Raw genomic sequence first — 65,937 nt, forward strand, 5'->3', positions numbered from 1 at the left:
CCAAGTCACGTGCCTCAAGTTCCTCATCTGTAAAGTGCGGGGCCCTCTGTTACAACTGTTCCAGGGCTGAGGAGCCCCACTGATGTGCCAACCCTGACCTGGGCACTTTCCCTTTGTCATTGCTAATCCTCACAACATAGGGTATTACGGTGCCCGTTTCCCCGGTGAGGAATCTGAGACTCGAGTCGAGACTCTTACAAGAAGGTTCAGCCTAGAAGTGGCAGAGCTGGCCTGGAACCCCAGAGCTCCAGAGCACACCCCTTTTCCTCTGCCTTAGGCTGACTAGGTGGTTCATGGGGGCCTCTCCAGCACTGGGTAGTTCTAGGTTCTGGTGAGGGGCTGACAGAGGAGGAGAAACCAGGGTTTCCGGTGGTGTGTGTGTGGACCAGTGAAACACAGGGAGCTACCCGGCAGCTGGGGCCGCTCCCTCGGCCCAGAGCCGCTCTGGGGAGCAGGGCCCTATGTGGCTGGTGTGGAGAGCCACTTCCCACGGACAGATACTGCTGGGGCTGAAGTGGGGCATGGAGGAGTGTCTGGGCCCCATAACTTCCCCTCAGACACTTCCTGCCCTGCAACCACTGGTTCCTGTTTGAGGGCAAAGAGGGGGGTTGCCGACTTCATGCTGCCAGAGCCAGCTGCACTGACCAGGGTCTGGAAACTGGGACCCTCCTGGGCTCAAGAGGAATGCTGGGGTGTGTGGGGGGGTGGGTTGGGGAGCAGAAACAGGTGGAGAGGAGGACCTGTGATCGCCATGAGGGGAAGTGGAGGCAGAAGTGGATTGTATTTAATTCTTTGGGAGCAGAGACAGAGGCTGGACAGCAGATGCCTCCAGGGCTCAGGGAACCCCAAAGCCATACTCTCTTCCGTCATCTTAGCTTCACTTCACTGCAGGGCGTGACTGCCTCTCCCTGCCCCGTTTTTCCCCACCAGGGCTCCTGCTCTCTCCCAGCTTATCCAGAGCCTGTGGCCTGTGGGTAGACAGACTCTAGACTGGCCGGAGCTGCCTGGGTGGAGAGGTGTTGCCACTTCAAACATTCTAGCCCCTCCTCTGGCTTTAACGTCTCCCCTAGTCTGGATGCCTCCCTAGCTTCATCAGGAGAGGAAGTTAGGCTTTGAAGGTTAGGGTTACAACATCTTTTCTTTCAGACTCCTGGGACTGTAACTAAGCCTATAATCCCCCACAGCTCCCGCCATCCTATTGATTCTGCAAATAGTCAGTGAGTGTATACCTCCTCTAGGTACCTTCCCTGATTAATTTTTCCCCAATTACCCCTCACACTGCATCCGCTGAGAGCTCATGATCCCAATGTGTACGTGTAGACACACACCCAGGCTCCCACATCAGAGTAGGAGCTCTGGTAGATTTGGGGAAACTTGCCTGGCGTTCTGGGGCTGTATCTAGCAGGGCACTTGAGTGATTAACGGAAAGAATCAGAGGCAGCTAGGCTAGATAGATGTACAGGAGTATATGAGTACTGTTGATAGTCTAGGACAGAAAGCTGGTGACAAGTTGGTGTTGGGAAAGAATGGGGGCAATCTCGGTGGACTGCCTGTAGGAGGCAGCATTCTGATGTTGGGCACACAAATAAGGGCAGTGATCCGAGACCTTCTGGACAGAGACCTGGATGAAGGCCTCTTAGTGGCACTGAGATAGAGAGGGAGATGGGTGCTGGAAGATTGCACACCCAGTCCTTACGGAGAGTGAAGACTGAGGAGCTCATGTGGGGGCAGGAGGTAAGGAGGGTATCTGTGCCTGGGTCCATATGCATTTGCATTTCCTTCTTCAAATTCAGAAACTTTCTGGCATTTCTTCTCTCTCCCCCCAGCTACAATGTTCCCCATGTTGGACAGCAGGTTACGGTTTTGTTTTTTTTCACACATTTTATTATTAAAATGTTCAAACAGAACAAAATTGCAATAATTTTACAGTGAATATATCCCTACCACCTACATTCTAAAATGGACAGTTTTCTGTATTTGCTTTATCACATACCTATCAATCTATCTCATTTTTTGGATACCTTTCAAAGTTGCAAACATCAGTACACATTTTACCCCTAAACCTCTTACCATGCTTATCGGTGACTCGAGTCCAGCTTTTGTTTCCCCATTTCTTTTTTGAGGAAGGCAAGATTTACATACATTAAAATGCACAAATCTGAAGTCAGTACTCAGGGTTTTTTTGTTTTTTAAACTGTCTTGTGGTCAAGGCTCTGGAGCCAGACCGCCTGGGTTCAAATCCTGACTCTGCCACTCCTGTGTGGCCTTCTATAAGTTCCTTAACCTCTCTGTGCCTCAGTTTCTTCTTAGGGTTTTTGTCAGGATTAAAAGAATTATTATATATAAAGTGTGTAGATCAGTGGCAAGCACTTGCTAAGTGCTATTTGTATAATAGCTATATTATTATTATTAATACCTAATCACAGAGATGTCATCAAGAAGGGGACATGATCTGAGACCACCTCCAACTTCCGTGGACCTGGTCTTTCCTCCCACTGCACTGTCTACCATACCATTTGTTGCTGCTCTGTTTTGCTTCCTCATTCATTCATTTGTCCTTCCTTCATTTATTCCTAAACATGTAGTCAGCACCTGCTAAATGGATGGAGCTCACTCTAGACAGCAAGCTCTTTGAGGGTGGGGCAGTGCCCTATTGCTCTCCCATCTACCCTCTGTGGAGCAAGGGAGGTAATGCTCATTTCCATCCCTCCTCAGTGAGTCAATAGTCAGTGGGGAGGCTGAGGCCCCTTTCAGCTGCTATTTCTGTGGACTGGCTTAACTCTGCTTCTCACCAAGCTCTGGGGGTTAGGGGTGAATGAGGGAATGGAAGGAGGAGATTTGGTCTAGTGCTGGCTTAAGTTCTTCTCAAGGACCTGGATATCCATCTCTCAAGACCTCAGTTCTTGTCCTATTCCAGCCCTTGACCTCAGGGACGTGGACACAGCCCTCCTTCCCAGCACCCACCACTGGGGTGTAGAAGAATGCAGACTGCTCTGGAAATCTGGTGTGCGGTGTTCTCCTCGCGCCGTTCTGCTGCCTGACTCTCTGTAAGCTACCTTCCCTCCCTGGGCCTCAGTTTCCCTCCCTGCTGAACCAGATCTCTAAGGCTCCCTCCAGCTCTACCCTACAAGCCTGTCACTTCACCCCAACTTCTTCCCCAGTTCAGAGAACCCGGGCATCCAGCTGCCCCACCCCAGCTCTGGGTAAACAGGAAGCTGGGTGAGGGGAGCAGGGGTGTGCGGAAAGTCCCAGCCAGGTGTGTGGGTCTATGGGGAGGGGGTGGCCCCACCCCTGAGGTATGAAAGCCCCCCTGCCCTGGTCCTGGCTCAGTCTCAATGGGGGCACTGGGGCTAGAGGGCCGGGGTAGGAGGCCCCAGGGGAAGGGCTGCCTCCTGCTGGCTGTGGCGGGAGCCACTTCCCTGGTGACCCTGCTGCTGGCTGTGCCTATCACTGTCCTGGCTGTGCTGGCCTTGGTGCCCCAGGAGCAGGGACGAGGACTGGTGAGTAGCTGCAACCAGCCCTGCAGGGGTTGCGTGCTGCTGATGCTCACTTACCTCTAGCTACGCCTGGGGCTCTCTTGTCTCATCCTGCTCAGTTGGCTTGGCTGTCCCTGGTGAGGATGCCTTGTCTGCCTCTTTGCTGGTCCTCTTTCCACTGTTCCCGCGATGCTGTTGTGTCCTGAAAGCTCCAAGCTCCTTCCTGGTTGTCTGGCCGTCTCTTCGCCTCTTCCCAAGACATACTCAGGCCTCTGTCTCTGAGTACATGTGCCTCGCTTGCTCTCCCTCCCAGGGAGATGTGTGTTGGGGGTGGGACTGGTAGGAAAGACCCCAGGCCTGGAGCTTGGGTCTGCATTGGGAGGGGTGGGGTGGGCATCAGCCAACACTGAACTCTGGGCACTGTGACCCCACCCACCCAGGTAACAGGGACGACTGACCCGGGGGCACAGGCCCAGGCCCAGCAACGACTGGGTAAGAGCAGACCATCTCCCCCCTCCCCTGCTCCAGCCCTTCAGGAATGCCCAGCTCCCATCCATCTGCATCCCCGGGAATCCCGCCCTGGCGCCCTGTCCTCTCAGGGGGACCATGCATGGAAGGCCGCCCTGGCCCCCAATAGTGGACTCTTCCTTCCCCCCTTCCAGGGTCACAGGAGCTGCCAGAGGAGGAGGCAGAAACAGATTTCAGCTCCAGGCTCCCAGCCGCCCACCTCATAGGTAAGGATCTCATAGGTAGTCCAAGGGACCGGCGCTGCAGCCCACAGTTAGAGTCCCTTTGCTCTGTCATTGCAGGGCTCGGTTTCCGACCTGCTTCACCACCTCTGGTCCCTAAAGTGCCCACCTTCCGCTCCTCCCGCAATCCATCTTCTTGCTTCCCTCCTGGAGCTGTCAAAACCCCGCCTGGATCTCCCCACCGCCCCACCACCGCGCTCCGCACCCCACACTCGGGTGCCCTTGGTCCCCTCCCCCAAAACACTGCAGAGGGGGCGCCGCGCGCCCTCGCCCCGCCCCCGGCTCGGCTCCTGCAGGGGGTTAAGAGCCCCCACTCTCCCTCCTACTCACCCTCTCGGAAGTCCCGGGCCTGGATCCTTCCTCCAGGATCGGCTTCCCGAGCGCCGACGGGCCCCCGTTTCTCCGCAGGCGCTTGGACGAAGGGGCAGGGGCTAGGCTGGGAGGCGAAGAAAGAAGAGGCGTTTCTGAGGAGCGGGACGCAGTTCTCGGGCGCCGAGGGTCTGGCGCTCCCGCAGGACGGCCTCTACTACCTCTACTGTCACGTCGGCTACCGGGGCCGGGCGCCCCCTGCCGGCGGGGGCCTGCCGGACCGCTCGGTCACGCTGCGCAGCCGGCTGTACCGGGCGGGGGGCGCCTATGGGCCGGGGACGCCCGAGCTGCTGCTCGAGGGCGCAGAGACCGTCACCCCGGTCTTGGACCCGGCCCGGACGCGCGAGTACGGGCCCCTCTGGTACACGAGTGTGGGCTTCGGCGGCCTGGTGCAGCTCCGGAGGGGCGAGAGGGTGTACGTCAACATCAGTCACCCCGATATGGTGGACTACAGGAGAGGGAAGACCTTCTTCGGGGCGGTGATGGTGGGGTGAGGGCGGGGATCAACGACTGCCTGGTAGGGACGTGTGACTCAGCCGAGATATTGGGGACCCAGACTCCAGGAACCCCGTGGCAGTGGGGAAAATGCAGGAGACCGCAAACTGATTGCGAGCCTGAAGAAAATAAAGAATGTAAAGCAGCTTTAGTGCTGCCGAACACGGGCGTCCAGGTGCTCACATGTCTTGATTCAGGGTGGGTACGCAAGGGGCCGTTACATAGTCTCTAATTCTGGTTGCTCGAAACAATTCACACCACTTCCTATGGCCTCTGCCCTCTGAGAAGGAGATCTGCTGGTTTCCCACCCACCTCCTAGCTCTGAATGAACTTGCCCCGGCATCAGTCCAGTGGGAAGGTGGAAGAAGGGGATCCCCCTCAAACCCCAAAGCATCTCCAAGCCTCCTTCTTCGCAGATCCTCCGAGTCATCCTCCGAGTCCTCACCAGACTCTACCTGCATTCTTTTCTCTTGGGTCCCTCCCATCAGTGACAGGAATCCTGACGGGGAAGGCCAGCCCTGTTCTGAGGAACCAGGCTGGGGAGAAGGAATAAAGCCCTGAGGGCCTAGCACTTCTTCCCTGCTGCCTGCCTGGCTGCCTGAAAGCCCCTTTAGCCACTATCCCACAATCCACTGTCCTCCAAGGAAGAACACACAGCTCATTGGGTGTGAGGGAGGAGGCCAAAAGATAGGGCCTGGGACACCATGACGAAGCTGGGGAGGAGAGGGAGAAAGTCTGGGGCCCTTGGCCTTATGCAGGGTGAGATGGAAAGTCTTCACCCCTTGTTCACCCCTCGGGTCCGCTTTCCGCACGTTGCCAAGTGTGGGGGCCCAAGGGTGAGTAACAGCAGCCCCTCACCCCAAGCACCCCATGACCGACTTTCAGCTCCAGACTGAGGGAGGCAGAGAGGGACCCAAGGCCCTATCTAGGTCACCCCAGTGGGTCATCCCACCCCTGCGGCATACCACACAATTTTCCCCCGCCCAGCAGCCTGGCAGGAAGGAAAGTCCAACTTCTGAACCCGGTGGGGACTCCCACTCCCTGGGTCTTCATTTCTTTTCTTTTTTTATTTTCTTTTATTATTTATTTTATTATTTTTTTATTTTTTAAAGATTTTATTTATTTGCGAGAGAGAGAATGACAGAGAGCACGAGAGGGAGGAGGGTCAGAGGGAGAAGCAGACTCCCTGCTGAGCAGGGAGCCTGATGTGGGACTCGATCCCAGGACTCCAGGATCATGACCTGAGCCGAAGGCAGTTGCTTAACCAACTGAGCCACCCAGGAGCCCTTTTTTTTTTTTTTAAGATTTTATTTATTTATTTGACAGAGAGAGACAGTGAGAGAGGGAACACAAGCAGGGGGAGCGGGAGAGGGAGAAGCAGGCTTCCCGCTGAGCAGAGAGCCTGTTGCGGGGCTCGATCCCAGGACCCTGGGATCATGACCTGAGCCAAAGGCAGACCTTAACCAACTGAGCCACTCAGGCGTCCCTGGGTCTTCATTTCTGACTCCATATTTGTGTGTGACTCTGTGTCCAGAAGAACTTTCCTGAGGAGAGAGGGTGCTTTTCTCTTTCCAGCCCATCTAGCTCATGACCCTCCCCTCATCATTCACCAAGAACATATGTGAGAGTTGGCTTGTGAGTCCTTCACTCGCATCCTATTCCTGTTTTTAAATTTTCTTTCGTCTCTTCAGTTCCACTCACTGAGAGACGGAAGCAGATAGAACGGCTGGTGGCTGGACAAAGGAAGAAAGTCAGAGTTCACTGAGTGCTTACTCTGCCAAGTGCTATGCTGGGTGCTCTGATTTAGCTTAGGCCTTCTATTCTCTTGTGGCCCCATATGCGGGGGGTGGGCCTGCCTTCATGGGGAGATGAGGCTCAGTAACTGATTCAGGTTGTACAGTTAGGGCTGCTGGGGGAGCCTGGGATCCGGCGATTTGGAGCCCTGATGCCTGAAGGTCTGGAAGTCCTTTGGCTGTGATTCAGGTGCCTGAGAATGTGGCCCTTCCCACTCTCTCTTGCAGGCTGCAACAGCAGGAACAGCAGGAAATCTCACCTGAGCACTTGAGGTGCAGGACTTCCCCATTGGAATTCCCAGAGTCGGAAATTCCCACGCCCTGAGGGAGAGGTATTAGGTTCAGGCTCCAGTTTCCTGGGGGAAGGGCCTATTTGCCCGGGCTTTGTTATATGCAGGGTCTCCTGAGCCCCAGCAGTCCCCCGAGTGGGAACTGTGTTCAGGGATCTTTTTTTTTTTTTTTTTAACTTTTATTTGTATTTATTTTATGGGTTCAGGGATTTTTTTATTTTTAAGATATATTCATCTATTTGAGAGAGAGAGCGTGCATGTGCGAGTGAGCCGAGGGAGGGGCAGAGAGAGAGGGAGAGAAGCAGACTCCCAGCTGAGACTCAGGGGCTCCATCCCACCAGCCTGAGATCATGACCTGAGCCCAAATCAAGAGTCAGACGCCCAACCCACTGAGCCACCCAGGTGCCCTAGGTTCAGGCTTGTAGAGAGAGGACTTTAGGGAGTGGCCTCCCACCCCCAAGGAGAGGAAGATGCAGAATTAACTCCAAGAAAGAGACCGTGTTTCTTTTTTAAGCACGTTTTATTTCTCGCCACTGACCAGTAGGGCGGTTACAGACATAACTCCCCTGGGGAGCAGAGGTTCAGCGATGTAGTGACAGTCAGTCACCAAATCAGCATTATTTAGATAACTGGATCAGATAAATATTTTTGAAAAACGTAAGCAAAAGGAGGCACAGAGGCCAGGAGGCCAGGTGGGAACAGCCTTAGAGTTCAGCTCCGTTTTCACAGAAAACATGTCTGAGCCAAGGCAGCCCCTACATTTGGTCTCCAGGACACCCCAACCTCCCAAATAAATACACATTCATCAGTAAATAAATAAATAATAAATAAATAATAAATAATCACAAGTGCAAACATAAATAGAGAGAGCTGGCCCCATGTGGGAGGGGCTGGGCTTTCCTTCTCAGGAAGAGTCTGGAAACATTTAAAGAAAGGGAAGCCTGAGGTCCACTCACGTCAGGTTCTAGGTGAGATCTTCTCAAGGGACGTTCTGAAGTGTTCTAGCCAGAACTAAAGGTTCCCTGACTCCCACATTCCAAGTGTTCCAGGTTGCGTTCAGGGATCCAAACCTGAGGTCTCCAGTGAGCGCTGGAAGCCCCAGTTTGCATTCTTGGTAGGGGCCAATGCTCCAGTGTCCGGGTCACACATCCCTGGATCTTAGGTTTCTAAGTGTTGTTGTTTAAAGTTCTAAGCTTGGGGCCCAGCCCTGAGCCCCTAATTCTTTTTCTAAGCCAGAAGGGGATGAGGGGGGTCAGAGGGAGTAGATAATAAAGGGGTTGAGGTGGGCAAGGATGGATGTCCCGCCCCCTCACAGGGCAATGATTCCAAAGTAGACCTGCCCAGACTCGGCAAAGTCGAGATAGTCAGGCAGGTTGATCTCAGCGCTGAGTCGATCATCCTTCTCCAGTTGGAAGACCCCTCCCAGGTAGATGGGCTCGTACCAGGGCTTGGCCTCAGTCCCCTCTGGGGTCTCCCTTTGGCAAGGGCTCTTGATGGCAGAGAGGAGGTTGACCTTGGTCTGGTAGGAGACGGCGAAGCGGCTGATGGTGTGGGTGAGGAGCACATGGGTGGAAGGGCATCCTTGGCCCTTGAAGAGGACCTGGGAGTAGATGAGGTACAGCCCGTCTGATGGCACTATTAGCTGGTTATCTGTCAGCTCCACACCATTGGCCAGGAGGGCATTGGCACGCCGGCTCAGCCACTGGAGTTGCCCCTCAGCTTCGGGGTTTGCTGGAGGGAAGGACAGAAGGAGGGAGGGGTGAGTCAGTGTGACCCTGTCAGTTCCACTCTCCACATCCTGGCCCTCAAGTTCTGCCCACCCCCCCACATCCGGTTCCTGTCCCCTCTGTCGGTCTTCCCACATCCCATCTGGCCACGAGGTTCTGAGGATCCCCCTCAAGGCCAGTGAGTCCTTCTCATACCATCTCCAAGGTCTGTTTACCCTCAGCCTGAGTTCAGCCCCCAAATCCTATCCCTCCACATCCTATCTGCTTCACTGCCCCCCAGCTGAATCCTCAGAGCTCTTACCTACAACATGAGCTACAGGCTTGTCACTTGGAGTTCGAGAAGATGATTCTGAGGAGGAAAGAAGAAAGAAAAAGGTGAGACCCTTAAGCTTCCTGGGAAAGATCCTGCTACTTTGACCTCCATGCCTTCTCCCCTCAAACCAAAACCCTGAATTTGCCCCACTGCTGCTATCCTAGGACCACCCCCCGCCCCCTCCCCCCAAGCCCAGAATCAGGAGAAAGGCTTTGGAGACACTTACTGACTGTCTGGGCCAGAGGGTTGATTAGTTGGAGGCCATCTGGGAGCTGTTGGAGAGAAGGAGGTTTAGCATCAGAGCAAGTCACCCCTGAACGAGAAACAGCCAGGCTGCTTCTGTAGCTCGTACTCTAGTTTTCTCTCACCATTCAGTCATTCCACAACACTCTCACTGAGTGTTCTCCACGAGCCGGACACCCTATCTTCATCTTTCCTTATCTCTTTCCTCACATCTCTCCTTATCTCTCTCTCATATTGTCCACATCTTTCTGTCTCACCATCTTTATTCGTATCACTTGTTCTGTTCCCATCTCTCTCCCCACATCTCTCCACACATCTCTCTTTCCATATGTCTGCGGGCTCATTCGTTCATTCAAGAAGCATTCAGTGAGCACCTTCTGTGGGCTCCCTCCCTCTCTCTCTTCCCCCATCTCTCTCCATGTCTCTTTCTGCCTCCCCATCTTTCTCCACGTTTTCTCTCTCACCGGTCCCCATCAGCACACCTCTTTCCCCGAACCCCCGAGAACGGAGCCGAGTCTGGTGGGGCACTCACCTCTTCCCTCTGGGGGCCGATCACTCCGAAGTGCAACAGGCAGAAGAGCGTGGTGGCTCCTGCAACGAGGAGGAAGGAGAAGAGGCTGAGGCACAAGAACCTTCTGGAGCCCTGGGGGCCCCCTGCCTTCTTAGGGAGTGCCTCCTCGGCCAGCTCCACGTCCCGGATCATGCTTTCAGTGCTCATGGCGTTCTTCCCAGAGGGGCTCGGGTCCAGCTGGGAGATGGTAGAGCCCTGGGGCAGTGTGTATTAGAGGGAGAGAATCGCCTGGCTGCTTGTCTGGGGGTGTGTCGTCTGAGAGGTTATTTCCAGGGGGTCTGCAGTTGCTTCTCTCTCTCCTGGCTGGTGCCCTGGTGTCCTCGCTGAGGGAGCGTCTGCTGGCTGGGTGTGCAAACAGCTGCATTTATATACCCATGGGGTGAGAAGAGGGCGGGGAAAGGCTCTCATTCAACCAGCGGAAAACTTCCTTGGTGGAGAAACCCATGAGCTCATCTGGAGGAAGCGGTAGTGGGCCCTACACCTTCTGTCTCGGTTTCTTCTCCATCGCGGGGGCGGGGGTTTGGAAAGTTGGGGACACCCAGGCATCAAGGATACTTCCTACCCTCCCCACTCGGATTCTGAGGGAAGCTTGCTGGGCCAGTCACTGCGATGTATGTAGGACCCTGGAGGCTGGACCCCAGTTTCCCTCTGCCCCCAATTCCCATTCCCTCCTTTTTTTTTTTTTTTTTTTTGAGGCTCAGGTCTGTGGCCTGTTTTCCTCCGATTTCCAGACTGGACTTAGGTAGGTGTAGAGCTAGACGCGGGAGGGGCTTCAGAAAACCGTCGCCTTGATGGGGAGAAAAGGTGGGGGGAAAGCTATGCTGGGTCCTGAGACATGTGTTTGGGTCCCTGGGGGAAAAAGGAGCTCGAGAGAAGGGAGCTTGAGGCGGGGGATGTGGATGGGGTCTCTGAAAGGGCTGGGGAGGGGGCGGTAAATGGCAGGGACACGCTTGGGACAGCCCCAGTGGGAGCGAAAGCAACCTTGGGAATTCACGAACCCCATGAGGGCAGGCCTTCTCCTTTCATTCTGACCAGGGACTCAGCAGTGTTGGTTTCAGTCTTGGCTTCCAAGGGAATCTGAGGCCCTGAGTTTTGCATGAAGGCCCCATCTGTCAGAGCCCCCGTGTGTAGCCATGTATCCCAAAGAACTCTAGTGCCCTCCAGATTTCTGGAGATAGCCCTAGCCCTCAGAGCCCCTCTGTGTGACCGTGTCTCCTGAAACGTCTCCTGTATTCCCCAGCCCCCCAGCCTTGGGGGTCTCCCACTCCATTCTTCCAGAGGGTCCCCATGTCCACCCCCATAGTCCCGAACACCCTTTGGTGTGGTCACTTCTGCCCAGAGGACTCCTGTAACCCCCATTCCTCAGAGCCTCTCTACACGTGGCCATATTTGCCAGTGGTCCCCTGACTTCCACTCCTCCAGACCTTGGACCCCCATTTTTCCCTTTTTCTTCCCAGCTTATCCTTTGGTTTCCCTGCCGTGGTCTGGCTGCCTCACCTCTGTGATTCCGCCACGTCTCCCCGGAGCTCCTAAGGCCCCTTCATCTCCTTGTGGTCCACAGTTCCTGTCTCTTCTGAGGCCCCTGTCCTCCCTCCATTTTTTAGAGACCTGGGAAATTCTCCCCTCCCAGACAGACAGACAGACAGAGACAGTATTTCAGAGAAAAGAGGTTTATTGGGCTTCATCGAAGGTGCAGATGTCTCCTCATGGGGTGTTTAGTCAAGCAGTGGCTGGATCTGAAGAGTCTTTTGCTTCCTTCTAGGGCTCCCCGGTGTCTCAGCCCCACTTGTCTTCTCTTTCACTGTGTTATCCTTATGCCGATGTTCTCTTGCTCTTCATCTCTTGCGCATATTTCTCTCTCTTCTGGTGGCCCTCTGTTATTCCCTTCTCTCCATCCTCCATAAATAAATAATTTAAGTTTTTCCCTGCATAAATAATTCCCCCTCCCCTGCCTCTCTGTCATCCTCCCAAGCTCCTCCTGGTGTCTGACCACTCCATGTCCAGGGCTAGGTCCTCCTTTGACGGCAGGACAGATGAAGAGCTCTGGGCAGGAATTTCTAGGCAGACTTGAAATCCTCAGCCTAGCATTGGGGTTTGCTGAAAGGAGGTATGGTCCCCTGGGGTGCCTAGAATTCCTTCTTTGGAAGCGCCAGGTAACACGAGCAGGGGAGACTTGAGGCTATTGGAAGGATCAAAAGAGAGGTGCGGTGACCCTTGAAGTGGTCAGAATGGAGGCAAAATGGGGAGAAGGTCTTGAAACCAATTATTTTTCTTTTTGGATTTTTCTACAGAGCAAAGGCTCCAAAGAAGACGCTACTGGGGCTGAGGAGTAGGTGGGAGACGCCATCTGTGTGAGTGGAGAGCTGATCTCCCTGGGTGAGCAGGAACACAGCTCCCTGGTACACGGAGCGCACCCAAGGTCCCTGTGGCCCTGGGCACACGGACTTCTGAGCGCTGAGGAGAGGCACGTGGAAGGGGTACTGGGAGGAGAAGAGCTGGACCTCATGGGCCAGGTAGAGAGGGGTGGGGGTGGCCTTGGGGAAGCAGCCTTCCCCAGAGAAGACCACCTGGGAGTAGACAAAGTAGAGGCCACTGGTGGGGACCAGGAGGGAATTGTTGCTCAAAGAGAAGCCATGGCGGAGGAAGGCACGATCTGTGTTTGCTCTCCAGCGAAGTGACTTCTGGGTGCTGGGGTCTCCTAGGAAGAGCCGGAAGGGATGGGAGAGGCTGAGAACCTGGGGGTCAGCACTCTTAATCCCTGAGGATGTGGGTGCCGGGCCGAGTTCCTGGGGGATGGCTGGGAGGACAGATGGGAGTGGGATACCTCTGTTCCGGGGGGGGGAGCTGGGGGAGGGGTGCGATAGATGCTTGGTCCCTTGAAGGGGGTGTAGGAGGAGAGCTGGGGGCGGCATGTCCGGGCAGTCAGGTGAGGTTTACCAATAAGATGAGCCGCAGGTTTGAGGGTGCCTGGTGCCAAGTGCTTCTGAGGGTGCTGGTAGGCAGTCCGGGCAGCTGAGGGTGAGCTGCCCACACCAGGAAGCCCCTAGGGGACAAGAGGGTGGAGCATGGATCTAGGGCCCAGAGTTTGGCGGGGCCACCCCTGCAGCCCCCATTCTCCCGCTGCCTCACCTGGGCCTCAGGCGGCAAGGCCAGCAGCAGCCCCAGAAGGAGGAGGAGGGGGGCGCTGCACACCCTCAGGAGGTAGAGCCGTCCAGGTGGTGTCATGGGGAGAACCTGCGGGGAGAGAGACAGTGAGCGGGGCGGGGCCGGAGCGGTGACGGGCCTCCTGCCCGCGGAGACAGCCACGGGAGAGCCAGGGCCACAGAGGAGAGAAGGGGACAAGGTGCAGGCCGGAAAACCCCCCAATGTGAGCAGGGGGGCACAGAAAGAGAAACAGACACGAGAAGGGAACAGAGAGGGATCGTGGCAGAAACAGAGAACGTGTGACAGAGACAGAGAGAACAAAGACTGGCTGATGAAGACTCCGAGAGAGGGGAACAAACCGCTCGGAACCCACCGAGGCCCGGGCCCAGGCAGGCGGCACGGGAGGGGCCGCGGCGCGGGCGGAGGGGCGGAGTGCCCAGGGGAGTCCAGCGCCGGGCAGCCCGAGGAGGAGACTGGCCGGGAGAGTCTCACCTGCTGTGCGGGGCCCCTGGGCCTGGACGCCTGGGTCCCTTTATAGAGGAAGCGGCGGTGGCAGCGTGGCGGCGTGGCAGGCGGCGGGCGGGTTCTAGGCCCCGGGCTGGGCCCCGGGGAAGCCCCCAGGGCTGAGAAGATGCTGCCGTTTCAGTCGAAGGCAGGAAAGGCTGAGGCCCAGGAGTGAACCACAGGCTGGGGGCTCAGACGACTGAGTTCTGGGAAAGGGAGCGGGGTCAGGGGAACCGTGGGCTGGGAGGGCCAGGGAGCAGGGTCAGGCTTAGGAGTTCCAGAGAAGGGACAGTCAATTCGGGGAGGAGGGGGTGGGGGAGCAGCTGGGGCGTGGGCTGGAGGCCCGGTTCCCTGAAGAGTGATTATATATAACACCTCTGCACCCTTGGTTGATTACAGGCTACTCTCTGTGCCCATTTCCTCCTCTTCTACCCCCATCCTTGTCCCAAATGGTTCAAGTCACCCTCGTCCCAGTATGTGTACTTTCCTGGTCGTCTGGCAGGTTTTCTATCAAGAAGTTGCATTATATACACCTTTGCCCTGGACATTCTGGTTTATGCTTGTTGTCCTGGTGAAAATGTTCATGGATCTCCCTTTTGTTATCACAAGTGTCCTGGATGGGAAGATAAATGTCATGGTTCCCCTACTGAGAGATGTTGCCATGCACTTAAGTATGCTGAGGTCTCATCTCACTCCTGAAGGATGTCCTCAGGTGGCCTCCACAGATCAGATTATTTTTTTAAAGATTTTGTTTATTTATTTGTTAATTTGGGGGGGAGGGGCAGGAGAGGGAGAATTCCAAGCAGACTCCCCCCTGAGCAGGGAGCCCGATGTGGGACTCGATCCCAGGACCCCGGGATCATGACCTGAGCCGAAGGCAGACGCTTAACTGACTGAGCCACCAAGGTGCCCCAGGTCAGATTTATATAACCTCAAACAAACACACACTCTGGGATCGAGGAATGTAGCAATTTCCAAAGCTCTCTACAGGGAAGGCTTTGGAATTTCACACAGGAGGAGCTTGAGGGTGGTGAGCTAGGGTAGGGTGGGGACAAGCAAAGGACTTATCTGGAAGCTGTGATTGCAGAGCCAGAATACTGTTTAAGATTTCCCCCTTTTAACTTAGGTACGGTAAGGCGCACATCTCTTAAGTTTACAGCCTGGTGAGCTTTTCCATCTGTTTATAGCCATGTAGCCACCACTCAGTTCAACATATTTTCAGGTCCCCAGAGGGTTCTCTCATGCCCCTCTCCCAGTTGATACCCTCCAAAGATAACCAACCACTTTCTGACCTCTATCACCATAGATTAGTTTTTCCTGCTTTTGAATGTCATATAAATGATGTCACACAGAATGTACTGTTTGGATTTGGCTTCTTTCACTCGACATGATCTTTCTGAGATTCATCCATGTGGTTGCATTTATCAGTATTTTTTTTTTATCATGATGGAAGTTTATTGTGTGAATATACTCTCTTATTTACCCATTTTTCTGTTGATAGACGTTTGGTTTGTTTCTAGTTTTTGGCTACTATGAAAGATGTTGATATGAACATTCTTAAAAATGAGCCAGTTTTTTTTTTTTTTAAGATTTTATTTATTTATTTGACAGAGAGAGACACAGCGAGAGAGGGAACACAAGCAGGGGGAGTGGGAGAGGGAGAAGCAGGCTCCCCGCGGAGCAGGGAGCCTGATGTGGGACTCGATCCCAGGACCCTGGGATCATGACCTGAGCCGAAGGCAGTCGCTTAACCGACTGAGCCACCCAGGCGCCCTGAGCCAGTTTTTACTTAATTTGTAAGTTAAAAAAAAAGGTTTCTAAAGATGATTTTATCCATGTTTCAGAAGATTGAGAAAATTGGCCATCTCAAATCTCATGATTATTTTTATTGATGTCGGTATGCTTTCATTTTGAGGGTTTTGAAAGGCTAAAGCCCTTCCCTCCCCCCCGCCCCCCCACCACCGTGGCATTGGGCATATGGCTGTTCTCTGGAAAAGCGTTTCTGAGTGGTCTTGGGGTCCTGTGGCACATAAGTAACATTCAGGGTGTGTATGAGCCATTTCTCCTGCTTTCCTCCCCTTTCTTGAGGCCCTTTGCCTTTCATGACTTCCTAGGCCGATAAGACTATTGTTTCTTTTCATTCTCCTTCCACCTCTTTAGCTTTCTCTCTATTTCAGAAACGTTTATTGAGGACCTTGTATAAGGTATTGAGGATACAGATGTGAATGACGGTTCCCATGCCCTCTGGGAACTCAAAACCAGCGTGGAAGACAGGAAAGTTAGCAGATAATTAGAATAAAGTGTGACGGTGGCCTTAAGGCAGTCCATAGAAAAGTCATTGAACTTAGCCTGGGAGAGGGGTGTCAGGCATTAAGTGTTGAGAGAGAGCCTGAGCAGGGCGGGACGGCAAGGGAGAGAGTCTTAAACAAGCTCCATGCCCAGGGCAGAGCCCTATGTGGGGCTTGACCTCAGGACCCTGAAATCATGACCAGAACCAAAATAGATAGTCAGGTGCTTAACTGACTGAGCCACCCAGGCAGTCCTTCACTAGCACTTTAGAATCACTTGGCCATGTGTGGGGCACCTGGGTGGCTCAGTCAGTTAAGCGTCTGCTTTGGCTCAGGTCATGATCCCAGGGTCCTGGGATCGAGACCCACATTGGGCTCCCTGCTCCACGGGAAGCCTGCTTCTCCCTCCCCCCCCCCCCTTGTGTTCCCTCTCTCTCTGAGTCTCTCTGTGTCAAATAAATAAATAAAATATAAAAAAAAAAAAGACAACCTTGAAAAACTTGGATTTGGGTAAACTCAATGGTCTCATTCTTGGGGCTTTCTCCTAGGTCGCCACACTTGGCAGGAGAGTCATGTCACTAGAAGAGGCCTTCTGCTCCTCCTGGCCATCTAACCTGAGAGAGCCCTCAGTATTTCTCAATCTTTCTTTCTTGATTCCCTGTTATAGTCCTGCAGGGGATGTTCTAAATCTCTGTGCCTCTTACACCTCTTTACTCTCAGTTGGTGAAGCTGTCCTGTATTTCATTGAGCTTAAGGCCATCCGAGCTGATCTCTTCACTTCCTTCTTTTTCCTTCACTTTATTTACAGTTTGGGTACAAATAGAAGGAGCAGAGATGAGGCTTGGGAGTTAAGCTGAGGATGCATTCTGAAGGATTTGTTTATTTTTTAAAGATTTTTATTTATTTATTTGACAGAGAGAGAGAGAGCACAAGCAGGGGGAGCGGCAGGCAGAGGGAGAGGGAGAAGCAGGCTCTCCACTGAGCAGGGAGCCCGATGTGGGGCTCAATCCCAGGACCCCGGGATCATGACCTGAGCGCCCCCATTCTGAAGGGTTTAAAACCAAGAAAAGAAGTTTGGATTTCATTCTAATTATGATGGGGAGTCACCAAAATTTTTAAGCGAGAGAGGGACTCATGCAGATTGGTACATCAGAAAAATGAGTCTGGAAGCTGCATGAAGAATGGTTTGGGGTATGGGAGTGAGGGGCTGGAGGGAAAAGCAGAAGGTGGAGACCAGTTAGGAAAGTTGTGCAATAACCAGCAAGGAGATGACAAGAGCTTACATTTACATTGAGGCAGCAGCAGGAGGATGGAAAGGACGAGAGTTTCTAGGCAAAATCTACAGGGGTGGGGCTGAGCAGATGTGATGGAGGAAGAGTAGCCACCGATGCCTCCTTTAAATATCTTGGTCTAGTGGCGCCTGGGTGGCTCAGTCAGTTAAGCATCCAACTCTTTCGGCTCAGGTCATGATCTCAGGGTTATGATATTGAGCCCCAAGCCCCATGTTGGGCTCTACGCTCAGTGGGGATTCTGCTTGAGATTCTCTCTCTCCTTCTCTCTCTGTCCCTCTCACAAGCTCTTGCATGTGCTCTCTAATAAATGAATAAATCTTTCTTTGATTTCATTTTATTTATTTGAGAGAGAGAGAGATCATGAGCAGGGGAGGGGTAGAGGGAGAAGCAGACTCCCCGCCAAGCAGGGAGCCTGATGCAGGGCTTGATCCCAGGACCCTGGGATCATGACCTGAGCAGAAGGCAATTACTTAACTGACTGAGCCACCCAGGTGCCCCTAAATAAATATATCTTTAAAAAAATATCTTGGTCTATAGCTTGGCTTCTTCTTATTCTTTTAACCTATGGTCTCTTATGTCACTATTGGTTTCCCTCTTGGGCCCTGCTCCTTTTCTTTTCTCTGTGTCTCTCTTTCTCTGGGGTTCCTTTTCCTTCCTGTTGTCTCTTTCTGCCTCTCTAATGGTAGGAGCTGATGGACTAAGCGACCTCAGTTATATTAAAATATAAAACAGTGTTGCAATTAACGATGAGAAACCAAGAAAGGGAGAAACTTAGGTCAGAGGAAGACAGGGCATTGAGGAACAAAAAGGGGAAGGTGAGAAAGAGTGACAGGGAGACATGAGAGAAAGAGAGGAAGGAAGGGCAAGAACTGGGCTGAGGCTCAGTGTCACAGGCGTTTGTGATGTGCTGAAGGACGCTCCTTGAGATGGGCCAATCTTGGTTTCAATCTCAGTTTCGGAGGTTGTGTGAAATTCAGTTTCTTTCTTGGAGAGGCCAGCAGTTGGTTTGGGGCTTTCCCTGGGTGGGAGGGGTGATGACTAGAGTCTTGAGCCCCAAACTCAGGGAAATACAGTCTCTACAGTGGGCTCTGTGGAGAAACTAGTGAAATTTCTGAGGCCTCTAAATGAGAATGAAATGACATTAGCTTCAAACTTGAACTTAGCCTCAGAACCTATATTGGGATTAATACTAACTTTGAACCTAACTCAAATTTAACCTCAACCCAAATCGTAACTCAAACTACCCAACCCTAACCTCAAATCTAAACACATTCCAATAAATAAACCTGAAAATAAACTTATCCTCTAAACTAAACCAATCTTGTTTCCTACAGCTAATTTTGAAATCAACTCATCCCCACCCCCGACTCTATAGTTAAACCTGACTCTAAAGGTAAATCCAATCTAAGCCACAAATCTAAAGATGAGCTTTCTCCTGTTTTATCCCATTATTCATCCATGTCTTCGTTTAAGGTGTTTTTTTTTTTTGCCCCCATTTAAGTTTTTATTGAGTGCCTACTATGTGCTGGGCACTGTTCTAGGCAATAGGGATATAGAGGCAAACAAATCAGACATCCTCGTAAGGCAAGGCAGAAAGGAAATACACAGAAGTCAGTAAGTAGTGCTAGGAGGAAACAATACAGGGCACGTGAGGAGTGGCAGAGAACTACCTTAGACACAGTGGTCAGGAAGTCCTCTCTAAGTGGCATTTAAGCTGAGACCCAAATGACAAGTAAGAGTGACCAGGTGAAGGTGTAGGGGAGAAGCATTCCAGGCAAAAGGAACAGCTACTGCAAAGGCTGGAAGGTAGAAATGAGCTGGGGGTGTTGAGGAACAGAAAAGAAGCTGGCGCGGCTGGAACAGAGAGAGCAGGAGCGGGTGGGGGATGAGGTCAGAGAGAGGAGGCAGGAGCCAGATCACGCAGGACCGTTCAAGGAGAAAGAAAGCATCTGGCTTTTATTCAACCATGGGGAAGACTTTGGAGGGTGTCAGTGTGTGTTTGTGTGTGTGTGTGTGTGTGTGTGTGTGTGTGAGTGTATAAGGAGGGAAGGGGGGGAGGAGGAGGACAGAGAGGAGTGAGGCAGAGGTGATTGGATTTATGTTTTTATTTTTATTATTTTTTTAAGATTTTATTTATTTATTTGACAGAGAGAGAGAGAGCACAAGTAGAAGAGCGGCAGGCAGAGGAAGAGGGAGAAGCAGGCTCCTCGCTGAGCAGGGAGCCCGATGCAGGACTCGATCCCAGGACCCTGGAATCATGACCTGAGCCGAAAGCAGATGCTTAACCCTCTGAGCCACCAAGGCGCCCCGGATTTATGTTTTTTTTTTTTTTTAAGATTTTATTTATTTATTTGACGGAGAGAGATACAGCGAGAGAGGGAACACAAGCGGGGGGAGAGGGAGAGGGAGAAGCAGGCCTCCCGTGGAGCAGGGAGCCCGATGCGGGGCTCGATCCCAGGACCCTGGGATCATGACCTGAGCTGAAGGCAGACGCTTAATGACTGAGCCACCCAGGCGCCCTGGATTTATGTTTTTAAAAGATCCTGTGTCTAGGGCGCCTGGGTGGCTCAGTCGTTAAGCGTCTGCCTTAGGTTCAGGTCATGATTCCAGGGTCCTGGGATCGAGCCCCGCATCTGGCTCTCCACTCAGCAGGTAGCCTGCTTCTCCCTCTCCCGCTCCCCCTGCTTGTGCTCTCTTTCTCTCGCTCACTCTCTCTCTCAAATAAATAATAAAATCTTAAAAAAAAAAGATTTTATCTAGACTGGATTGTAGGAGGAAAGAATGAAAGCAGGGACATCAATTAGGAGGCAATGGCAGCAATAAGAGAGAAGATGGTGGCAGCCATGAAATTGGAGAGAAGTAGACAAATATGGGATATATTTCAGGGGTAGAATTGACAGGACTCGATGATAGATTGGATGGGTTTTTGGGGGGGTTGGATGATAGGGAAACTGGGAGGGACATGGATTCCGATGAGGTGGGAGAACCAAAAGTTCAGTTTTGAATATGTTAAGTCTAAATCCATTGGGCAGACATCCAAGTGGAGATGACACTTGGCAATTGGATAGGAGTCTGGCTTTCAGAGGCAAGGTCAGAGCTAGAGAGACAACATTGGGAGTCATCAGCATGAAGATGGGCATTTGAAGCCGCGGAACTAGAAGACATGCTTTGTCTTGTGCATCCCCCTAACACCTCCTTTGGGGTATTTATGTTTTTTTTTCCATCATAATAAATGCTATGTACCTTCCATTCTAAATTCCAGAAGCAGCAACCTCCTGTTTCCAGAAGCAAAACCCTCCAGCCTTTTTCTTCTTCTCCTGAACTCTCACTGGGATCTAACCTCCATGGATTAGACTCCTTACCCCACACGACACTTCTACCAATCCATTTCACAGTATGCTGTGGAGCTCCTCATATATTCAAATTCTCTGTCTCATTTTTGAAAGAGTCTTCCTCTGGCACTGTGAAACCTGGATTTACCCTAATGTTGCTCCTTTTCTCTTTGATGAAGGCTGCTCTTCCTTCTCTCCAATCTCAAGGGGCAGGGGGCAGAGGAGAGACCACTGTTCAGCACCATTGGTAACCTCCTTTTCTTTTCTTGAAGCCCATGCCTTTTGTATTTGCCATGCGCTTCCTATCTGCACAGCAGTCTTCTCCACCAACATCTTTATCACACTCTTAACAACTTTATATCTATCTCAGTTTTTCTTCATATCTCATCCCCACCAACATCTTTAGAGACTTCAAAACCACACAGAATGGTCTCACACTGTCCTCTCAGTGCTTCAACTTTTTCAGTTACAAAAGCTTTCCAGTCTCTTTCCCTGCTCCCGTTTAGGCACCCCTGTGCAAAGTTGTATCTCAGACCTCAGCATCACTTGGAAGGGCTATATCTTTGAGATCTTGAACTCTGAATTTTCCCTCTCACAACCACCACTCACTTTTCACACCCCCCACTCTTCCCTCCCATCAAATTAGTTCTCCATTCTCACCAAGACTTCCAACCCCTCTTCTTTCCTTGTTTTCCTTGTCCATCTGGTTTAACTTGCACTGCATGGTCAAAAATTTCAACTACATTCACTAGCACTTTGGTTTTTTTTGTTTTTGGGGGGGGGGAGAGAGAGCAAGTGAGCAGGGGGGGAGGGGCAGAGGGCGAGAGAGAGTCTTAAGCAAGCTCCACGCCCACGGCAGATCCCAATGTGGGGCTTGACCTCAGGACCCTGAAATAATGACCAGAACCAAAATCGATAGTCAGGTGCTTAACCGACTGAGCCACCGAGACAGCTCTTCACTAGCACTTTAGAATCACTTGGTGTTCTACCAAGACAACCTTAAAAAACTTGGATTTGGGTAAACTCAATGGTCTCATTCATGGGGCTTTCTCCCAGGTCGCCACACTTGGCAGGAGAGTCATGTCACTAGAAGAGGCCTTCTGCTCCTCCTGGCCATCTAACCTGAGAGAGCCCTCAGTATTTCTCAATCTTTCTTTCTTGATTCCCTGTTATAGTCCTGCAGGGGATGTTCTAAATCTCTGTGCCTCTTACACCTCAACTTTACCTCTTTACTCTCAGTTGGTGAAGCTGTCCTGTATTTCATTGAGCTTAAGGCCATCCGAGCTGATCTCTTCACTTCCTTCTTTTTCCTTCACTTTATTTACATTTCATCTTTTTTTTTTAAAGATTTTATTTATTTGACAGAGAGAGACACAGTGAGAGAGGGAACACAGGCAGGGGGAGTGGGAGAGGGAGAAGCAGGCTTTGCCGAGCAGGGAGCCTGATGCGGGGCTTGATCCCAGGACCCTGGGATCATGACCTGAGCCGAAGGCAGACGTGTAACGACTGAGCCACCCAGGCGCCCTCTTTTTTTTTTTTAATTTAAATTTTATTTTAAAAGATTTTTTTCATTTATTTGAGAGAGTGAGTGAGAGAGCATGAGCAGGGGGAGGGGCAGAAGGAGAGGCAGACTTGGGGCTGAGCAGGGAGCCTGATATGGGGCTCAATCCCAGGACCCTGGGATCATGACCTGATCCAAAGGCAGACGCTTAACCGACTGAGCCACCCGGGTGCCCCATCTTTCTTTTCTTTTGACTCTGAGGACTCTTTTCTCCTGTCCAAGGCAGATCCTCTGTGCTCTGTATTCCACTTCCTGTGTCTTTACCATATTCTTTCCCACCTCAAATCTTCAGTATCTTTCTCTCTTCGTGTGCTGTGCTTTCATTGTAAACATGTTCAATTTTCCTTTTTTTTTTTAAAGATTTTATTTATTTCACAGAGAGAGACACAGCGAGAGAGGGAACACAAGCAGGGGGAATGGGAGAGGGAGAAGCAGGCTCCCCGCCGAGCAGGGATGCGGGGCTCGATCCCAGGACCCTGAAGTCATGACCTGAGCCAAAGGCCGACGCTTAACGACTGAGCCACCCAGGCGCCCCGTTCAATTTTATTTCTTGAAAATAAAAAAAAATCCTTCCCTGGACTGTTTTTCTCTCTGCCATTTCATCTCTCACCTTCCTTTTCTGTGTGATGTCTCAAGAGACTAGCCCCCTTAACTACCCACTTTTTTGGGAACTGGTAACATTTTCCTCATCTGTAAAATTCGTGGGTTGCATTAGAGATGACTCTTAGTTATCTTCCATATTCACTATTCTATGACTTTGTACCTACCACCTCCCTTTCCTCACCTCCCACTCATTCCTTAACCTATGTAAAGTGATTTCTGCCCCTCTGGTAAGTGGAAACTGTTTTCTCAAAATTTGTAATTGTCTAGTTCCTGAACCCAAAGGATCTTTCAACCTTCCCCTACTAGGCCTCTTTGAAGCATTAGATGTGGCTGCCCTGTCTCTGCTTGGCACACCCCTCCCTTGCCCTACTTCTCTGACCACTTCCCCACCTCCCTCCTTTATTGATTCCTCTTGCTTCGACCGTCTTCAGGGGCTCTTCTGATCACCCTCTCTAGGGGATCCGGTGCACTTCGAGGCTCAATCTCCCCTAGGAAGGGAATGATGCCCGAATCTACCCCTCCAGCTCACACTTTTCTCTTGAGCTCTGGACCTGCTTGCCAGAAATCTCCACCTGTTATGCTAGCACCTCAAACTCAGCAGGCCTTGTTTGAACACTTTATTACTCTAGGCAGGTGCACCTCCCATTACCACCTGTAGTTGTTACTTATATATTGTTTATCTCATTAGACTGCAAGTTCTATGAAGGCAGTGACTTTATATTTCTTTTAAACCTTTTGTCTAGCAGAGTGCCCTGCTCCTATCAGGTGCTTAATCAAAATGTATTGCTTCAGTGTCTGAAACTGAATTCCTTATCTTTCCTCTCAGCTAGGTGTCTCCTAGGCTTAGGGCATCATCTTTCTAATCCCCTAGGAACAAAATTCAGGGTCATCCAAGATTCCTCTTCTTCTAAGATTCCTCCCACCGTCCCACCAGTTGTGCTAATGACTTATCCTCTCAAAGTTTTTAAGATCTGTTCCCTCCTTTAATGCTATTTGAAGTTACTCGGACCTAAGTGAAAGCGCACAAGTTTTGGAGTAAGATGCACTTAGTGCTAATCTGCTACTTTTTACCTGTGTGGCCTTAAGCAAGTTCAGTAGTTTATGAGCCCCCCCCCCCCCCGGTTCCTCTTTATAAAGGAGATCCACCACCCACCTTCTGAACAGTTGTTGGCAGGATTACTCCTGTTAGGAAAGGGCTTGACATGGCAGGAATGATCGCTGTTTTCTTCTTCACTCCTCGTCTGTAACCCCCGCAGCACTCTGCTGCTCTCTCCCCCTCTTCTGCAGGGCTGCCGCCAGTACCTCGGCACACAGGCTGAGGTCCCGGACCCTGTACCTTGGCCTCCTGCGGGCCTCTCTTCAACACCTGCTCACTCACACCTGTGCTTCATCTTCCTCAGGACACTCGTCTTTTCCTCAATATACTGTTTTCTGACTCCTGGTCTCTGCTGAAGCCAGTTCATTTGTCTATGGAGCCTTTCCCGCCACCTCCACCCATAGAAATTCTGCCCACTCAGCACCAGTCAAATGCCCTCTCCCGGCTCAGCGCCCCCTCCCCCTTCCGTACCCACTGTGTCTTACGCTCTAATATTTACTCAGCATCATGCCCTGAATGACAATTAATTAGCTGTGGGCCTTACCTCCCCTGTACTTGCAGCAGTTTGGATTTATCTTTAGGCTACTTGTTGCTCAGTTGAACTACACTGAATAGAGTCCCCCCCAGATCCTTTTCCCAACTTAACTCAAACCGGCCCCAAGCTCAATCCCCCAACTGACCCTCTTTGATCTCACTAGTCTCATTCCCTAATCCTGTTTTCCTAACTGAACCCCAATGCATCATCCTTCCCCGAGAATTGATTCCTCGTTCCAGCTCTCGAGAGCAGATACACACATTCACACCTCCCCAGTGTTTCATGGTAGGCACTGAGTCATCCCTTGGGGATCCCTGGGCCCCCCTCCCTGCCCCCACCACGGTGGACAGGATGCCTGCTGCCTGGCCCCAGGGGGTCAGAGGAAGCCAGGGCCTCTAGGGCTCAGTATTTTTATCAGCCTAGGAAACAAGAGACACAGAAGCGGAAACCCTGTGGTCAGAGAAAGTGAACAGCCCTCACTCAGGGGAACCCCCAACAGGCCTGGGGGACAGACACCAGGGAGGGACGTTGAAAAGAGGGAGGTTTGGGGGCCAGGGATCAGGGCTTATTTTGCTTTGGTTTTATGTAACTCTTGCAGAGGGGAAATGATGTGCTTCAAAACCAAAGAAAACTCTGCTGGATGGAGGAGCAAATCTGGACGCCAAAGGTTTCTATTGCTTACCTCTCAACCCCCAGCTTAGGGATCCTAACCCCAGCTCCCCCCAACTCCACAGCTGGGCTCTTTGCATGCCACTTCCGAAATCTCCGGCCTGTGAGAGGAACCGGACGCCTGGGCTGCTCACAGCTCGCAGGCTCTTCTCTGAATCACAGCAGCTTCCTCTCACAGATCTTTCTCATCAGCCCTTCCTCCTCTGGACCCTGACAGCTGCCTGCTCCCTGGGAGGCCTCGGGTCTCTTTGGCTGTCTTCTCCCAGGGTCTCGTGCCCGCCTGTGTTCCCCTGCTCCCGCGGGCTTCCCTCCCTCTCCTCTACTGCCCTCAGGATTCTCCTGAGTAGACCAGGGCTCCAACCCTAAAAAATTTGTTTCTGATTCTTAATATTCTCTGATGTAGACGCATGCAGACCGCACACGCCAGCACACGCCTGTAACTCTTTGCTCTTTGCGGAGTTCCCTGTTGTGTCCTGGGGGATGACAGCGGGGTTTGGTACCGTCTACAACTTCCTCTCCCGGTTCTGGGGAGCTCGAGTGGATCTGAGTATGGAACAGTGAAAGGGATGGCGCCAGACCCTCTCCCTCCGCCCCTCAGTACCTTTTTCTCAACTTCAGGAAAAGATGCCTCTCTGGAAGGCTAGGCTGCTGAGAGAGGAAGCCCAGGTGTGGGATGGGGGCAGAAGCTGGCAAGGACTGGGGCCCTGGAGGCGAAGACATAGGACTGAGGAGCTAGCGGGGGAGATAGCCTTGGGTGTGGATCCCTGGTTGCCCAAGAACAGACAACCCAGGTTACATAATTTGGCTCTTTCCACCTCCTTCCCCCTGCTCCTAATTTTAGCAACCGAAATTCCACTCCCCCACAGGGCTCTTCCTTTGTCCATTCTGCTTCTATCCCATCCTCCCACAACCTCCTCATGGCCCCCAGCTCCAGCTGCCCCCAACTCAGATCATTCAGTGACTCAGCAAAGGGAAAGCCCTGTGTTGGGGGAGGGAGTGTTAAGTGGGGAGGAGGATGTGGTTCTAGCTGGGGAACTGGGGAGAGGAGGGAAACTGGTTTTGTTCCCTTTTTCGTCTCTGTTCGTTCACGTCTATTTCTCCAGTCACTGACAGCACAGTGGAGGAGCCCAGCGCAGGGAGTGGAGACTGGTGGGCAAACTGGGTCTTCTTAGGGCTGGCTGCCTTTGCGGGTGGGCAAGCAGGGCCTTCTTGGCTCCAGCTGAGAGCCCAACTTGGTGTGTGCGTGCGTGCTGCAGGTGTGTAGGAGCTGCGGATTTTGGCGGGCGGGGTGAGAAAGGAGAGGTCATGTATGATGAAAACCACAGCAATGGAAAAAGGCAGAGGAGACACCGGGAGTGAGATGTGGAACCAGGTCTTATTAGGAACTAGAGGAGTCAAGGAGCAGTGGTGGTGGCCCATATCCTCCCCACTCCCACTCATTACAAGTCTCGCTCCCATTCCATATCCTTCGCCGTGCAGCATGAGCCTCTTCCTTGTCATCCCCATCCCTGACCTTCCCCTTACTACTGCCCTGCCTCTAAGGCTGCGTTCCCTGCAGTTTCTCACTCTTTCCCTGGGGTCACTTGAGGGCCTCCGCGTGGCGATTCAGGGCTTGAGAAAGGGCCGTGACGGCCCCCATCACGCGGCCCAGCTCCCAGGTCTCAATCTGGCTTCGGAATCGCTGCAGGAAGCGGTCAGGGTGCCAGCGGACCTGCTGGACCCTCAAGTACCTCCTCAGGGCTCCCTGTTCCTCCAACGGGGGGCCCCTGGCCACCAGGGCTGCGGCCATGGCCTCCGGGTCCCCCCCCCCAGGGCAGGGCCAGGGCACATCACCAAAGCGCCAGAGGCTGCCCCTCCCTGCTCCTCTTGGGGGCTCTGCCCTGGGCCCAGCCCTGGCTGGCTCTGGCCCTCGGTCCCCACGAGCCTCCTGTGCCCGCCTGGCCCGGCCCTCTCGCAGCTCCTCCTCCTTGGCCCGGGCCCGCTCTCGGAAGCGCCGCTGCTCCTCCTCCTGCTGCGGCCAGCTGTGACTGGGGCCCGCAGCCCGTGCAGGTCGGCAGGCTCCCTCTGCCCCGCGCTGCTGCCGCCGCCGCCTCTGGGCGCCCTCCCGGGCCAGGCGGTCTGACCAGGCTGAGAAGGACTCGGGCTCCTGGGCCTCATGGGAAGCGTCATCTGCTTGGGAGGGCAGGATGGGGGTGGCCGGGGAAATGCTGGGAGGAGGGGACAGGCAAGAGGGGAGGGCGGTATAGAGGACGGGGGTACAGGAGGCCGGCGGGAGGTTTCATGCGGCGGGTACAGGAAAAGTGGTCAAGGGGAAGAAGGGCAGCTATGCATGGGAATGGATTCCTCACCTTCAAACCTCCCGATGACCTCCTGCCACTCATCCTCCAGCTCTCCCTGCAGCTTCTGCCTCCATTCCCGCTCCTTAGAGGCCTCGTCCTCTTCCTCCTCTTCAGCAGAATCCCAGGGGGGTCCCCAGCCCAGAATCTGCCCAGGGGTCTCCCCATCCTTATTCTTTATCCCCATAGCGGAAGGGCAGCGACTCAGCAGTGGCAGGAAGAAGTCCGTGTAGGCTGTTGGGAGAGCAGGGAGCAGAAATTAGCTGGGACCCCCACTCCTTGGCACAGCCGCCATCCTGAATCCTGCTGGTCACTCACTCTCTTGGTCTTAGAGCAACGGAAAGGGTTGCCCACACGGAAGCCTCCTGGGTATTAGGAAATCACGGTCACTGACAAATATTTACTGATAGTTTACCACATGCGTGAGAGGCGTGGTAGTTTAAAATATTCTGATCTGTGTCCCCACAAACTATTTTAGTATCCTAGGAGTTCTACTATGTTAAATGACATTTCCCAGCCTGCCTCCAGCCACACTGGGCAATGTCAAAAACCTCCAACCATGAATTTCATTTTTGGTTTGAAAATATTGTCGCTTTATAACTCTTACTGTGTTTCTGACCCAAAGCTATACTTCAGACTGGTAAAATATCTGAACATTTTACTCTGCACCATTATAAATATGCAAATAAGTAACAGAAACCTTTTCACATTGCTTTTCAATAAACTGAGTAAAATATTTTCAGGGAGGGGACTTTCTCTCAGCCAACCTCATACAGGGCATACTGGGAGGGGTTGGGGAGGTACAGGGTCCAGACCAGCAATGAGTTTTAAGCCATGGAAATGTTCCCAGCAGCGAAGCAAGCTCTTTCCAAACTGACTACTGACCTAGGGCAGGAGAAAGGGGCTGAGATAGAGGGTCCCACCCAGGGACTGGCTAACAGGAGGCTGGGGGTAAACAGAAGAGGGACTGATGTTCCCGAACCCCTGCTCCTCCTGAGCCCTGACCTCACTGCATCCACTCTAGCATCAGCTGAAGGCCATGCTGACCACTTTACTGCCAACACAGCACTCTACTCCTGGCCAAGCCCACCCACTACGGCCACCAAGCACCTCTTCCACTCCCGGGACAGAGGAAGGTGAGTGAGGCACCCTCCCTTCCTGTGCACCTACTTTCTCTTCCTAGGGCAGGAGGAAATGGGCCGCCAGTCGTTAAATCTTTATTTTGTGGTGCTGCCAAGTACTGGCCACCTGGCAAAAGGATGGGACACGGAAGGGTTGTCCTGTCACTGCCAGGAAGGTAGGAAGACACAATGGGCCCACCTTGGCTGGCCAAGGCCCATCGCCCCCCACCCATCATCTCTTGGTACACTTGAGTGCTGCCCAGCTCAAACCACATCAGGATGAGAGGAGGAGAGGACATTTCTCTTTACCACTGACGTGACCTGTCACCAACCCTCCCCACCTGTCCCACCCAGCAAATACCCAGTCCTCTCTTTCAACTGCTTATTCCCCACCATGGTTCACAGCAGGTACAAGGGTAGGTGGGGTGTTCAGGCTTGCACAGGAGGTTTTTAAACTCATGGGCTTTAAACATGGAAAGTAAAATATGGTACAGAAGATTCAATAGCCACTAAAAATGATGTTTGTGTGTGGAAAAAGCTGGCTATGAAACTATACATAGGATCCAATCACAACCGTGTAAAAGAAGCCAAATCCTAGTTGGAAAAAAACAGACTAGAAGAAAATATGTAAAAATCCTAGTCTCTGGGTGGTAGGACTATGGGTGGCTGTCCTCCAATCTTATTTAGTTAATATATATATTTTTTAAGATTTTATTTATTTATTTGACAGAGAGAGAGACAGAGAGAGGGAATACAAGCAGGGGGAGTGGGAGAGGGAGAACCAGGCTTCTCGCGGAGCAGGGAGCCCGATGCGGGGCTCGATCCCAGGACCCTGGAATCACAACCTGAGCCGAAGGCAGATGCTTAACGACTGAGCCACCCAGGCGCCCCTGGTTAATATTTTAATGTGAAAGGGATATAACTAATGTGAAACATTTTTTTTCTTTTTAAAGAGTGAAGAATACATTTAATCACTGTTAAGTTTGCTGTGGTACCTTCCAGTCCTGTCTGGGTGTATAAATGCATACACAGGATGACTTTCTTCCGAGATACGTAGTCACGCTCTATGTTTTGTTTGGCAACTTGCTTTTTTCACCTAACGTCTCATTTGTACTTTCCCACAGGACCGTACACAGTCCACCTCATTCTTTTTTATGACTGTGTAGTGTTCCACCATGTGTATGAAACAAACATCTCCCCACGCCCAGTCAGCAGACTTTGTTTCCAAAAATGTTCGGCCTCCTACATATGTCTTTGTAGACTCCTTACAGTATTTGTGTGGGGTAGACTCTCAGAAGTGGAATTTCTGAGTCAAACAACATGTGCGGTTTTACCAAACCGCTCTCAAATTTGTGCCAACATAAACTCCTACAGAGACTAAAGAGCGCCTGTGTTGTCCTTTACCAAGATTATCACCAACCAACCCTTTTAATTTTGCTCATCTAATGAGGAAAAAATGATTTTATTAATGAAATTTTCTTTGTTTTATATGTTTTTTGGCTTTTTTTTTCTTTTTCTTTTTTTAAGTAATCTACTCACGACCCTGAGATCAAGAGTCACAAGCTCTGCTGACTGAGCCAGCCAGGTGCCCCTGGCTCTTTATTTCTTTTGTGAATGACCTGTTCATATTCTCTGTCTACTGTTCTCCTAGAAATTATATATGTAGACATGATAACTCTTTATATATTATAGATATCAACCTCTTGTGTCAAGTATTTGTAAATATTTTCTCCCATCTTTGAAAAGTTTTTATGTAGTTAAATCCACATCAATATTTTCTTTTATAGCTTTTGGCTTTATTTCATCCTTAGAAAGGCTTTCTCCACTCTAAGATTATAAAAATATCCTCTTGTGTTTTTTTCTACTATTTTTTTAGTTTATCTAAAAAAATGTAGGGGTGCCTGGGTAGCTCAGTAGGTTAAGCGTCTGCCTTCGGCTCAGGTCATGATCCCAGGGTCCGGGGATTGAGCCCCGCATCGGGCTCCCTGCTCAGTGGGAAGCCTGCTTCTCTCTCTGCCTGCCGCTTCCCCTGCTTGTGCTCTCTCTCTCTCAGATAAATAAATAAAATCTTAAAAAAGATGTAAAAAGTATAGGGGTGCCTGGGTGGCTCAGTCGTTAGGCGTCTGCCTTCGGCTCGGGTCATGATCCCAGGGTCCTGGGATCGAGCCCCACATCGGGCTCCCTGCTCAGCGGGAAGCCTGCTTCTCCCTCTCCCGCTCCCCCTGCTTGTGTTCCCTCTCTCGCTGTGTCTCTATCTGTCAAATAAATAAATAAAATCTTAAAAAAAAAAATGTAAAAAGTATAGTACAATAAATACCCCTATTCCTCCCACAAGGTATGTTACTATTCTGTAATTTCTGCAACATTATTTTGTCTTAAAGAAATAAACTATCACAGATAAAGCTAAAGCTTTTTCTGATGTTGCCTTCCAAATTTTATTCCCCTCCTCAGAGAAAACTCCTCCCATGAATTTGGTACGCACCCTTCCTGTCATATTTAGGTTTTAAGCAGCTGTAATTTACTTTTTTTTTTTTAAGATTTAATTTATTTATTTGACAGAAAGAGACACAGCGAGAGAGGGAACACAAGCATGGGGAGTGGGAAAGGGAGAAGCAGGCTTCCCATGGAGTGGGGAGCCTGATGCAGGGCTTGATCCCAGGACCCTGGATCATGACTTGAGCGGAAGGCAGACGCTTAACGACTGAGCCACCCAGGCGCCCCTGTAATTTATTTTTGAGTCAGGTGTGAGGTAGGACTCTTCCCCAGATGAACCAAATGCTTCAATGTTGTTTATTAAAATAGCTCACTGCCCTCCAGTGATTTGAAATGCCACCTTCATCATCAATTTAGCAGTGCAGATCAACTTCCCAGTGTTCTTTAATTAGTATGTTGTGCTTTTATAATATTAGGAAAAATCTGTATTAAAAAAAAAACTTGGGGGTGCCTGGGTGGCTCAGTCGTTAAGCGTCTGCCTTCGGCTCAGGTCATGATCCCAGGGTCCTGGGATCGAGCCCCGCATCGGGCTCCCTGCTCCGCGGGAAGCCTGCTTCTCCCTCTCCCCCTCCCCCTGCTTGTGTTCCCTCTCTCGCTGTGTCTCTCTCTGTCAAATAAATAAATAAAATCTTAAAAAAAAAAAACAAAACTTGAAGTAAACATGTACTTTTCTTAGTGACAGAAGCACTGTTCTTCCCTTCTCCATAATGAGACGTGATTTCTACCTTAAAGGGATGTTCACACTAACTGGCACAACACATTTTTTAAAAACACCAATATTGGAAACTTATATTGAGTGATGATTAACTGAGGCACAGAGGAAGAAAAGGTAAAGTGGGAGGGGGGTCAGAGAGGGCTTCAAGGAGGAGGTGGGCTTATGTTGGGCTGGGAAGGGAGGATAACTTAGCAAAGTGAAAATCAGGTGGATGGGAAGGCAACAGGTAGAGGCAGTCTTGTGAAAAACATGTTTGGGGTCACTGAAGACAGAGCTACGTAGCTGGAGCTGCAGGTCTGTGGTTGTGCCACGGTAGGAAAGGCTGGAAAGGCAAATGGAACGTAAATCAGACAGCGCAGCTATGTGCCAAACAGGGCCACAGCTTACTCCTGCTCTGCAGTGTAAGTGAGCGGTGGATGGCAGATGTCTGACACTGTGCTGGCAATAAGCAGAAGTGCAGTGAATGTTACATAAGAAAACAAAAAAAATACCGGGCTGGCTTTGGACTTTCTTCTTTTTGCAAAAACTGTGAGAAAATGACCTGCTGTTTCTTGGTGTTCACTAATTCTTGTAGTGTGTAGAGAATGGTTATCGTCTGACTAAGGTATATTCATGACACACCTTTGACAGCTAAGACCACTTCCCCATGAGGGGATGGGTCCCAAAAGGAAGTTACCAAAAGCCATTCACTGGCATCTCATTGGTTGTGACCACATAGCCCAGTCAATCCAGCATGAACTGCCTCACCCCTCGCACCTAACTTGGGAATAGGGGAACACCTCCCCTTCCTTAGGGGATCCTGGGTCACTTCATCTGTTCAAAGAACATATTTGCATTTCAAGACCTAATGGTCTCTAAAGCAGCTAGAAGCTGAATGAGATGGGCCATTCTACAGAAGAGCCAGACGGCCACCTGGTGGCAGGGCTGTCAGGGGAACAGGAGGAAGTAAGGCCTGAGAGGATGTATACCAGGGCTTGGGAGGGACCCGAGGGCAGGTCCCTCTTAGGAAGACAACAACCTGTTGGCTAGATTTCAGGAAGTTCCTGAACCTTCTGGACCCTAATTTCCTCATCTGTAATAGGATAACAGTATCGATCTCATGTGCTTCTTAGATGTCAATATAATAAAAGAAGGTCCTATGCGAGAGATTTTTATTACTCAAAAAGCCGTAATTGGGTAATATAAGAATAAAAATAACAATACTTTTCATCTGGTGGGTGCCAAACCTATACCAAGTGCTTGCCTCATTTACTTGTCACAACTTCCATTTTAGAGAGGCGAGTTAAAAAATAAAAAATAGTAATTAAAAAAAGAGAGGCAAATTAGGCTCATGGAAGTTAAGTTGCATGTCCCTGGTACACAGCCTGTAGGTGGTAGAATTTGAACTTGGAGGAGGTCTGAGATCTGCCACAGGGTTCTCTGTTCTCTTGCCATGTGTAATGTCAGCTGTCAAACTGGATGCCTACATTTTGCAAACCTCCTCTTTTTAAATTTTTTTTTTAAATCTGAATATGCCAGCCTATCTCACTATATTAAGAGAAATTAAAGAAAAGGGGATTTTTTTCTCCTATATGGGGGAAGTTTTTGGGATGAGAGGGGTTTCTGTTGGGGAGCTGGAAGATGGTGATAGCAGCAGTCAAACTGAGCTAAGGTTGTTCAACCCAACCAAGGGATTTTCCTCTAATGTTCTTACTCTAGAAGGAAAATCTCTAGCAGGGGAGAATCGCTAGAGGGTTTTATTTTCCTGAGGGCTATTATCTCTACAGAGCTGCTTCCACTGTCCATAGGTCCCCATCTGAAACCTTCAGTGTCAAAGGTTTTTCAGAACTCAGATGTTTTTGGGATTTGGTAGGGCTGATCTGAAAGTACATACACGGTATATTAAGTGGCCTGGGGAGGGCCAGCTGGCAGCTCCAGTGACCAAACACATGAATGTTTCTGCAGAGAAATGTACGAACATTGACATCAGTAGGATAAAAACAACTCACAGATAGTCTTGCTTTAGTTCAGGTTAGGTTTTCTCACCAAACAAGTCTGGTGAAAAATGTTTGACTCTTAGTATTTTTGAGTTGCAGAGCTGAGGGTAAGGAAGTATGGATCTGTTGATAACAGAAACACTACTGGCCAACATCTACTGTGTGCTAATCACATGCCAGGTGCTCTAATTACATATTGTGTCAGTTGATTCTCAAAATATACGTGACAGCATGGGTGCTTTGAACATGGGTGCATCATTGTATAATTCTGTAACATACCACATAGGATAACACAGTCGTTAAGAGTACAGATGGTCTAGAGGCGCCTGGGTGGCACAGTCGTTAAGCATCTGCCTTCGGCTCAGGTCATGATCCCAGGGTCCTGGGATCGAGCCCCGCATCGGGCTTCCTGCTCCGCGGGGAGCCTGCTTCTCCCTCTCCCACTCCCCCTGCTTGTGTTCCCTCTCTCGCTGTCTCTCTCTCTGTCGAATAAATAAATAACATCTTAAAAAAAAAAAAAAAGATTACAGATGGTCTAGCTAGACTGCCTGGGTTCTAATCCCTGCTCTACCACTTTGTAGCTGGGTGACTTTGACAAGTTACTTAACTTCTCTGTGCTGTTTCCTCATCTGAGAAATAGGGGATAATATTAGTACTTATTGTTGTGAGGATTAAATGCTGATTTGTGAGAAGTGCGGGGACACAGCAAAAGGTTGTTGTTATTTAATTTTGCATGAGGGCAAACTAAGCCTCAGGGAAGTTTAGTAAGTTGCCCTAGAATACACAGCTGTTAAGTGTGGTGCTGGGATTTGAACCCAGGCAATGGAATTGCAGAACCTACCCTCTATCTTACTTTTTGCACGGCAGGCAAACAACCAGTCAAGAGACAAAATAGCTACTAATCTAGAAAGATGTGAAATCTGAAGTTGCTGTTTTGAGAATGTTGGGTTCTTCAGACAATGGTAACTCAGTAAAGTCACAAATGATTGCCACATGCCAACATGGTCAACTAATTACCTTCCCAGGCATAACTAGCTTATCTTTCAATTGTTGGCCTTCATCTCATTCCCGGTCAGTCAGTGGCTCATGACCTTGTTCCCCACCAGGCAAACTCACCATCAGGGCCCTGGCGGGCAGCAGCGTGCAGTGCCGTGTCCCCGTGGCGGTCCTGGTGGGCAGGGTCAGCCCCAAGCCGAAGCAGCAGGCACAGGGCGGGGGCATCGTGGCGGGCACAGGCCCGGTGCAGTGGTGGGGGTTGCCCAGCGTCTACATCAAGGCCTGGGTGTCGCTGGAGGAGGGCCTGGGCCCGGACCAGCCGTCCTGCAGACAAGTAACGACGGAAGCGACGCTCTCGGCGTTGGCGGCGGGAAGTGGAGGCCATGGAAGTCTTGGGCTGAGAAAGAAGGAAAAAAAGGCAGCCATCAGGACCCCAGCCTTGCCTGGTCCCTCCCCCACCGTCCCTGACATTCCCTCTTGTTCCTCCCTTCGGTCCCCCTTCTTACATCTTCAGCAAGAGATGAGGCCTCTCCTAACTCTCATCCCTTAGGTAGGTTTGAAAAAATTTTTGAAGAGGGCTTGGGTCACAGATTTCTTAATGTAAAATTTGATAAAAGTATAAATTATTGCTTTGAGGCTCATTAGCCCAGATAATTGTTAATAAGAGACTTTGAAAAAAACAAAGAATGATGGGGAAAATTTTTATCAACAGATATCTGAATTTAAGTCACAGATAATTTCAAATAATGATCTAGAAACGTAATATGATGTACCCGGCAGACAGACGTGGAGGCTTCTCCCTCTGGGACCTGGGGGGAGGGGTTACTCATCAGACCTGCCCCCCGCCCCCCCTAAGTACCCCCAGAGCTGTAGGCCCAAGGCCTGTGTTTAAGACGCTCGAGGAAAGGAGGCGGGAAGGGCGGAGACACTCTAGGCTGGCGGAAATGGCGCAAGCCGAGACGCAGGTAAAGGGCGGAAATGAGCGCGTTACCGGATGTCGTCTCTCTCCGAGGGGACGGGGTGTGTGTGTTTCCTCAGTCTGGCCTCGGTGGGGAACTTGGGAACTTAGGATAAAGGGTCTGCCTGAAAGCGGAAGACTGGACGGTAAACGAGGAAAAGTAGCCGAGCATGGGAGGGTAAAAACGGCGATTTAAGAGATTTATCCTCCCCTCCCCCAAACGGGAAGAGAGAGGAGATGGTTCAGAGATAGAAGATGAGAAGAGAGAGAAAACAGGGGAGATAAAGAGGACTAAAAATCATGATGAAAATGGAAAACCAAAACTAAAACCACAACGAGGTCAAGAACAGGGCCAGATCAAAAAAGACATGTGTGAAAGACATAAAGAAACAACTATAGGAGAAGGCAAATGAAATGGATGCAGAAATTTAGATTTGGGAAAGATAAAAAGAGGGAGATGGAAACGGGAGAGAGAGAAAAAAAAAAGGGAAGAGAAGTAGGAAGAATTTAGGGAAACCCAGCATCCTCTTCTCCCAATACACGACACATGCTGACTTCCTTACCTTTTCACCCCATTTTCACCCCCTCTATGCCTCCTTCTCACTCCTCTTTGCCCCTGCCCCCACTCCTGGACGTTCCGACCGGGAAAACCCTGCACCTGCTGTGACGGTAGCCGGCAGCTTTGGGTCTGGTCTCTGCTTCCCCCATGTGGTTCTTCTGGGTACTGCCAGTGTAGACGTGGGAGAAGAGACCAGCCATCAATGGGAGGATCAGTTTGGGGGAGACACCTGGTGCAGGAGGCTGAGCGGAAAAGGGAAGCACTAAGACCCAGGGTTGGTGGAGGATTGCAGCAAGGAGCTGGTGGAAGAGGAGAAGTAGGCGGTGTATGTGTGTGTGTGTTGGGGGTGGGGTGGGGGGAGCCATCTGGTACCTTGGTAGCATCTGAAAGAGCATCAGCAATAACGACAGAAATGGCCAGTCAGTCCCAGGGTATCCAGCAGCTCCTGCAAGCTGAGAAGCGGGCGGCTGAGAAGGTGGCAGATGCCAGAAAGAGTGAGTCTCCTCTTCTCTCCCTTAGGAGTCTGGAAAGAAAATTGGGGTGGGGGGACAGCAAACATTCGAGTCCCTGGGAAAATCCAAGGCTGGTGGGGAGAAAGCTGGGGCTGGGATGGCTGATTAGGAGGGAAGAAATGGGTGGGTGTTAGAATCTAGCACCTGGTTGGCTGAGAGAAGGCAGAAAAACTTTCTGGAAAGGAATAACCACTACTATCACATATTGTGAGGGGGTCTACCCCCACCCCCTGCCCTTTCTTCTGCTTCCAGGGAAGGCCCGGCGTCTGAAGCAGGCAAAGGAGGAGGCACAAATGGAGGTGGAGCAGTACCGTAGAGAGCGAGAGCAGGAATTCCAGAGCAAGCAGCAGGCGGTGAGTAGTGGGAGAGTTGAGATGGGACCCCAGGGTGCAAAGTGGTGGGTGTATCTGATAAGGTGTGGACAGTGTGACTCTACAAGAAAATAAGGTGGTAAAGGGCTGAAGGGGACCCTTAGGAGGGACCACGTTATTGATAAAGATGTGTGATAAGGAAGAGAATCTGAGAGTTTTGAAAGACTTATACAGCTTGTGGGGGGAATTGCCACCGTCTACGTGGAGTATGATGTCATTTGGGGTAGAAGGCAGAGTTTTATGATCAGGTGTAGTGAGGTAGTGGGGATTTTATAGTCTGTTTTAGGATGAAGTTGCATGTCAAGTCCCAAAGGAAAGGGAATTGTGTTGCTTTCTTTGGTGTCTGGATATTTCCATGGGATGGGGGTAGTTTTGGCAAGGGGTTTTCTTCCTGGCCTTGCTCCAGGATCTTTCTCTCCACCTGCCTGGACCCTTCTTTCTCTGTTTCTGCTTTTGCCTTTCTCTCTTCCATCCCTTTCCCAATCCCCCCAGGCCATGGGCTCCCAGGGGAACTTGTCGGCTGAGGTGGAACAGGCTACAAGACGCCAAGTGCAGGGCATGCAGAGCTCCCAGCAGAGAAACCGAGAACGCGTCCTGGCCCAACTTCTTGGCATGGTCTGCGACGTCAGGCCCCAGGTCCACCCCAACTACCGGATTGCTGTCTAGGATCCACCGTAGGGCCTAACTGTTCCCTTCCAGTTCCCTTCCTCAAAGAAATCCCCCAATCAAAATTACCTCCCACCATCTTCGCTGCTTCTTTCCCACTTGCTCTCCATTCCCTGGAAATTCTAGGGGCAAGATCCAATAATTCTGTGAAATTTAGAAGTTCTCCTGTTCAGATCTGAATCTCCTTATTGTTCTTTAACCTTCACTGGGACCTTGAAAACTCCCAAGTCACTCTCACCCGACCCCTCTTTGAAATTTGTATCATGGAGAAGTAGGGATGTGAAAAACACTTTGGCTTCAGAGCCTGGCAGGCTGAAGTCCCTTTCCCAACCCTGCCACTTGCTGGGACAGGACAAGCTACTTAACCCCTAGTTCAATGTCCTCCTCTACGGGACTAAAATGATGATGATGATAATAATACCTACCTTATAGGGTTGCTGCAATGATTAGGAATCACTCTGTAAAGAGCCTAGTGTGGTTTCTGGCATCTAGTAGCTGTGATTCAATAAATGGTAGCTTTATGGTATTATTACCGCTCCCTGCCCACCTGCCAAATCCTAAACACAGCTGTTTCCTCACATTCGTCAACGGTTCTCCAATTCTACTCATTCATTCTGTGAACCTAGTAATTCTCTGAAGAATTAGTTCTTCCCACCTCTCTTTCCCCAGAGCTTTATGATCCCTGAAAAGTAATGAAGACCTCGTTTAGCCTCTCTACTGTGATTCCAGGAAGATGTTGAATTTCTTAGTCTTTCTTTTTGTTTCTAAGTTGGTCTTTCCCTTTATTGGATTCCCCCTTTTCCGATTTCCCCGAAGACCCATCAGATGCTCACTGCTTCCTGAGATCTAAAGTGATGCTATGTTCCGTTGTATGCATGGCTTTCCTTTCTACATCTTGAACACCTTTCCCTTGTAACAATGAAAAAGTGTCAATAAAAAAACTATGGGCAAATCAACTGGTGTGTCGAAGCAGCTTCCTTTTGCTTCATCATTTCTCATTTTCAGTCACTCTCTTGTTTTTTATTTATGTATTCCCCAAACACCCCAAAGGGCTGTTCTTTGAAACTTGTTGGAAAAACAAAAGGAACTAGTGTGTTATTATTTCTCTAAAGTGAGAAACAAAGGTGGGGTTACTCGTTGGGAACCTGAGAACTATAGATGGCAACTATAGAGAAAAGCTGCAGTGTAGGAACAAGCACTTTTTGTTCCTTATCTTGCTTTCTTGTTCTTTTCAAGATTATTTATTTATTTTCGAGAGAGAGCAGAGTGAAAGAGAACATGGGGGGAGGGGCAAAGGGAGAGGGAGAAGCAGGCTCCTTGCTGAGCAGGGAGCCTGATGCGGGGCTTGATCCCAGGACCTGGAGATCATGACGTGAGCCGAAGCAGACGCTTAACAGAATGAGCCACCCCGGTGCCCCAAAACTTGGGATACTTAGAGTCGGAAAAACTGTCCTTCTATGACACCATCCTTGGATCACTGTTATTTCTCTTGGCCACAGAAAACAATCCCTGCTTCACCAAGCCAAAGACTTGAACCAATGAGATAATCCACAGTGTAATTATTAACCAGACTCTTTAAGCAGGGAGGCGGATACAATAGAGAATAAAATATATTTGTATCCTGGCTCTGTCACGTACTAGCTTTGTTACTTTGGACATGTTGCTTTATTTGTTTGCTTGTTATAGAATGGGAATAATGGTATCTATTCCTTAAGTGTCAAACGGTTAACTGCGGTAACAGGTAAAGAGCCAAACGTTTGCTATCATTTTTGTTGACATCACGTCTGACTTCTGAGGCCTATCAAAGACTGGGGTGTCAAAGGTTTCATTCAGGAAAAAATTCAAGCTGAACAATGGGGCTGCTGGAAGCGGGGCTAAGACAGTCTGCTCGAATTAACAATACTTATGGGATGTTGTGTAACCCTCAAGTCCCACCATTTATCTTCAACACTTGAGTCAGAATCTAGACCGCCCCGTCCCTCACTCAGTGGATTCAGAACACATTCCTGCCTCGAATTTCCTGCCCATCAGCCTCGGGGTCCTTGGGGCATCAACTACATCGGCCCACATTATTTGAGGCAAATGCCGCCCACCGTCTCCACCACTGGGGAAAGGGTAAGAGGAGGACCCGTGAGCACGGCTCAGGATCATTCCTTCCCCTCAGCTGGGGTCAGACTAGCTCCTGACGCCCTCGGGTCACCTTGACTACCCGGCCAAGGACCCCGTGCGAACTCCCAGCCCCCTCCATCCTGTTCCGCCGAGCGGGGCGCCTACGGAGGGGTGCCCAGAGAGAAGACCTGCCCGGCAAGAAACTAAGGGAAGAGGTGAGGGACGTGGAGTAGACGAGGACAATAGAAAAAAGGTAACAGTGGGAGATGATGCTAGTTTCCTTTATGCCTTTTGTTATTTGCAGTAGCGGAGGAGTTAGAAGTGGCTTAAAAAAATTTTTTTTTTCACACAGGCATTTTTTAAAGGCAACCCCAGCGCGCACGGAACTATTGAGTTTGGAAGGATCTTCTTCCGGTCTCTTGCGCCTGCGCGCTGGCAGGCGAGAAGGCGGGAGTCCCGGGTAAGAGGGAAGCCGAGAACCGGAAGTGAAGGCAGAGTCCCTCCTTCGTCGCTGTTGCCGCCGCCATATGCGCTCGCCTTGCTCAGGTAAGCTTTGGCCTTGGTATCATCCGCCTCCATCTGCATTTCTTTGCGGTCATCCTGTCCCATGGACTCCTGATACCGCTTGCACAGGCTATGGTCGGGTCCCTGGGGCCTAGTTGGGTCATTATTTCTATTGCTTGCTTTCCTTTTCAGAGCTCTTAGAGTTTCGGGGGGGGGTAGAGGTAGGGATGCAAGGGGGCCCAATCCAAGATGGTGGCCCCAGCGCCGTTGTGTTCCTTTTGCTCCCTGCTCCTTAGCTGCGCTCCTCGTTTATCGGAGGCCCTAGCGATGGTGAGAGGCGGCTCTAGGTGTCCTTTGGTCCTGGGCATTTGCGGAGGGCGGGGCTCTTTTCACCTTCCCTCTCCTCTCTGGGTCCTCTTCATGGCCCAAGGTGGGAATAGGAGGAGGGGCCGGCTTCTGGGCCTAGTTGGACTTTTCTCAGCTGGACTTACCAACCTTTATTTGGGACATTTCCCAAATGTTTATGCATGGTGTCATTGTGTGATTATCGGAAGGGAGTCTCACGTGAGGAGTAACGCAAGGGTGTTGTGAGACCCTTTGCTAAAGTTTCTGTTAAAGCTGTAGCGAGTGTATCCGTTATTTTCTTTCTCGTTGTATGGGGAAGAGATGAATACTTCTGACCGAGCCATTCCTCTTATACTCCCCCCCTCCCCCATCAATTACACAGGGATTAAGCGCCAGAAGGAGGTTACTGAGGAGTGGGAGGTGGATGGCAGCCACATGATGTTTTTATTTTGAGAAGTGAGCGCTTTGCGCAATGATGACCTTAATCTATCACCCTTGACTGATGGCTGCTTTGTTAGGGAGATTATAGGGAAAGCACAGAGTTCCTTTGAGGATTTTTCAGGATTCATTTTTATCTTGTCATCTCCGTTCTGCACTCCCTTGTCATATTTTGCTTTTCATTTTTTGTTTTCTTCATTATTGTTACTTACAGATCAGGAATTCATATGCTGGTTCTCCCCTTCCTACTTCCTGGTTTATGCTACTCTGATCCTAATCTTGTTGGGGATTTGTCTTAACCACTTCACCTGGGACCACTGTGTTATGTTTGTTTTTGCTTTTATGTTTTGTGTTCCTATTAGTTTTTTTTTTTTTTTTCAGATAAAGGTGTCACAGTTTAGGGAAAGGGGGTAGTGTGTGGGGATGGAAGAGAGGTGGTGAAGGCTCTGCTCATGACTAATAAGTCTTCCATCTGTTTTTTTCCTAGCTCTTCTATCACAAACTAGGGTGTGTGTGTGTTTTTTTTTTAAACTGTTGTTCAAGCCCCCACTCTCCTTCCTTGTTTTCACTTATTCTGCGTGAAACCATCCAGAGACCCCTCCCCTTCTCCCCCTGCTGGCCCAGTTATGGCAGAGAACGATGTGGACAATGAGCTCTTGGACTATGAAGAAGATGAGGTGGAGACAGCAGCTGGGGGAGATGGGGCTGAGGCCCCTGCCAAGAAGGATGTCAAGGGCTCCTATGTCTCCATCCACAGCTCTGGCTTTCGTGACTTCCTGCTGAAGCCAGAGTTGCTCCGGGCCATTGTTGACTGTGGCTTTGAGCATCCATCAGAAGGTAAATTAAACAGTCTCTCAAGTCGTACATACTTACTTAGGCTAGATCAGGAGATAAAGGATCAAAAACTGTTTTAGCAGTAGGAAAGATTTATATAGATGGGTTTTTCATACATGATAACATGAGAAGCTAGTGACATGAAAAGTGACTTAAAGGGGCACCTGGGTGGCTCAGTTGGTTAAGCGACTGCCTTTGACTCAGGTCATGATCCCAGGGTCCTGGGATCCAGCCCCACATCAGGCTCCCTGCTCAGCAGGGAACTTGCTTCTCCCTGTCCCTCTGCCTGCCACTCTGCCTACTTGCGCTCTCTCTCTCTCTCTCTGTCATATAAATAAATAAAATCTTAAAAAAAAAAAAAGTGACTCAGAGGTCTGCCATTTGTTTTTGTGACTGGTTTTTCTTTTTGTCTACTTGTTTTTAATTTTGTCATTTAGGTTTCTAATTTTGAATTTCCAGAGAGGAGCTGGTTGGACCTTAAGTCCCTCTCTGTTGGCCAGCTCTGGTCTCTGGAAACCTTAATGGCTGATCTAAAGTGGGTGGCTTCTGGGTCAGCTACCAAGCCCTTCAGAGTTGCAGGGTTATGTGGCCTAAAGCATGGCAAGCTAAGTTGGAGAAATGGCCTGAGGCAGGCACTCACATGTCATGGATTGTTACAGATTAAGGAAAAATAGGGACAGTCAGAAACATTAAAGGTGAGCTGTTGGTAGGTGCAAGAGGGTTTTTAGCAGGATGGAGGAGGGGGCACTGGAGTCAGAGGCTAAAGTGAGAAAGAACTAGGAAGGTCTGCTTTTGGGATGAGTTTGGGGGAGAAGAGAGGTAGAAAGGGTCTGGGAATTGATAACCATTTAAGAATTGAACGGTGAGAAATGGGTTTGGCAGGGTGGAAAAAAGGTGGAGTTATCTGGAGACTGAAGTCTAATTTATCTTTTTTCTCCGCCTTCTAGTTCAGCATGAGTGCATCCCTCAGGCCATTCTGGGAATGGATGTCCTATGCCAGGCCAAGTCAGGCATGGGGAAGACAGCAGTGTTTGTGCTGGCCACACTGCAACAGCTGGAGCCAGTTACTGGACAGGTACACTAGGGGAGAGTGCTGTGGAAGACATTTTGGTTAGAAATATTCGAGAAGGGTGTTTTGTCTTAGCCATGTGATGCATTCGGAGCCATGAGTGTTTGTTGCTAAGATGGCCTCTGTCACCTTTGATGGTTATGGGGGATATTACATAGTAAGCATGGGGTTAACGGTTTAGATTGCAGAGTTGAAGTCATTTATGATCTGCCAGATGTGCTTTTGTGACCATTTGCTTCCCCAGAGGGCATAGTAAAGGGCTAAACTGTTTGTCTCCATCTACTCCCCCCCCACCCCCCAGGTGTCTGTGCTGGTGATGTGTCACACTCGGGAGTTGGCTTTTCAGATCAGCAAGGAGTATGAGCGCTTCTCTAAATACATGCCCAATGTCAAGGTAAGCCAGGGTAAAGAGACCTGGGAGGGTGAGGGTGTGGGGTGTTGAAGGCATTGAAGACTTGTAGACCAGCAGTCTTCATGTCCACAGTTGTTAAATTACATGTAATAGCTAGTAAGTTTCTGTAAACTTTGGTGTGCAAGAGATGTATGTTATAGGGATCACTTGAATACATTGTAATTTCTGAGATGTTTGCTTATATTCTAATTTTGGAGAAGCATTAGGTTACCTCGTGTTAATATAGCTGTGCAGCAGGAGACTGCATGAATGGTCTACGGAGGATGCTTATCATGATACCACACTTTTGTTAACTACTTATTCATATTGACTTTTATTTCACTGTGCTGTGGTTGACAGTTTGAGAATTTTAGGGTCTGTGGCAAGAGAAGGCTGAGAGCTCCAAAATACCTCTAGTGTGGTGTGTGATTTTTGAGGATTCTTTAAAATGGTAGAAAATCGGAAGATGTTTGGGGGCCACAACAGAATAGGCTTGGGTTGTTTTCCATATATAACCTTGATTTTCATAGTGTGGTTCCCAAACCCATAGTTACAGCATCATTTGGAAGCTTGATGGAAATGCAGATTATGTGGGTACCACCCAAGACCTACTGAGTATGAATATGCATTCTAACAAGATCTCCAGGTAATTGGAGTTTGAGAAGCACTGATGTGTATAACTTTCTACTCTCCTGGCTAGGATGTGGTGAAGAACAGTACTTTTGTTTGGATTGTTGCTATTTTCTCCTGTTACTCATTACTTTACGTGTTGAGTCCTAGCCCTGATGTAAAAATAGTCACTTTTTTTTTTTTTAAGAGATTGTATTTATTTGAGGGAGCACGCATGAGCCAGGGTGTGGGGGGTGGGCAGAGGGAGCCCACATGTGGGGCTCAATCCCAACCTGAGTGGAGGTCAGATGCTTAACTGAGCTAAACTAAAGTAGTCCTTTTTTTAAAAAAAAAAAGATTTTATTTATTTGACAGACAAAGCAAGAGAGGGAACACAAGCAGGGGGGAGTAGGAGAGGGAGAAGCAGGCTTCCCGCTGAGCAGGGAGCCCAGGACCCGAGCCGAAGGCAAACACTTAACGACTGAGCCACCCAGGCGCCCTTAAACTAAAGTAGTCTTAAACTAAAAGTAGTCTTTTTTTTTTTTTAGTGATTTTATTTATTTATTAGAGCAAGCGAGAAAGTACAAGCAGGGGGAATGCAAGAGGGAGAAGCAGGCTCCCCACCGAGCAAGGAGCCCAATGTGGGGCTTGATTCCAGGACTCCGGGATCATGACCTGAGCCGAAGGCAGACGCCTAACCAATTGAGCCACCCAGGCGCCCCTTAAAAGTAGTCTTCACTGATGAATCACAGACCTCTATCCCTGAAACAAATAATATGTTATATGTCAATTAGAAAAAGAAAAGTAGTCTTAAAAACCAAAGTAGTAATAGCAGTATCTGAGTGGGGTAAACATGCTGGATTAATTTAAAAGGCCTCATAATGAAAAGATTTTTGTTCTCATCTCTGATCGCACCTCACAGAAGTTAATCAATTGTTAACCTTTTTTTCCCTAATGGTTCTGTGACACCAAGTATTAGGCACTGTTCTCTCATTTTATCAAATTCCGGGTCTTTTTTACTTCTTTTCATGAAAGATCAGACAGTTTATATTATTCTTTTGTTATATGAAAATTAATTTTAAATCTTTAAAAATAATTTAAATGCCCTGGGTGTGTATGTGTATTACGCGTATTTATCTTCTTACATTGTCAGTATCATTGTCCTTCCACCAGGTGGTCTTGCTGCTGGTTGATTCTAAAAAGTTGAAAACCAGAAAACAGTTTCCGTTGTTCTGACTGTTGAAACATTTATTGCTGGCTCATTAGTGAGCGAGGATTGCATTTCCTCCTCTATAGGTCCAACTTACCAGTTTATGCTGCTTAAAAGAGGATTTTTTTTTTTAAAGATTTTATTTATTTATTAGACAGCAAGAGAGAGAACACAAGCAGGGGGAGGGGAGAGGGAGAAGCAGGCTTCCCGCCAAGCAGGGAGCCTGATGCGGGGCTCGATCCCAGGACCTTGGGATCACGACCTGAGCCGAAGGCAGTTGCTGAATGACTGAGCCACCCAGGCGCCCCAAGGGAGTTTTTTTTTTTAATTTTTTTTTTTTTTTTTTTTTTTTTTTTTAGTAATCTCCACACCCAGGGTGGGGCTCAAGCTCACGACCCGGAGATCAAGAGTTGCATGCTCTTTCAACTGTGCCTCAAAACAGAATATTCTTGGTGTTAAGATCAAATATAAATCGTCATGACCTTTTATTTTGTTTAAAATTGTGCTATAGTGACTTGTTTGAGGTTGGGCTAGTTCTACAGAATATCCTACATCTAGATTTGTCTGGTTTTACTCCCTTACAGTGTTGTTTAAGTTGTTTTCTTTCCGTATTTCCTTTAACAGAAATAATATTTGAAAGCTCAGCTAATTGAAGTTAAACATTTTTGGCAAGAATTCTTGAGTTGATACGCTGTGTATCTCCTGTTCTGTTGCAAATTTTGTTGTCCCATAATTAGTGATTTTAGGTTTATTCTGACAGTGTGATCCTGTGATTGATCTTTCTTTCTGAAAGTAGAAAGCAGTTTCTGGTGTCATTTGATACTGTATTAAGGCTTACATCCACAACAAATTTTTCCTTAATGTTTTTAATATGGAGTAATACGTTTACCTTGAATCAGTAATTTCATAGGGTTTGTTCAAAAAGGTGTTTAAAAATTTTCAGAGGCATACCTGGGGGGCTCATTCAGTTGAGCGTCCGACTCTTGATCTTGGTTCAGGTCTTGATTTCTGGGTCGTGAGTTCACACCCTGCATTGGGCTCCACACTGGGCATGGAGCCTACTTGAAAAAAGAGAGAGAGAAAGCAGGAAGAAAGAAAGAGAAAAAAAAAGATCTGAGTTTAGTTAGGAAAACTTGATATTCCATGAGCGTTGTGTGGCACTCTGCAGTCTGGTGATTACTATTTCTTGTTATCCTTTTGTTTTTAGGGTTTATTTATTTATAATTTACACCCAATGTGGGGCTCAAACTCAAACCCTGAAATCAGGAGTCATGTGGTCTACTGACTGAGCCAGCCAGGCGCCCCTTGCTGTCCTCATTCTTAGAGTGAAGTCTGGCCATAGCACCAGGGGAAGGAAGATTATTAGATTAAGTCAGAAGAAAACGCTAGTCCTCACTGCCCTGATTAGTCACATGACTTTGGGCAAGTCACTTTTGTTTCTTCAGTGTCTGGGGAACATAAGAATTTTAGATTGGGTGACCTTTGATGTTCCTTCTAGCTGTGAAATGTTCTAAGAATTCGTTTAAATTGAAAGGAAGGGAACTGTGGGGAGATTGGACTCTTTCCTTCCTTGTGAGACACTGTTTTCTCCTTGGTTAATACAGGTCGCGGTGTTTTTTGGTGGTCTGTCTATCAAGAAGGATGAAGAGGTGCTGAAGAAGAACTGCCCGCATATTGTTGTGGGGACCCCTGGCCGCATCCTCGCCCTGGCTCGAAATAAGAGCCTCAATCTCAAACACATTAAACACTTTATCTTGGATGAATGTGATAAGATGCTTGAACAGCTCGGTGAGTGGCAGCGCTGGGATGGGGCTAGTGATCTGGGAGTTGCCCTTCAGAGCCAAATGATGTTTATTTGATACAGGAGCACTTCAGTGCCAGGACGACTCTTAATCTATCACCCATGACTGATGGCTCTGGCTCCCCTCTCGGTTTTTGTTAGGCTTTTTAAGCAACCATGGTGATCAAGGGGAACAGTGTTTTGTCCTTCCTTTCTGTGATGGAGGTTTCTTTGTCTTTGAGAGGAGTGGCTTTGCTGATCTTAGACATCAGTCACACCAATATTCTTTCCTTCATAGGTTTTTATGCTGGGTGTTTGGGGAGATAATAAACTGAAGGAGGAAGATTGTTTACTCTTTGGCATCCCCTGCACAGCATATATCTGAATTTATAGCTGAATAGATCTTTAGACCTCAGGATTAATGTGGAGAGTTTATGGGATTTTCTGTAGTCCAGTATGCCACAAGAAAGAAAAACTGTAAGAACTCACATTTAATAAATGAGAGAATGGGGATGGACATAGCCCCAGGGATAAGTCATTTCAGATGATCTTTGGCTATTACAGATGGTGAGCTATAAGGTGGGCTTGAGGTAGAGATCTCACTTGCCTGGCTGGATAGAAAGTGTGATCCAGAGGAAGCGTGGAATGGACTCTGACAGCTAGAATGTAATTAGGTGTGCAGTATTTGTAGATAGCTGGGGCATGGGGAGAAAGTAGGGAGAAGGGCCTTGTAAAGCATTTCTCAAGGGTTTTAGGCTTGTGAGCCTCTGCAGTGGGTTTCATCTCCATATCATAATTGTGAGATTTGGGATTTCGTTATCTTCTTCCTTGGTTAAAACACAAAAGTGGAATCGGGTTAACCTGATCTCAAGTCTTTATTTCAAATTCCGTTGTGTGTTATTTCCATGGTGTTACTGCAATGGATGTGATTTTATGGTGGTTCAAATGAATAGAGTATCTGAGACCAATCTTTCTGTGAAATGAATCTTGCTTACCCATTTCCAGCAGTCTTCACCTTGTTGGGGAGGCAGTCTCTGGTTTTTGTCTGATACATGCTGCTTTTCTCCTATGATTTTTTTCCTTTTTCTTGTAGACATGCGTCGGGATGTCCAGGAAATTTTTCGCATGACCCCCCATGAGAAGCAGGTCATGATGTTCAGTGCTACCTTGAGCAAAGAGATCCGTCCCGTCTGCCGCAAGTTCATGCAAGACGTAAATACCCTTCTACCTTCTCTCCCTCCACTCCCCGCCCACTGCCTCCTCCCCTTCCGCACCCTCTTCCTCCAGACTCCCTTTGTCCTTCAAGTGCCAAGAAGGGGGCACGTGCCCATCTGGGAGTGATGACTCCTTGAAGAGACACACAGAGGCAGAGACAGCTAGTGTTAGGGTCTGCGCGGGCGCCAGGGAAACTCCGGAAGACTTGGTCGGGTTAACTTGAGAGCGGGTAGTGTTCGACCTTTCCCCCCCCCCCCCCCCATCAGCATTTTTGAACCTCTTCTTCCTTTTTGGGGGAGGGCAGAATTTTCTGCCCTACCACCCACCCATCGTCTCCTACACACCCCTTTACAGCCACGCACCCTCAAGGTGGCATCGAGCAGACAGTTGGAGCCTTCTGCTCCCCAAAACTCATAACTTTTCCGGTGGCAGGAGAGCAAGAGAGGGACAGACAGATGGCAGGGCATGTCCAAAAGAAGAGCAAACAGCACAAATGAATCCGCTCCCTCCCCACCTCCAGGGGTGGGGGCCTTTGGCACCTCAGTCCCCGATCCCTTACTCCTTCCTGTCCATACCTCCTCGCACCCATCTGGAATCTCGGTTGATGTGAGCCGGCAGCGGAGAAGCACCGTGGAGCGGCGGGGGAAATGCAGACGGCACCCAGCGGTGGATGGCGGCAGCGGAGGCCGCGGGGAAACCTGACCAGGAAGCTGAGGACCAAACCAGCCTCTTTTTCCGTTCCCGGTTTTTTTCCTGAATCCAAGGCGTGCCGTGCTCCCCGTTTCCCCCCATATGTGTTGGGGGGAGGGGTGTCCTGAAAGGGGGGGTAGATTTTTTTTTTCCTTTTTAAAACAATTTTTTAATACTCAAAGGAGAGGGATATGAGAAAGGTAAAGTGAGGAGCTCCACTTGGATGTAACTAGGTGGGTGTTAGGGTTTGGGGCTAGATGGGGCCTGTTGTATAAACAGTGCAGTGTGTTCTTTCCCCATCCTGTACTGCTCTTTCCCATGGGGTGTTAACTATTTTTAGCTATACTTGGGGCTAGGATTAAATTTGAAGGAGGCCATGGAACTTCTTTTTGAAAAGCCTGCCTTTGCTACCCTGCTTTCTGGGATTGGGCTTCTGGTTTTCTCCCGTGCCACACATCCTTTCCTGAAATCTTGGACCCTGGGTGTTCATATTAATTACGTCCCCAGGTTAGTGAAGAGTGCTAGGAAACTTGGACTCAGGAGTTGAGTCTTGTGTCAATTTATATTTTTTTATGCTACTTCCTCCCCTTCAAGGGTTTTGTGTGTGTGTGTGTGTGTTTTTTAAGATGAATGTGTATCTGCTGCTCTGAATTTTGTTTTTTAACACCATTTATTGGTACCGTCCCTGTAACACTATAGTTGGTTTGACTCTCAGTTCAGAGTCCAGTGGGTGCCATCTAAACAATTCCCTTGTGGTCTGAGGGCAAGTTGTTACTCATCTTGAGTAACTTTTGCTTCTCTTTCATGCCATTTTTGAGACCATCCATTGTAGCATTCTGATCTTAACAGATACGTACCCTCCTGATGTGGATCTGATTCTCTTAGTGGGTTTTTTTTATTTTTTTAAAGATTTATTTGAGAGAGAGAGTGCACAAGCAGGTGGTGGGGCAGAGGGGGAGGGAGAAGCAGACTCCCCACTGAGGAGGGAGCCTGACGTGGGGCTTGATCCAAGGACCCTGAGATCATGACCTGAGCTGAAGGCAGACGCTTAACCCACTGAGCCACCCAGGCGCCCCCTGATTCTCTTAGTTGAGAGAATACTCAAATGGAGCAATCCCTGTCTTCCCCCTATATTTTTACAACCAGCTGTGGTGGAGTTACTCTGACCTTGAGTCACCCTGTCCCATCAATTCCCAGGCGTTTGGATCACATTCTCCCTTTGGGGATCATCTCCCATTGTTTTCTTTCTTCTGCCACCTCACTTTGAGGTAATGGCTTCTTGCCATTGGGTGGTCTCACTGCTCCTTTTCCTCCCTGCAAAGTTCCCTTCCCATGACAGTTTGAGGTTGGGCAGTCTTAAAACTCATCTGGTAGGAGGGAAATTAGAGCTAATGTGGAAGAGACCACATTAAAATGGGGGTATTTTTGGGGGTGTGGTGGGGTTTTCAGTCTTCTCTTCTCCCCATCCCCCCATGGGGTGTATTGGAGATAAGTTCCTCCACCCCCCCACGTTTAACCCCCCCCCCCGCCAATGGAGATCTTCGTGGATGATGAGACGAAGCTGACGCTGCATGGGTTGCAGCAGTACTACGTGAAACTGAAGGACAACGAGAAGAACCGGAAGCTCTTTGACCTTCTCGATGTCCTTGAGTTCAATCAGGTCAGTTGTTCAAGGTCCAGTAGGGGGATGAGCATGTCTCCAACTGTAGCAGAAACCTGGTTAAGTACCCTTTTATTGAGGACATGACATATGTGATTAGAGCTTCTCGAGAATGGTGGAGAAATTGCCTTTTAAGTGAAATTCTTTTAAATGAGAATTTAAACAGGGTGAGAGCTGCTTTTCTGTTCCATGGCTGTCACAGCCAGGTGTTTAGTAAAGAAGAAGCTCAATAAAGAAGAGGGGATTTCATAAGCTGGTAAAAGTTCCAAAATATCTTGGGTTTGCTAGGTTCTTAAATTTGTTTTTTCTCATGCTATTTACCGAGAAGAAGTGTTCCATAACCTAATCTGTTGGGTGGTTTATTTGCACCAAAAACTTAAAGGTAGGTTGCTTATGCGTGTTTCTGATGAGCAGGAAATACTTGTCAAGATCTTTCCAGACTTTAGTTTTACTTTTTAGCACTTGCTCATTTTTACCATTAGCCTCTTGTCTCCTAACATACCTGGTAGTTTTGGTTACTATTCTCTGTACCTTCTCTGCAGCATGTCTGCTCAGGAAAAATCAGAGCTGAGTAAGAAAGGCTAAGTTGTATTTAGAACAGAAGAGGAATATGTGATGGGGATTAGGAGGAATTTCTTTGGAAGAGTGTAGTTACTGAACACTCTTCTCGCACATAATCTCTCACATATCCCACATGTACCCACATCGCCTGTCACACACCCAGGTGGTGATCTTTGTGAAGTCTGTGCAGCGTTGCATTGCCTTGGCCCAGCTCCTGGTGGAGCAGAACTTCCCAGCCATTGCCATCCACCGAGGGATGCCCCAGGAGGAGAGGTGAGTCAGAGGTGGAAAGATGTTTTTTGTCCTTGGGAAGGAAAAGAGACCATTGAGAGAAGGGACTCAACATTTTTCTAATTTCACAAAGGCTTTCTCGGTATCAGCAATTTAAAGATTTTCAACGACGAATTCTTGTGGCTACCAACCTATTTGGCCGAGGCATGGATATTGAGCGGGTGAACATTGCCTTCAACTATGACATGCCTGAGGATTCCGACACCTACCTGCATCGGGTAAGCTCCACACCTACATGGGCATCTCACTGTCCCCTCCTGCTGCCTGATTTTCTGTGTCTTCTACCTTTCTCATCCCTCCTTTGGGTGTCTTCTACTTTGGGGTCTTCCCAGTGCTACCCTCTGTCTCCTTCCAGGTGGCCCGAGCAGGTCGGTTTGGCACCAAGGGCTTGGCCATCACGTTTGTGTCGGATGAAAATGATGCCAAGATCCTCAATGATGTGCAGGATCGCTTTGAAGTCAATATTAGTGAGCTGCCTGATGAGATAGACATTTCCTCCTACAGTGAGTATGGATCTCAGGAAACTGGCTTCTCAACTCTTCAGTCTCTTCGTTCCCTAGTGTGTTTGTCTTGAATCTCATGTACATAAAGTTTCTGGTGCGTAAGAGGCACTTGGCAAGTTTGTGTGCCCCTGATCTTGATGCCCCTGTTGGGATGTTTAGTTGACCTGTAGGTCTCTTTCTCTTGACAAACTATCTTTCCCCACCCCCAACTATCCTCTGCACCCACAAAGTACAGATCTCTGCATGTATGGGGGTGGGTGGTGTTTCTGTCAGCCCTGCCTTTTCCATGTCTTGTCCTAATTGTGCCATGTTTTCCCTCCAGTTGAACAGACGCGGTAGAGGACTCACCCACCCATTTTGGAACGCGACGGTCTGTCCCTCTTCAGGAGATGACAGCAGGCATGGGGTGAAGGAGACACTACTGCCACCTACCCTGACAGCCCCCACCCCCACCCCATGGCTTCCCCCCTTTTGCATCACCACCATTCCTAAACCCGTATTTCCTGAATTGTCTGAATTTTTTTTAACAAAACTAAAAAACGTATGTGTCTGTGGTGTCTGTAAGTGCTCCATCCATTTATTGGATTTAGGGTGAGGTTAGGCCATGATTCAGTGTATATTCCCATAAAGACTGTGTGCCCTTCTGTGGGGCCCAGGTCAGTGGGGAGGGGCGAGGGGAGGGCGATGTGACTAAGAATGCAGAGGCCGTGGCTCCTTGCTACTTACATTTTTCTTAGTGGCCTGGGAGGGGCTGGGATGTTTCTGACCCAGAGGCCCAGTGTGGATGGTATGTAGTGTTTCCAGTGTTAGAAGGTAAAGTGGGAACTGGTGGAAAGCTTAGGCGTCTCCTAGGCTCTCTCGGTGTCTCCTCATCTGTTCCTTCAGCTTCTGGATCTTGAGCACCAGGGCCTGGGCTTCCCAAGCCCCTTCTTGCCCTTCCAGTAGGGCCTGGTACAGCTCCAGCTGCTGCTCCAACAACTCCTCGGCTTGGGCCAGCTCAGCTGTGGGGCGGGGCCTGGGACCCTGAGTGAGGGGGGCAGAGGGGAGGGAGCATCAGCCCAGGCAGGGGGCTGAGGCTTGCTGGAAGTCAGGCATTCTGCCTCTCAAGTTTAAATCTTTAAACCCTGTTGTATTAAGGTCATCTGTACTGTGAAGCCAAGGTGGCTTCTGGTCTTAGGCATAAGACCCTTGGGGGGGCAGTTTGCTGCTCAGGGGTTATAACTGGACTCCTTGTACAAGGGAGGATATGGAGAGGAGAGGACTGGCTGTCCCTCCCCCCACTAAGAAATAATTAACTGTTAGGTGAGGGGAAATTCCTGTCCAAGGACTTCATGGACTCTGCAGGGAGGGAGGGCTGTGGGAAGAGGGAGCCCTAAGGTCTAGAGAGGGGTGGGGGTGGGGAAGGTGCTGGGGATCTAGGAGTTGGAACTAGGCCAAGAGCTCTGGGGTTGGGGGGGGTATCTACTTGGAGCAGGCCTGTGACACAAGATTAAAGGGATTACTACCCCCTCCTCCCCCCTACCCACATCCCCCGCTCTTGGTGCCACTTACCCTTGGGGATGACTTGATCTTCCCACTGCATGTGGAGCTGGTCGGCTCTTCTGTGCTTGCCTTGGGGCTCTGGGAGCAGCACCTCCAGGAGCCATGGGGGGCCAGGGGCCAGGAAGGCAGGAGGAGGCGACGGCAGCAACATGAGAGCCAGGGCAGAGGGAGTACCATGGCTGGTGTAGCAGCAAGCTGTCTGAACTGCCCAACAGCCACCAGGAACTGGCTCCTTCCTTCCAGGCCTTGGCCTCGCTTCAGTGACTGGCCCTGCCCCGGGCCCTGCCCCTACCTTTACCTCCCTCCCAACCTGGCCCCAGACAGAGTCTTCCTGATGTGAAAAAGTTCTGCGAGTTGAGGCAGAACTTTTTATTTTTAAAGATTTTATTTATTTTAGAGCAAGAGCAGGGGGGAGAGGGAGAAGTAGGTTCCCCGCTGAGCAGGAAGCCAGACATGGGGCTCCTTCCCAGGATCCTGGGATCATGACCTGAGCTGAAGGCAGATGCTTAACCAACAGAGGCACCCAGGTGCCCCAGGCAGAACTTGCTTTAGAAGACTGGTGCCCAGGGGCGCCTGGGTGGCTCAGTCGTTAATCAGGTCGTGATCCCAGAGTCCTGGGATCAAGCCCCGCATCGGGCTCCCTGCTCAGCAGGAAGCCTGCTTCTCCCTTTCCCACTCCCCCTGCTTGTGTTCCCTCTCTGTGTCTTTCTCTGTCATATAAATAAAATCTTAAAAAAAAAAAAAAAAGCACTGGTGCCCAGTCTACGTCTTAGTGTCTGTTTTTCTTAGCACTATGTCTTTTCTTATTTCTCAATTCTGCAAGGTACAAGTTACGTTGCTGGTGTGTAGGAAACTGGCTCAGAAGGGTTTCATTCAGGACTCGAGGTCCATAGCTGGATGGTGGAAAAGCCTGGAGGATTCATGTCCAGGTCCACCTGACTTGAAAGCTCAGCCATTGACCTGGCTCAAGTATTGATTATCCCTTTATTTCCGTTTTTTTTCTCTTCTCGCTGGCCCATAATGACATTCCTTCTTGTCTGCATTGCATGTTTGTAGGGGTTTGCATTCTCTGTTAGTTCAGGGCACTGTTGTGTCATTGTACCCTTGGCTCCTGAAAAGAATGTGACACTGGTAACAGGTTTCAAGCTTTGTTGAACTCGTGAGCCCTCGCTTTAAATGTGTGATGTGAGCCTCGTGTACAGGTGGCCTTCCTGCAGTATGTCCTGAAATGTCCTGTGGCTGGAGAGCACTGCTACATCCCAGTGGGCAGAGGTGGCTCGGAGTGGATGGTCCCAGTTTTGATCATCTGGGAAAAAGGTAGACCCTCAGAAAAAGTATCTCAGAAAACAAGATGACAGGAGAGTGGACAGTTGCTAACCAGCTCACTATCTTTGTGACATCATGCTGAATTTGGAGGGAAGATGGCCTCTGCTATAGCATGGCGATCCAGGAACCAGGGAGGGTGATCTTCCTGGAGGTCAGTGGCTCTCAGACTTGGGGGGGGGGTTGTTGAAGCACCTTTAGATGAGGCCAAACACCCCACATTCCTCATTAGCTGACATGTTCTCACTTTTCAGTGAAAAAGAACCTAAACTTCGTTAACGTTTTGGAAGAGAAGCTTCCTCATGTTTCTCAGCGATAGTCTTTGCACAATTCATATTTGACTTGCAGTATATGCATGGCTTAAAGTCTTAATTACTGGAACATAAGAGGCCCAAGCTAATGTTAATGGTTGTGGGAAACTATCCAGTATAAGGTTAAACAGATTACAAGCAACTGATATTGAAGCTAAACTCACCACATTGATAAATTAAAAGCAAGATTTGTAGCCATTAAGAAAATACAGCAAATGAAACTTCTGTAAGACAATCTAAATGATGCACAAATAACAAAGTATCCTTCCTGAAAACTAGGCATTTCTACCATCTGAGTTTCTATTTTAGGTTATGAACTCCAAAATGGACTACTCTCCCAGTAATTTGTAGTGGGTAGTCTTAAACCTAAGTTAAAATAGAGTCTATGGATTGGGGTTTTGTTCATCTGTGAGAATTGATATAAAGGAAAGGCTGACCTTTGAGTCAGTTCAAATCTTTTGAATGTGTTTTGGATCTCATAATCATGGAAATGAAGGAATGAAGATAAACACGTGTAAACCAGTTTGCTTAATTTCATGTTACATATGTTTTTGTTACTCCTGGGTATCTTTTGTCTTTATTTTAAAGATTTTTTTATTCATTTGTGAGAGAGCACGAGGTGGGGGGAGGGGCAAAGGGAGAGGGAGAAGCCAACTCTCAGATGCGGGGCTCATCCCAGGACCCTGAGATCATGACCTGAGCTGAAGACAGATGCTTAACTGACTGAGCCATCCAGGCATTCCTCTCACAGTGTCTTAATAGAGTCTTTCCCCCCCCCCCTTTTAAGAAAAGGCTTTATGTCTAATAGACACTTAATCAAATGAGAGTTGGACCTGGCTTCTGCAGGAGAAGCCTAGTTTTCAGCCAGAGACAAGCAGAGGATTATGGGAAACATCATCCACAAGGTCAAAGGGCTGCAGAGCTTCCTGAGGCCAATGTGCTGACACTACATCCTACCCAGTGGATTGGCAGGACTGAGGTGACTGACATAAATTATGGTACCCTTAACTCTTGTGGAGATGGGGATCTAGGAATATTGAAGTCCACTGAACCTGCTGGGCAATTTACGTTCTTGTCATAGGTGACCTTCACGGTAACCTTTCAAGAGAGCTTTCTCATTCCACTTTTTTTTTTTCCATGTGGATGTCTACTTGTTCCAGCACTGTTTGTTGAAAGGCTACCTTTTCTCCATGATAAGGCCTTTGCTTCCATGACAAAAATCAGTTGACTGTATTTATGTGGGGTCTATTTCTGGGTTCTCTATTCTGTTCTATTGATCTACTTGTTTTTTCACCAGTACTGTATACACTGTCTTTGTTTTTTCCTTTTTTCTTTTTTTACATCTTATTTATTTATTTGAGAGAGAAACAGAGTGATATAGAGCATGAGCGAGCACAAGCTGGTGGGAGAGGGAGAAGCAGGCTCTCCGCTGTGCAAGGAGCCCAATGCGGGGCTCGATCCCAGGACCCTGGGATCATGACCTGAGCCAAAGGCAGACGCTTAACTGACTGAGCCACCCAGGCTACTGTCTTGATTACTATAGCTTTATAATAAGTCTTGAAGTCAGGTAGTATCAATCCTCTAACTCTGTGTTCTTATAGTAGACTGGCTATACTGGCTCTTTTGCCTCTTCATATAAACTTTAGAATCACTTTGTCAATATCTGCAAAATAACTTGCTGAGATTTTGAATGGGATTGAGTTGAATTTTTTTTTTTGTTAAGATTTTATTTATTTATTTGACACAGAGAGACACACAGTGAGAGAGGGAACACAAGCAGGGGGAGTGGGAGAGAAGCAGGCTTCCCGTGGAGCAGAGAGCCTGATGCGCGGCTCGATCCCAGGACCCTGGGATCATGACCTGAGCCAAAAGCAGACGCTTAACAACTGAGCCCCCCAGGCGCCCTGGGATTGAGTTGAATTTAAAGATCAAGTTGGGAAGAACTGACGTCTTGACAATATCAAGTCTTCCTATCCATGAGTATGAAATCTCTTTTCATTTATTTAGTTCTTTGATTTATTTTTTAATTTTTAATTTTTTATTTAAATTCAATTAACATATAACATATTATTAGTTTCAGAGGTAGAGGTCAGTGATTCATCAGTCTTACATAATATCCAGTGCTCATAACATCACGTGCCCTCCTTAATGTCCATCACCCAGTGACCCCATCCCTCTACCCCCCTCCCCTGCAGCAACCCTCAGTTTGTTCCCTATGATTGAGTCTCTTATAGTTTGTCTCCGTCTCTGATTTCATCTTGTTTTATTTTTCCTCTCTTCCCCTATGCTCCTCTGTTTTGTTTCTTAAATTCCACATGTGAGTGAAATCATATGATAATTGTCTTTCTCTGATTGACTGTTTCACTTAGCACAATACCCTCTAGTTCCATCCATGTCATTGCAAATGGCAAGATTTCATTTTTTTTTATGGCTGCATAATATTCCATTGTATATATATACCACATCTTCTTTATCCATTCATCTGTTGATGGACATCTGGGCTCTTTCCATAGTTTGGCTGTTGTGGACATTGCTACTATAAACATTGGGGTGCGTGCCCCTTTGGATCACTACATTTGTATCTTTGGGGTAAATACCCAGTAGTGCAATTGCTGGGTCATAGGGTAGCTCTATTTTCAATTTTTTTGAGGAACCTCCATACTGTCTTCCAGAGTGGCTGCACCAGCTTGCATTCCCACCAACAGTGTAAGAGGGTTCCCCTTTCTCCACATCCTTGCCAACATCTGTTGTTTCCTGACTTGTTAATTTTAGCTATTCTGACTGGTGTGAGATGGTATCTCATTGTGGTTTTGATTTGTATTTCCCTGATGCTGAGTGATATTGAACATTTTTTTATGTATTTTTTGGCCATTTCTATATTTTCTTTGGAGAAATGTTTGTTCATATCTTCTGCCCATTTCTTAATTGGATTTTTTTTGTTCTTTGGGTGTTGAGTTTGATAAGTTCTTTATAGATCTTTGGATACTAGCTCTTTATCTGATATGTCATTTGCAAATATCTTCTATTCTGTCGGTTGTCTTTTGGTTTTGTTGACTGTTTCCTTTGCTGTGCAAAAGCTTTTTATCCTGAAGAAGTCCCAATAGTTCATTTTTGCCTTTGTTTCCCTTGCCTTTGGAGATGTGTCTGGCAAGAAGTTGCTGTGGCTGAAATCACAGAGGTTGCTGCCTGTGTTCTCCTCTAGGATTTTGATGGATTCCTGTCTCACATTTAGGTCTTTCATCCATTTTGAGTTGTCTATTTTTGTGTGTGGTGTAAGAGAATGGTCCAGTTTCATTCTTGCATGTGGCTGTCCAGTTTTCCCAACACCATTCGTTGAAGAGACTGTCTCTTTTCCATTGGATATTCTTTCTTGCTTTGTTGAAGATGAGTTGACCATAGAGTTGAGGGTCCATTTCTGGGTTCTCAATTCTGTTCCATTGATCTATGTGTTTTTGTGCCAGTACCATACTGTCTTGATGATGACAGCTTTGTCATAGAGCTTGAAGTCTGGACTTGTCATGCCAACAGCTTTGGTTTTCTTTTTCAACATTCCTTTCGCTATTCCGGGGTCTTTTCTGGTTCCATACAAATTTTAGGAGTATTTGTTCCATTTCTGTGAAAAAGATGGTTGGTATTTTGATAGGGATTGCATTGAATGTATGGATTGCTCTAAGTAACATAGACATTTTCACAATACTTGTTCTTCCAATCCATGAGCATGGAACATTTTTTCTATTTCTTTGTGTCTTCCTCAATGTCTTTCATGAGTATTTTATAGTTTTCTGAGTACAGATCCTTTGCCTCTTTGTTTTGGTTCTTCGATTTCTTTCATCAGAGTTTTGTCAACTTCCACTTGTTCATTGCTAGTATGCAGATGGTCCCTACTTATGATGGTTTGACTTCCAATTTTTTGACTTTAGCACATTCAGTAGAAAGCATAATTCAAATTTTGAATTTTGATCTTTTCCCAGGCTAGTGATGTAGTACAATACTCTCTTGTGATTCTGGGCAGCAACAGTGAGCCCCAGCTCTCAGTCAGATGTGTAATTGTGAGGGTAAACAACCAATACACTTACAACCATTCTGTACCCATACAACTATCCTGTTTTTCATTTTCAGTATAGTATTCAAGAAGTTACATATTTTATTTAACACTTTTTAAAAAGTTTTTATTTAAGTAATCTCTACACCCAACATTGGGCTGAAACTCATGACCCCGAGATCAAGAGTCACATGCTCTTCTGACTGAACCAGCCAAGAGTCCCTCAACACTTTATTATAAAATTGTCCCTGTGTGAGATAATTTTGCCCAAGTGTAGGCTAATGTAAGTGTTCTGGGTATGCTTAAGGTAGGCTAGACTTAGCTATTATGTTTGGTAGGTAGGTGAGTTAAATGAATTTTTGATCGGGATGCCTGGGTGGCTAAGTCGTTAAGCGTCTGCCTTCGGCTCAGGTCATGATCCCAGGGTCCTGAGATCGAGCCCCACATCTGGCTTCCTGCTCCGCGGGAAGCCTGCTTCTCCCTCTCCCACTCCCCCTGCTTGTGTTCCCTCTCTCTCTGTGTCTCTCTCTGTCAAATAAATAAATAAAATTTTTTTTTAAAGATTTTATTTATTTTGAGAGAGAGAGAATGAGAGAGAACACATGAGAGGGGATAGGGTCAGAGGGCAAAGCAGACTCCCTGCCGAGCAGGGAGCCCGATGCGGGACTCGATCCTGGGACTCCAGGATCATGACCTGAGCCGAAGGCAGTCACTTAACCAACTGAGCCACCCAGGCGCCCTAAAATATTTTTTAAAAGAAGATTTTATTTATTTGACAGAGAGAGAGACAGCCAGAGAGGGAACACAAAGTGGGGGGTGAGGGGGAGCAGGAGCGGGAGAATCAGGCTTCCCACAGAGCAGGGAGCCCTATGTGGGGCTCGATCCCAGGACCCTGGGATCATGACCTGAGCCGAAGGCAGACGCTTAACGACTGAGCCACCCAGGTGCCCCAAATAAAATCTTAAAAAAATGAATTTTTTATCAAAATCACAATGCGAGGACATCTGAATGGCTCAATCGGTTAAGCGTCTGCCTTTGGCTCAGGTCATGATCCTGGGATGGAGTCCCCACATTGGGCTCCTTGCTCAGCAGGGAGCCTGCTTCTCCCTCTGCCTGCTCTGCCTGCCTCTCCCCCTTCCTGTGCACTCTCTCTCTCTGACAAATAAACAAATAAAATCTTAAAAAAAAAAAAACCACAATGAGATACCACCTCATACTGGTCAGAATGCTAAAATTAGTAAGTCAGGAAACAACATATGTTGGTGAAGATGTGGAGAAAGGGGAACCCTCCTACACTGTTGGTGGGAATGCAAGCTGGTACAACTACTCTGGAAAACAGTACGGAGGTTCCTCAAAAAGTTGCAAATACAGCTACCCTATGACCCAGCAATTGCTGGGTCTGCCCTGGATACTACTGGGTACTACTAGGTATCTGCCCTGGAAATACAAACATAGTGATCCGAAGGGGATGTGCACCCCAAATTTCATAACAGCAATGTCCACAATAGCCAAACTGTGGAAAGGGCAGAGATGTCCATCGACAGATGAATGGATAAAGAAGATGTGGTATAGATATACAATGGAATATTATGCAGCCATAAAAAAAATGAAATCTTGCCATTTGCAACGACGTGGTTGGAACTAGAGGGTGTTGTGCTAGGTGAAATAAGTCAATCAGAGAAAGACAATTATCATATGATTTCACTCACATGTGGAATTTAAGAAACAAAACAGGCTCATAGAGGAAGAGAGGAATAAGTAAAATGATGAAATCAGAGAGGGAGTAAAACCATAAGAGACTCTTAATCATAGGAAACAAATTGAGGGTTGCTGGAGGGGAGAGAAGTGAGGGGATGGGGTAACTGGGGGATGGACATTTAAAAAAAAAAGACTTAAAAGAGCAAAAAATGCATTTTTGACTTAACAGTATTTTCAAATTGTGATGGGCTTACTGAGACATAACCCTATTGTAAGCTGAGGAAGATCTATAGAGGAAAGTGATTGACATATATATTAACCTTATATCCTACAACCTTGCTATAATCGTCTGTTGTTAGTTTCAGGAGTTTTTTTGTTGTTGATTCTTTGGATTTTCTGCATAGACGATCATGCCATCTGTCAACAAACCCAGTTTTATTTCTCCCTTCCTAATCTGTATACCATTTATTTCCTTTTTTTCTGTCTTAGTGCATTAGCTCAGACTTCTAGTAGGATGTTGAAAAGTGGTGAGAGGGGACATCCTTGCCTTGATCCTGATCTTAGCAAGAAAACTTGTAGTTTCTCACTATAAAGTATGATGTTAGATGTGGGGTTTTTTGTAGGTGTTCTTTATCAAGTTGAAGTTCTCTATTCCTCGTTCACTAAGAGGGTTTTTTTTTTTTTAAATTATGAATGGGTGTTGGATTTTGTCAAATACTTTCTCTGCATCTATCGATATGATCATGTGGTTTTTCCTTTTTAGCCTGTTGATATTGATGGGTTATGTTAATTGATTTTAAAATGTTGGATTAGCCTTGTGTACCTGGGATAAATCCCACTTAGTTGCGGTATATTGTTCTTTTTATACATTGTGGATTTGATTTGCTAATATTTTGTTGAGGATTTTTACATGTATGTTCATGATAGATAATGATCTGTAGTTTTCTTTCTTGTAATATTATTGTTTAGTTTTGGTGTTAGGGTAATACTGGCCTCATAAAATGAGTTAGAATATTCTTCTGCACCTATCTTCTGGAAGAGATTGTAGAGAATTCCTATAACTTCTTACCTAAATGTTTGGTAGAATGCACCAATGAACCTATCTAGGCCTAGTGCTTTCTGTTTTGCAATGGAACATTATAGTGGGAGTTATCTAATAGCCCAGGGCACCTTAGTGCATTAAGTTATGTCTCCTTAGTCTCCTCTAATCTGTTGAGTTTCTTAGTTTTTTTTTTTTAAAGATTTTATTTATTTATTTGAGAGAGAATGAGAGACAGAGAGCATGAGAGGGAAGAGGGTCAGAGGGAAAAGCAGAACCCCCCACTGAGCAAGGAGCCCGATGTGGGACTCGATCCCAGGACTCCAGGATCATGACCTGAGCCGAAGGCAGTCACTTAACCAACGGAGCCACCCAGGTGCCCAAGTTTCTTAGTTTTTACCTATTTTCATGACCTTGAGAGTTTTGAAGACTATTGGACAGATAATTTGTAGAATGTCACTCAGTGTGGATTTGTCTAATGTTTTCTCATGACTAGACTGGGGTAATAGATTTTAAGGAATAATACCATAGAGGTAGAGTGCCCTTCTCATCACATCATATCAGAGGGTGCATGATATCAACATAAACTTTAACACTCGATTAAGGTTATTTCTGCCACGTTTCTCTACTGTAAAGTAGTAACTTTGCAATTAGTAGTAATTTTTTCTTTTCCATATTCTATTCTTTGGACGTGAGTCACCAAGTCCAGCCCACATTCAAGGGGAGGGCAATCAAGCTCTACCTTCTGGAAAGGGAATTATCTTCATATTACTTGGATTATTCTGTAATGAAGATTTGTTTGTTCCTTCTCTCCCCATTTTCCAATTTACCGATCATTTATGTATTTCTGTATGAACTCAATATATTAAAAAATATTTTGGGTTATAATCCAATACTATGGTCATTTTGTTGCTCATATTGTTGCAGCCCTGTTCATAGGGAGCTCTTTCACGTTGGCTCCTGTGTCCCTTTGACATGCCCCTCTTTTGGGGAGGTATACTTCCTTTCAGGCATTGCAAGATATTCCAGGCTCATCCTGTGTTTTTTTTCTGTCTTGGTCATAGAATTAGCTTTTTTTTTCTAAGGAACGCTGGTTCCTTTTATTGGAGATTGACATGTAGAGACAAAAATCTGGGTACTGGGTGCTCATTTCACTTTTGTAAAGAGGACACAGAGGTTCCAAGAGCTGCTCAAGCTCCCACAGTCAAGTCAGTGGATCGCATTTCAGCACCACATTAGACTTTGTTCAGTGCAGCCTTTAGTACCCAATGTACGACGGCCAGTTCTCCATATGTGTCATTTGCCAAAGCTTCTATGTTTTCAGGCTGTAGGGCTTAGACATTAACAATTTAATTCCCTAATATTTGGAGACTTTACTAAAAGAAAAAAATTTCAAGTTTCATGAACAAGTTTCATTTATGAAGTTGACCAGAATAGGCAAGAGGAAAAAGAGAGCAGAGAGGGAATCACTTATATTTTTCCTTCATGTGGGATAGTTCTCTGTTCCTGCTGCTCTTTCCATGCCTCTGGGCCTGGGAGAAAGATGGCTTTCCTGGACTATGAGAGAAAACTGATATGGAAACACCTTCCTTCATGACCTCCGCCAGCCTTCCAGCTTCTGCTCTGGCTGTTCCCATTCTCCCTCCCTGACTCCTGGCCCCTGAGCCTTTCCTTCCTTCAGCCTCAGCTAGAGCCCAGCTCCTTGCCCAGAGCCTGTTCCTCAGTGGGAAAGAGCCATTCCTACCCCTGGAGGGCAGAAGAGGAGAGAGAGAGGTCAGAGCTGAGGCTATGACGGAAGAAATGGCAGAAGTAAAGGAGGTTGGAGCAAGAAGGACTTGTTATGGCCCATGTCAGAGAACTTATTGCGTGTGCTCTCTTCTAGTTTTATGGTTTCAGGTCTCACATTTAGGTCTTTAATCCATTTTGAGTTTATTTTTGTGTATGATGGAAGAAGTCCAGTTTCATTCTTTTGCATGTAGCAAAAGAAAAAAAAAAAAACTGGTCAGTTTTCCCAACGCCAGTTGTTGAAGGGACTGTTTTTTCCCCACTGCATATTCTTACCCTCTTTGTCAAAGATTGACTCTATTAATTGTGGGTTTCTTTCTGGGCTCTCAATCTTGTTCCATTGACCTACGTGTCCACTTTTGTGCCAGTACCGTACTGTTTTTTTTAATACTGTTTTGATTATTACAGCTTTGTAATATAACTTAAAATCTGGAATTGTGATACCTCCAGCTTTATTTTTCTTTTTTAAAGATTGCTTTGGCTATTTGGGGTCTTTTGTGGTTCCATACAAATTTTAAGATTGTTTGTTCTAGTTCTGTGAAAAATACTGTTGGTATTTTGATAGGGATTGCATTAAATCTGTAGATCGCTTTGGATAGAATGGACTTTTATTTTTTTATTTTTATTTTTTTAAAGATTTAATTTATTTGACAGAGAGAGACACAGCGAGAGAGGGAACACAAGCAGGGGGAGTGGGAGAGGGAGAAGCAGGCTTCCCGCCGAGCAGGGAGCCCGATGCGGGGCTCGATCCCAGGACCCTGGGATCATGACCTGAGCCGAAGGCAGATGCTTAACAACTGAACGACCCAGGTGCCCCTAGAATGGATTTTTAAACAATATTTTTCTTCCAACCCATGAACAGGGAGTGTCTTTCCATTTGTTTGTGTCATCTTCAATTTCTTTTATCGGTGTTTTGTATTTTTCAGAATACAGGTCTTTCACCTCCTTGGTTAAGTTTATTCCTAAGTATTTTATTACATTTGGTGCAGTTGTAAATGGAATTGTTTTCTCTATTTCTCTTTCTGTTGCTTCATTACTAGTGTATAGAAATGTGACAGATTTCTGTATTACCACCCTATTTAATAGTGCCACTTCTCCCATCATCTTGCATTGATTGTCAACTTTGCATTATTTTTTCCTCTACATCTCCAGTCACTATCTAACACATTGTGAAGTGTTCTTTTTCAAATATTTTCCACCCCTCATGTTCTTTTGCAATGTGACCTTACCATCTGTCTAGAGGTGGGGACTAATTCCCCTCTTCTTTTTTTTTTTTTTTTTTTGAGAGACCACGTTTTATTACTTTTATGTACAGAAAATTCAACAGCATCCACTCAGCCCAGTTTGGTGGCCAGTTCTTTAGCCTTTGCCTTTTCCAGCTTGGCAATGCGAGCCACAGACTTCGGACCCAGGACGTTGCCTCCCCAGTGGTGGCGGATCTCATCGTATCTGTCATTGTAATTGGTCCTGATGGCTTCCACCAGCTTTGCCAGAGCTCCTTTGTCTTCCGAGTTGACCTGTGTGAAGGCGACGCTGGTGCGGGTCTTCCTGTGGACCAAACGCCCCAGCCTGGCCTTCCCCTTGATAATGCAGTAGGGAACCCCCATCTTACGACACAAGGCAGGCAGGAAAACCACCAGCTCAATGGGATCCACATCATGTGCAATCACTACCAGCTGAGCCTTCTTGTTTTCCACCAAGGTGGTGACAGTGTTAACCCCAGCTCGAAGAACAGGTGGCCTCTTAGTGGGGACATCCCCTTTGCCCGCAGCTTTCTTCTCGGCCCGGGCCAACAATCTCTGCTTCTTCTCCTGCTTTGTCTCTGGTCTGTACTTGTGGGCCAGCTTAAGCAGTTGAGTAGCAGCTGTCTGGCGGTCCAAGGCCTGGGTGAACTGGTTAATCGCGGGAGGCACTTTTAGACGTTTATAGAGAATAGCCCTTTGCCGCTGCAACCAGATGTAGCGGGGCCATTTGACAAAGCGGGTGAGGTCCCTTTTGGGCTGGATGTCCTGTCCGATGCCAAAATTCTTGGGCCTCTTCTCGAACAGAGGGTTGACCACCTTCTTGGCCTCCTGCTTCTTCACAACAGCAGGGGCCGGGGCCACCTTCTTCCCCTTCGCCTTCTTCCCTTTCGGCATCTTGGGTTGCTGGAGGAGAGACCCCCTCTTCTTTAATCAGTGACTAGTTTTGATGACTAGAACATGAGAAGGTGACACTGCTTGACTTCTGAGGTTC

At 48.3% G+C, this 65,937-nt stretch overlaps 8 protein-coding genes and 2 non-coding genes across 16 annotated transcripts; 5 read left to right on the top strand and 5 right to left on the bottom strand.

The window, feature by feature from the left end:
• The first annotated feature begins 3,255 nt into the window (after positions 1-3,255).
• LTB (lymphotoxin beta) lies at positions 3,256-5,186 on the top strand. Its single transcript, XM_021696921.1, has 4 exons — positions 3,256-3,500; positions 3,917-3,968; positions 4,139-4,210; positions 4,634-5,186. Exons 1-4 carry the CDS (start codon positions 3,336-3,338, stop codon positions 5,086-5,088), a joined length of 744 nt encoding a protein of 247 aa, XP_021552596.1. The 5' UTR covers positions 3,256-3,335; the 3' UTR covers positions 5,089-5,186.
• A 3,159-nt stretch (positions 5,187-8,345) lies between these two features.
• TNF (tumor necrosis factor) lies at positions 8,346-10,434 on the bottom strand. Its single transcript, XM_021697003.1, has 4 exons — positions 9,988-10,434; positions 9,439-9,484; positions 9,201-9,248; positions 8,346-8,903 (listed from the first exon to the last, which is right to left on the bottom strand). The coding sequence occupies exons 1-4, from the start codon at positions 10,171-10,173 to the stop codon at positions 8,482-8,484; spliced, it is 702 nt and encodes a 233-aa protein (XP_021552678.1). The 5' UTR covers positions 10,174-10,434; the 3' UTR covers positions 8,346-8,481.
• Positions 10,435-12,311: 1,877 nt separating this feature from the next.
• LTA (lymphotoxin alpha) lies at positions 12,312-13,251 on the bottom strand. Its single transcript, XM_021697088.1, has 3 exons — positions 13,156-13,251; positions 12,964-13,069; positions 12,312-12,724 (listed from the first exon to the last, which is right to left on the bottom strand). The coding sequence occupies exons 1-3, from the start codon at positions 13,249-13,251 to the stop codon at positions 12,312-12,314; spliced, it is 615 nt and encodes a 204-aa protein (XP_021552763.1).
• Positions 13,252-26,334: 13,083 nt separating this feature from the next.
• Positions 26,335-36,313, bottom strand: NFKBIL1 (NFKB inhibitor like 1). Of its 5 annotated transcripts, none has more exons than XM_021697262.2 (4): positions 36,209-36,313; positions 34,808-35,084; positions 27,399-27,620; positions 26,335-27,222 (listed from the first exon to the last, which is right to left on the bottom strand). In XM_021697262.2, the coding sequence occupies exons 2-4, from the start codon at positions 35,070-35,072 to the stop codon at positions 26,630-26,632; spliced, it is 1,080 nt and encodes a 359-aa protein (XP_021552937.1). In that variant the 5' UTR covers positions 35,073-35,084; positions 36,209-36,313; the 3' UTR covers positions 26,335-26,629. The 5 variants fall into 5 exon arrangements, with proteins under 5 accessions (XP_021552937.1, XP_021552934.1, XP_044773631.1 ...); XM_021697259.2 differs by lacking the exon at positions 36,209-36,313 and adding an exon at positions 35,461-35,638; XM_044917696.1 differs by lacking the exon at positions 36,209-36,313 and adding an exon at positions 35,461-35,600 and having other exon boundaries at positions 26,335-27,218; positions 27,443-27,620.
• Positions 36,314-36,373: 60 nt separating this feature from the next.
• ATP6V1G2 (ATPase H+ transporting V1 subunit G2) lies at positions 36,374-38,709 on the top strand. The gene is made up of 3 exons (XM_021697263.1): positions 36,374-36,698; positions 36,969-37,069; positions 37,580-38,709. Exons 1-3 carry the CDS (start codon positions 36,407-36,409, stop codon positions 37,751-37,753), a joined length of 567 nt encoding a protein of 188 aa, XP_021552938.1. The 5' UTR covers positions 36,374-36,406; the 3' UTR covers positions 37,754-38,709.
• A 1,633-nt stretch (positions 38,710-40,342) lies between these two features.
• DDX39B (DExD-box helicase 39B) lies at positions 40,343-52,506 on the top strand. Of its 3 annotated transcripts, XM_021696884.1 has the most exons (11): positions 40,343-40,408; positions 41,774-41,986; positions 42,931-43,058; positions 43,354-43,446; positions 46,867-47,050; positions 48,136-48,254; positions 50,476-50,607; positions 51,332-51,441; positions 51,533-51,677; positions 51,815-51,962; positions 52,285-52,506. In XM_021696884.1, exons 1-11 carry the CDS (start codon positions 40,390-40,392, stop codon positions 52,299-52,301), a joined length of 1,308 nt encoding a protein of 435 aa, XP_021552559.1. In that variant the 5' UTR covers positions 40,343-40,389; the 3' UTR covers positions 52,302-52,506. The 3 variants fall into 3 exon arrangements, with proteins under 3 accessions (XP_021552559.1, XP_021552560.2, XP_044773290.1); XM_021696885.2 differs by lacking the exon at positions 52,285-52,506 and having other exon boundaries at positions 41,637-41,986; positions 51,815-52,278; XM_044917355.1 differs by lacking the exon at positions 52,285-52,506 and having other exon boundaries at positions 51,815-52,278.
• Positions 41,142-41,219, top strand: LOC123325627. The gene has a single exon (XR_006540558.1). It is a non-coding gene; the product is annotated as a small nucleolar RNA SNORD83 (small nucleolar RNA).
• LOC123325628 lies at positions 47,102-47,178 on the top strand. The gene has a single exon (XR_006540559.1). It is a non-coding gene; the product is annotated as a small nucleolar RNA SNORD83 (small nucleolar RNA).
• A 259-nt stretch (positions 52,507-52,765) lies between the features above and the next one.
• MCCD1 (mitochondrial coiled-coil domain 1) lies at positions 52,766-53,715 on the bottom strand. The gene is made up of 2 exons (XM_021697217.2): positions 53,514-53,715; positions 52,766-52,985 (listed from the first exon to the last, which is right to left on the bottom strand). The coding sequence occupies exons 1-2, from the start codon at positions 53,679-53,681 to the stop codon at positions 52,800-52,802; spliced, it is 354 nt and encodes a 117-aa protein (XP_021552892.1). The 5' UTR covers positions 53,682-53,715; the 3' UTR covers positions 52,766-52,799.
• Positions 53,716-64,993: 11,278 nt separating this feature from the next.
• LOC110586736 (60S ribosomal protein L7a-like) lies at positions 64,994-65,846 on the bottom strand. Its single transcript, XM_044917389.1, has one exon. The coding sequence runs from the start codon at positions 65,838-65,840 to the stop codon at positions 65,037-65,039; it is 804 nt and encodes a 267-aa protein (XP_044773324.1). The 5' UTR covers positions 65,841-65,846; the 3' UTR covers positions 64,994-65,036.
• Between the last annotated feature and the right edge of the window lie 91 nt (positions 65,847-65,937).

The sequence above is a fragment of the Neomonachus schauinslandi genome, chromosome 8 (genome assembly GCF_002201575.2).
Source record: "Neomonachus schauinslandi chromosome 8, ASM220157v2, whole genome shotgun sequence".
NCBI lineage: Eukaryota > Metazoa > Chordata > Mammalia > Carnivora > Phocidae > Neomonachus > Neomonachus schauinslandi.

What these genes read in the sequence shown, in the direction of transcription:
- LTB (XM_021696921.1), top strand. Translation starts at nt 3,336, where the DNA reads ATGGGGGCACTGGGGCTAGAGGGCCGGGGTAGGAGGCCCCAGGGGAAG. An exon ending in CCAGGCCCAGCAACGACTGG is followed by an intron (nt 3,969 to 4,138) that starts GTAAGAGCAGAC and finishes CCCCCCTTCCAG; the next exon opens with GGTCACAGGAGCTGCCAGAG. An exon ending in CCCAGCCGCCCACCTCATAG is followed by an intron (nt 4,211 to 4,633) that starts GTAAGGATCTCA and finishes GTTTCTCCGCAG; the next exon opens with GCGCTTGGACGAAGGGGCAG.
- TNF (XM_021697003.1), bottom strand. Translation starts at nt 10,173, where the DNA reads ATGAGCACTGAAAGCATGATCCGGGACGTGGAGCTGGCCGAGGAGGCA. An exon ending in TCGGCCCCCAGAGGGAAGAG is followed by an intron (nt 9,485 to 9,987) that starts GTGAGTGCCCCA and finishes TCTCTCCAACAG; the next exon opens with CTCCCAGATGGCCTCCAACT. An exon ending in CCCTCTGGCCCAGACAGTCA is followed by an intron (nt 9,249 to 9,438) that starts GTAAGTGTCTCC and finishes TTTCCTCCTCAG; the next exon opens with AATCATCTTCTCGAACTCCA.
- LTA (XM_021697088.1), bottom strand. Translation starts at nt 13,251, where the DNA reads ATGACACCACCTGGACGGCTCTACCTCCTGAGGGTGTGCAGCGCCCCC. An exon ending in CCTTGCCGCCTGAGGCCCAG is followed by an intron (nt 13,070 to 13,155) that starts GTGAGGCAGCGG and finishes CTTGTCCCCTAG; the next exon opens with GGGCTTCCTGGTGTGGGCAG. An exon ending in ACCTGCGGCTCATCTTATTG is followed by an intron (nt 12,725 to 12,963) that starts GTAAACCTCACC and finishes GGCTCTTCCTAG; the next exon opens with GAGACCCCAGCACCCAGAAG.
- NFKBIL1 (XM_021697259.2), bottom strand. Translation starts at nt 35,517, where the DNA reads ATGAGTAACCCCTCCCCCCAGGTCCCAGAGGGAGAAGCCTCCACGTCT. An exon ending in TGCCCGCCAGGGCCCTGATG is followed by an intron (nt 27,621 to 34,807) that starts GTGAGTTTGCCT and finishes CTCTCCCAACAG; the next exon opens with CCTACACGGACTTCTTCCTG. An exon ending in GGTCATCGGGAGGTTTGAAG is followed by an intron (nt 27,223 to 27,398) that starts GTGAGGAATCCA and finishes TGCCCTCCCAAG; the next exon opens with CAGATGACGCTTCCCATGAG.
- ATP6V1G2 (XM_021697263.1), top strand. Translation starts at nt 36,407, where the DNA reads ATGGGAGGATCAGTTTGGGGGAGACACCTGGTGCAGGAGGCTGAGCGG. An exon ending in GGTGGCAGATGCCAGAAAGA is followed by an intron (nt 36,699 to 36,968) that starts GTGAGTCTCCTC and finishes TTCTGCTTCCAG; the next exon opens with GGAAGGCCCGGCGTCTGAAG. An exon ending in TCCAGAGCAAGCAGCAGGCG is followed by an intron (nt 37,070 to 37,579) that starts GTGAGTAGTGGG and finishes CAATCCCCCCAG; the next exon opens with GCCATGGGCTCCCAGGGGAA.
- DDX39B (XM_044917355.1), top strand. An exon ending in GGGATGCCCCAGGAGGAGAG is followed by an intron (nt 51,442 to 51,532) that starts GTGAGTCAGAGG and finishes AATTTCACAAAG; the next exon opens with GCTTTCTCGGTATCAGCAAT. An exon ending in CCGACACCTACCTGCATCGG is followed by an intron (nt 51,678 to 51,814) that starts GTAAGCTCCACA and finishes GTCTCCTTCCAG; the next exon opens with GTGGCCCGAGCAGGTCGGTT.
- MCCD1 (XM_021697217.2), bottom strand. Translation starts at nt 53,681, where the DNA reads ATGGTACTCCCTCTGCCCTGGCTCTCATGTTGCTGCCGTCGCCTCCTC. An exon ending in AGATCAAGTCATCCCCAAGG is followed by an intron (nt 52,986 to 53,513) that starts GTAAGTGGCACC and finishes CCCCTCACTCAG; the next exon opens with GGTCCCAGGCCCCGCCCCAC.
- LOC110586736 (XM_044917389.1), bottom strand. Translation starts at nt 65,840, where the DNA reads ATGCCGAAAGGGAAGAAGGCGAAGGGGAAGAAGGTGGCCCCGGCCCCT.